Genomic DNA, 72,089 nt, shown 5'->3' on the forward strand with positions numbered 1-72,089 from the left:
AGGGCAGGGGACAATCTCTTATCATCAGCATACCCCAATGTCTAACACTATGCTCAATAAATCAAAATTTGATCAAGGAAAACTTGAAATTTGTCTTCTCCAGAGTATCAGTTGTAACGAATCAATCCCAGAGCTGACAAGGAGAGCACAAAAGGAACAAGTAAAATCTTACTGCCTGGGCTTACACTATAGGAAGACAATATTATATCTGTAGGTAAAAATACTGAGCCTCACTCCACCTAATTGAGGAAGAAGACCTTAAACTGTATCCTCATTGTTACTGCAATAACAAACCCATTTAAAGTTTGCTCTTTGTTAATCATTCAACTAGCCTTCAAACTCTACGTTGATTCAAATTTTTATGAACTCTTATATATTATTATTAGATAAGATAGCTAAAATGTCTTGCCAATTAATTCTCATGATTAAGTTTTAGTGTAGATACTGGTTCCAGCATTAGGAATTCTGACCTGACTAAATGTCAGAGTATTGAATAAAATTGTAGAGTTAAGGAAAGCCTTCCAGATCATTTAGACTAGGTATCTTAACCTCACACCTGCACATACCGACTTCAAGGTTGTTCCCATGTCTGTGTATCCCTGTTTTACTATTTTCTTATTAAGTCAACTCACTGAAAACAAAAACAAAAAACAAAAAAATCTTGGTGTCATTCTAACAATAACAATATGTGAAATTAGAAGTTTGATGTGTTGGATATGTTTTTTTTATTACACACTAAAATGATTACATATCAACTAAAATTTTCAAAAAGTTCCTCCTAGTTCCAGAGGCACTCTTGAGTGGCCCCAAGAGTCTAGGTCCTTGACCCTGTTTGCCTGAGTAGGATTCCATCTAGACTCACTGAGCACAGTCCTGTCTGATTAATGCAAGCCAGCCTCTGTCCAGAATGTCTAACTGAGTTTGGATTGATGGAGACAGTGGCCACTGTAGCTAGACCAGCCAACTGGGAATCTGTAAGAGGTGGACTAGTTATAAACAGGGATGGTTCTGAGGGCACCAGAGCAGCTCCCTACTTCTCCTTCTACAAAGAGGGTTAGAAACTCAGCATGAAAGAGACATGAAAAATAAGTCAAGGGCATGCATTTATTTCTAATTCGCTGAAGGTCCTTTTTCACACTCTATGAACCATCACACATTCTGTTCCACTATGAACAAGTAGAGGAGGAGTGTTATTAACATTTATCTATTTTTCCTGCAGTGCATGTACCCACTAGCTGAAGAGAAGCTATTCTTAACTTCTCTGGCAAAAAGGAAGGATCTCTCTTTCCAAAAACAAGAGTTTCCTGATTTTATTGAGGGAGTAATAACACCTCCTCAAAAATACCTAGGTACTCCCCCAAACACTAGAGGGGATCTGAGTCCCTCAGGTTTCTCCAACATTTCAAAGACCTTAAACAAGTTTCTGTTTAGGCATTGTGATATGTTGTTATTTGGGGTTAAAAAGATAATCATTCACTAATTCAGTCAGTTCATCAGTCAAAAGCAATTTCCTAAGCACTCACTCTATGGGATGAGTGCATGCTTGGTTTGCTTGAAGCCCCCAACCTGGAGTTCAGGGGGAGTTAGGGAACAGTAGGAAAGGAGGTCAGTGAGGGAACCAGAGAAGACAGCCTAGGATGTATTTGTCAATACCCAGTCCCCTTCCTCCTCTAGTTAATGACAATTTCCCTGGAAATTGTGGCCAGTACAACAGCTCCATCCTATAACTTGCACAACATTTTTTTTTATTGTACAATTCCATTTAAATGAAATATTCAGAATAGGTAAATCCATAGAGACAAAATGTAGATTGGAGGTTTGTACAACATATTAATTCTACTAATATACAATTATCCCATAATATTCTTGAAGGAATGGAGAGGATGTGGGATGCTGCCTAAGAGGGCACAGTCTGGGCACATATAATAAAACCTTCTTGGTGATGTTGCTTGACTAGAATTTAACATTGTATTATCCTATCTGAACTCTTAATTTAAAGGTATTTTCTGCTATTCTGTTTTCAGTTACCAGTTCTCTATTTTCAGTTCTCCTTTGGGCTTCTGTCAACTCTTGGCTCCTTTGGCCTTAGTCAGACATTCTTGATTCATCATCACAATTCCTAACCTTGACCCCATTTCCCATTTTTAAAAAATTGTATTTACATTATTTTCATTATAAAACAACATTGCCTTAATATGGAGTGATTAAAAATATATGGGCTCTGGGGTCAAAATGCTGAATGATCTTGGCAAGTTACTCAACCACTGTGTGCCTCACTTTCTCATATACAAAATTCATACTTACCTTAGAGAGTTGCTATAGGGAATAAAAGAAGCAGTCTATGCCCTGATAAGCAGTGAATAAATGTTATCTAGTAACATTATTTATTCTCTGCCTCAGTGATAACCAGCAAACTACTGGATTTTTTTATGTTCGTGTCAACACATAAAAATGTTATAGGTTTTCATAATGTTTATAAAACATAAAAATTAAAAAATAAATGTTCTATATTTTTTTACTGGATAGGGTTTTTAAATTCATTCTGATAACTCAGTTCTATCAAATCTTCCTTAATTTACCAAAGTCTTTATAATCCTTTCACTTAGGAAAAAAAAAAAAAAAAATAGAAAAGATCAATGAAACAAAGAGCTAGTTTTTTAAAAAATATAACCAAAACTGATAAATCTTTAACCAGTCTCACAAAGAAGAAAATAAAGAGGACTCAAATAAACAAAATAAGAAATGAAAGAGGAGAAATAACAACCAATACCACAGAGATACAAAAAATCATAAGATAATACTAGGAAAGTTATATGCCAACATATTGGACAACCTAGAAAAAATGGTCAAATTTTTAGAAACATACAGCCTGTCAATACTGAGTGAAGAAGAAACAGACAATTTGAACAGACCAGTCACTAGAAGTGAAATAGAATATGTAAAAATACAAACAAACAAAAACTCCCTACAAACAAAGGTCCAGGTGCAGACAGCTTCATGGGGAATTTTACCAACCACATAAAAAAGAAATTATACCTATCCTTCTCAAACTGCTCTTAAAAATTGAAGAGGAAGGAACCCTCTCAAATTCATTTTACAAGGCAACCATTACCCTGATTCCAAAACCAGGCAAAGATACTGCAAAAAAGAAAATTATAGGCCAATATCTTGGTTAACTATAGATGCAAAAATCCTCAAAAAAATTAGCAAACCTAATTCAATAAAACATAAAAAGGATCATACACCAAGATGAAGTTAGATTTATTTCAGGGTCACAAGGATGGTTCAACATAGGTAAATCAATCAATGTGATACATTAATTTAAAAAAAAACAAAAACCACATAATCTCAATAGCAGCAGAAGAAGCATTCGACAAATTCAACATTCATGATAAAAATTCTCATCAAAGTGGATATATAGGGAATATATCTCAACATAATAAAGGCCATTTATGACAAACCCACAGCCAACATAATACTGAATGGCAAAAAGCTGAAAGCCTTCCTGTTAAATTCAGGAAAAAGACAAGGATCTTGCTGCTTCTATTTAGCATAGTACTGGAAAACCTAACTGCAGCAATCAGACAAGAAAAAGAAATAAAAGGTATCCAAATTAGAAGGGAAGATGTAAAACTGTCACTATTTGTGGATGACATGATACTCTATATAGAGAACCCCATAGCCTCCATCCCAAAACTATTAGAACTAAATAAAAGAATTCAGCAAGGTAGCATGGTACAAGATTAATATACAGAAATCTGTTGCTTTTCTATACACTAATAATGAAATATCAGAAAGAGAAAGCAAGGGTACAATCCCATTTAAAATTGCATCATAAAGAATAAAATGCCTAGGAATAAACTTAACAAAGGAGGTGAAAGACCTATACTCTTCTGGTTTTTAAATTTTATTTATTTATTTTAAATTTAATTTAATTTTATTTTATTTTTGGCCACTTCGGGTCTTAGTTACGGGACCTTCATTGTGGTACGCGGGCTTCTCTCTAGTTGTGGCATGCGGGCTTAGTTGCCCTGCGGCGTGTGGGATCTTAATTCCCTGACCAGGGATTGAACCCACGTCCCCTGCATTGGAAGGTAGATTCTTAACCACTGGACGACCAGGGAAGTCCCAAGACCTATACTCTTAAAACTAAAAAAATTTATAAAGGAAATTGAAGATGATTCAAAGAAATGGAAAGGTATCCCATGCTGTTGAATTGGAATAATTAATATTATTAAAATGGCCATACTATCCAAAGCAATCTATAGATTTAATGCAATCCCTATCAAAATACCAAGTATACCTCTCCTGAACTAGAACACATAGTCCTAAAACTTAGATAGACCCACAAAAGACTTTGAATTGCCAGAGCAATCCTGAGAAAAAAGAGCAAAGCTGGAGATATAACCCTCTCAGATTTCAGACTATACCACAAAGCTACAGTAAGCAAAACAGCATGGTACTGGCACAAAAACAGATATATAGATCAATGGAACAGAATAGAGAGCCCAGAAATAAACTCATGCACCTATGGTCAAATAAACTTTAACAAAGGAGGGAAGAATATACAATGGAAAAAAGACAATCTCTTCAACAAGCAGTGCTGTGAAAACTGGATAGCTACATGTAAAACAATGAGGTTAGAACATTCCCTCACATGGACTTCCCTGGTGGTTTGGTGGGTAAGATTCTGCGCTCCCAGTGCCGGGGGCCTGGGTTCAATTCATGGTCAGGGAACTAGATCCCACATGCATGCCACAGCTAAGAGTTTGCATGCTGCAACTAAGAGTCCGCATGCTGCAACTAAAATATCCCACATGCCGCAACTAAGACCCAGCGCAGCCAATATAAATAAATAAATAACCATTCCCTCACGCTACATACAAAAATAAACTCTAAATGGATTAAAGACCTAAATGAAAGACCCAAAACCATAAAACTCCTGGAAGAGAACATAGGTGAAACACCCTTTGATATAAATCATAGCAATATTTCCTTGGATCAATCTCCTAAGTCAAAGAAGTAAAAGTAAAACTAAACAAATGGGACATAATTAAACTCAAAAGCTTTTGCACAGCAAAGGAAACCATCAACAAAATGAAAAGACAACCTATAGAATGGGGGAAAATATTTTCAAATAATGTGACCAACAAGGGGTTAATATCCAAAATATACAAACAGTTCATACACTCAATATCAAAAAAGGAAACAATGCGATAAAAAAATTGACAGAGGACTTGAATAGATATTTTTCCAAAGAAGACATCCAGATGGCTAACAGGCACATGAACGCATACTCAACATCACTAATTATTAGAGAAATGCAAATCGAAACCACAATGAGGTATCATCTCTCACCTGTCAAAAAGTCTACAAATAACAAATGTCAGAGAGGTTGTGGAGGAAAGGGAACCCTCATACACTGTTGGCAAAAATGTAAATTGGTGCAGCCACTAGGGAAAACAGTGTGGAAGCTCCTTTAAATGACTAAAAATAAAACTACTATATGATCCAGCAATTCCACTCCTGCATATATATTCAAAAAGATCAAAAACACTAATTCAAATGATACATGCACTCATATGGTCACAGCAGCACTATTCACAATAGCCAAGACATGGAAGGAAACCAAGTGCCCATCAACAGACAATTGGATCAAGAAGATGTGGCATGTGTGTGTGTGTGTGTGTGTGTGTGTGTGTGTGTGTATGTATATATATATATATAAAACTCAGCCATTAAAAAGAATGAAATACTGCCATTTGCATCAAAATGGATGGAACTAGAGAATATTACACTTTGTAAAGTAAGTCAGACAAAGACAAATATGATATGCTATCACTTATATGTGAAATCTAAAAAATAATACAAATGAATGTAAAACAAAACAGAAAAAGACTCACAGACATAGAAAAGAAACTTGTGGTTACCACAGGGGAGAAAGAAGAGGGGAGGGACAGACTAGGGGTATGGGATTAACAGATACAAACTACTATATATAAAATAGATAAGCAGCAAGGATACACTGTATAGCACAGGGAACTATACCCATTATCTTGTAATAACCTATAATGGAATAGAACCTGCAAAAATACTGAATTAGTATGTTGTACACGTGAAACTAACACAATATTGTAAATCAACTATGCTTCAATTAAGAAAATTTTTTTTTCACTTAGGTTTCTAAGCCAAATCACCCAATTTGGTATCATTTACATTTAAAAATCTTACATAATATTCCAATATTTATACTCTTGGTAAATAATTTAATAATAAAACCACTTTTGGGCTTCCCTGGTGGTGCAGTGGTTGAGAACCTGCCTGCCAATGCAGGGAACACGGGTTCGAGCCCTGGTCTGGGAAGATCCCACATGCCACGGAGCAACTAGGCCCATGAGCCACAATTACTGAGCCTGCTCGTCTGGAACCTGTGCTCTGCAACAAGAGAGGCTGAAATAATGAGAGGCCCACGCACCGCGATGAAGAGTGGCCCCCACTTGCCGCAACTAGAGAAAGCCCTCGCACAGAAATGAAGACCCAACACAGCCATAAATAAATAAATTAATTAATAAATTAATTAAAACCACTTCTAAAATTGAGAAACACCACCATCATTTCTGTTTCTATCAACTTTATTACAAATTTTATTAATTTTCACATAACTTGCTACAGAAAGTAATAAGCATTTGTCTACACTTAAAAAATTAACAAGTATAAAGTATAGAAAATGTATCCCAAGAAGAAAATGTGCAAAGTATTTTATAAAAAGATCTGATTTCTAGTAGGCTTCTTGATCACTTTTACAATAACATACAATAAAACAACTGTGTACCCAGAAGCCAAGTACATTCCCACTTTCCAAACACTGACCTTTATACAGTTAATATCCCATAATCAGCCAACACTGATAAAATATATACATATATACTCCTAAAAAGAGAGAGAGAGACAGAGAGAAACAAAGAGAGAAAGAGAGGGAACTGGACAGGGTGAGAAAGAAAAGCCTCTTGAACAAACCAAAGTTGGGATCAGGACCAACTCAAGAGGAACAATGGGGTTTTTCAGAAGTTTTGTCTTCCTCTCAGTCCTATAGTTGCTGCAGGGGTCCAATACTCCCCTTGTTTGGCTGAATAACAATGGCTATGAGGGCATTGTCATTGCTATAGACCCTGCTGTGCCAGAACATTAAACACTAACTGAACAGATAAAGGTAAGGAAGAAATGGAATTTCTCTTGTTTGAATTGTAGAGAAGAAAAAAGTTAGTAGTTAATAATTGCAATGGAAACTTCTTAGTACTCCAGGAAGTTTAAAAGCAGCATGGTACAGGGAAGACAATGCTGGAATGGGCAGTGGGAATTGAAGGTTCTATACAGCGTTCTACCCTGTCTCACCATAAGACCAAAGACAAGGCATGGGGCCTCCCTGATCCTCCGTTTTTCCATCTGTAAATTAGCAATTGGACTCGTCTGTTCCTTAAACAATTATTTATTGAATGCTTGCTTATGGCATGCCAGGAGAGAGAGCAGTGAATTTTTTTAAAGCTCCTGATCTTCTGCAGTATATATCCTTTTCAGATGATATAGATAATAAAAACATGTCAACGTAGAGCAGGCCAACGGTAGTAAGTTGCTATGCAGTGAAATAAATCAGCAAAGGGGGATAGGCAGTGTTGGTGGGACTGGGGTAGGGAGAAAATGTGGGTTACTGTTTCATGCAGGGTAGTCAGGGAAGTTCTCACTGTTTATGTGACATCTGAGCAGAGGCCTGAGATGAGTGAGGGAAGAGCCCACTGAAAACCTGGGGAGGGGACAGTAGGCACAGCAGCATGGAGGTGACAGCATGCTTGATGTGAGCAAGGAAACAGCTGTGAATGAGTAGGAGGAAGGCTGGGGAGAGCTGAAGTTGGAGAGGGAGCAGGGCCCAGACCATCGGAAAGATTTGGGCTTTTACTTTGAGTGAGATGAAACCCATAGAAGGATCTGAGCAGAGGCGAGGTGTGCTCTCTTCTGCTTATTCTGAGATCATTCTGATGGCAGTGTTGAGGAAACTCTGTACAGGGCTTCCACTTGTCCTTCATCCTGTATAAGCTCTGTTGCAGCACAGAGGTATAGAGGGACACTGGGTAGGAAGCTGCTGCAGATGAGAACTGATGGTGACTAGGAACAGGGATATTGTGGTAGAGATCATTACTGTGGTGTGATTCTGGACATATTCTCAGAGTATCTCTGAGAAATGTGCTGATAGTTTAGATGTGTGGGGTAGAGGAGGGGTGGAGGGAAAGTAGGAATCACAGAAAACTTCAGGGGTTTTGGCCTGAACACTTGGAAAAATATAATTATCATCAACTGAGAAGTAACCTCCAGCCTATTTTGGGAGCTCTCTAAAGTCCCTTTCCTACCAACAGCCAGTCCTCTGCACTCTGGCTTCTGGCTGATCCCTGCCCTGAGCCCAATCAGTTTGATGGTCTCTTCAATACATCAAGAGCACACTAGAGCAACTTCCAGAGAAAAGGAAAGGATCCCTTGGAAATCTTGAAGAATAGATCTACTGTGGTCTTAGGTCAGGAAGAATTGAGGAGGATCTACTTCAACATAAAAAATACCGTAGACTGTGGTGCTGCCAGCGACATGAAGAGGTTGACATCGTCATACAGCACCCAGTATTCCTCAATTATTCAGTGCATTTGATCATGCAGAATAGATTACCAATGAACGTTTCATCTAGCTGTTTCCTCCACTAGATAATAAGGAGGAACAATTTCTCTCATTAATCATAACATTTTTGGGTTTGGGATACTAAACAATATAAGGTGATATTATTTTCAGCTTGATGGCAGAGCAAGAAGCTCTGCCTATGATCAAAAAGCTCTGCCTCTCCTATGAATTTTTCCACTACTCCACTCGCTGTGCTCCCAACCCAGCTGCCTCTGCTGGGAGGTGGGAATATAGTGAAAATCTCTTCTATGGGCCATCGCCATAAACTGTTTTCCTCAGCTTGCATCAGCTAAGGCTGTTCCCTACTAGGAATTATAATAGTAATGATATCAATGAGTTTTATGACTGCCTATATGTACTTTATAACTCATTTCATGTTTGTGGCAACCTTAAAGATAGGTTGTAATAGTATATTAAAGAGATAATGAGGGCTTCCCTGGTGGTGCAGTGGTTGAGAATCCGCCTGCCAGTGAAGGGGACACGGGTTCGAGCCCTAGTCTGGGAAGATCCCACATGCCGCGGAGCAACTGGGCCCGTGAGCCAAAACTACTGAGCCTGCGCATCTGGAGCCTGTGCTCCGCAACGAGAGGCCGCGGTAGTGAGAGGCCCGCGCACCGCGATGAAGAGTGGCCCCCGCTCGCCTCAACTAGAGAAAGCCCTCGCACAGAAACGAAGACACAACACAGCCAAAACCAAAAATAAATAAATAAAATTAAATTTTAAAAAAAAAGAGATAATGAGACTGAGATTCAAAGCAGTCATATAAACCAGCCAAGGTTTAAGCCAGAGTATTAAGCTAGTATTGCAACCAAGTTTAGATGCTTCCAAAATCCATGCCATATATCATATTAAGCAATTCCTTGTAATGCCAAACATAAGTATTTGACTTTTGATGTAGGATTATAGAACACTGAAAGCTGTTAAATGTGAAGAATTAAGCTACAATTTTGGACTGACAGGTAACAGATTTCAAATTCTGAATCAGAAACCCTACTCACCAGTCAGTTGCTTTTTTGTATTAATGACTGAAAGTGAGAATTGCTTGTGATGAATGCCTGTTCATTTAGTCTACTCTCCCTTGGCCATCCTCACTTCTCTTTTTTTCCTATAATAATAGGACATGGTGACTACAGCTTCTACTTATCTGCATGAAGCCACAGAAAAAAGGTTTTTTTCAAAAATGTATCAATATTAATTCCAGAGAACTGGAAGAACAAAAGTCAATACAAGAGGCCAAAACATGAAAGCTACAAACATGTAAGAGTCAAAAATCTTCTCTTAAAAATATTTTCTCTACTGCTTCTCAATTTTGACCTAAATTACTCATTTCAGGGTTTTTTAGACAAATATTATCATTTCTATTCCTATGTTTTAGAAATCTTTTTAAATGTTCTCAGGTTGATGTTTTAGTCACACCACCTACCCTCCCAGGTAGAGATGAGATATATACCAAGCAGTTCACTGCCTGTGAAGAAAAAGGAGAATACATTCACTTCACCCCCGACTTTGTACTTGGAAAAAAACAAAATGAATTTGGACCATCAGGTAGGAATTTTGGTTAAAACAAATATTTTGCCATGATTCCAACATACAGCTTTATATCCATATTCAGTGCACAAGCCTTGGAGCCAGAGTCCCTAGGGTCAAATCCTGACTCCCCTACAGCTATGGGTGACCTTGGACAAGCGACTCAGCCTCTCTGTGCTTATTTCCTAAAAAAATGGTGAATAGAGGAGATCCTATCTTACAGAAATGTTGGGAATATTAAACTAGATCATCCTTGTAATTGTACTCAGTATGGTCTCTACAGAAATTTGAACATGGGATGGCCACAGTAAATGTTTTGCTTTAGGAACACTTTTTTAGATTTTAATTTTTCAGTTCTCCACTACTGGATATTAATCAATCTCATGCCACCTCCATGGAAGGCAGATGCGTGGCAAGCTGAAAAGGGCCAAGATGACAGTTCCTGGCCAATAGAAAACGCTCACAGGCTGTTAGTTGCTGATACTATTATTCAACACATTCTTTGAACCAGATGAACTTGTCCATAAGTGATCATTTTTACCTATAAACATGGCAATTTCATCTAGTTCAATCTAAGAAGTTAAGATTATTATTTCAAATGAATTAAAGCACATTATTTTTCAGGTAAAAATGAAAATCATTGTCAAAGGAGGGCCCAACCCACATGTCACTACTCAATGAAAGCCCTCCTGAATCCGTACAGCCCAGAACCACTTCTTCCTCTTCCACTGCCCCTTCAGTGAACATTCATTAAGTCTCTTATCTCTGTCAAACAATCAGCTAGTCATGGTCCTCAACATTGCCTGGACCCAATCTTGAAAGCTCCATCATCCTGTCCCATCCCAATCTTATCTCTCCCCCATACTTTGGTCTGACTATGTTTGTTGTACTTGGCACCTCTAATCCTTTGTGCCCTTCTAGATATACTTTCTTTTCTACCTGGCTTGTCCAATGAAGTCAGTCATGTCAGCTACAAGTATAAATAGCTCAACTCCCTTAGCACTCTTATCCTTATGTTTTACTCAACTTGCCGGTTGAACTGAATTTCTAGCCAGTTTCTTTTGGCCCCTATTAATATATTTCCAAGATTGTGAAACAAAATTGTAAAACTAATTGGTATCTTTAAAAAAATATGCTTTCAAAGTTCATTGAAGCCCTCAAAGCTACTCAATAATGTTTGAACTTACCTCTCTCAGCTCCCTTCTTATTCTGCATAGAAGCTGTTCTAAAGCTTCTACCACTTTTCTCAAGATCTCTAGCTACTCTTTTCAATCCCAACAAACAACAGAGGAACCTTTATTGGGAAAACAGAGCCCCTACTTCTCTCTGCTTCCAAACTCATGTCTACCTTCATTCCCCCCATCTCCACTTGTTAGAAGATATTATTTTCTCCAATCCTTAAAGCCAATTATTCTCTAGTCGTTAAAGGCAATGTCCCCATTGAGGACTGAGCTCTTGTTCTTTTCTCAGTCCCCCCACTTCAGCTGTTTCCCATTTTTGATTCCTCTCTTCCTCCCAGTCAGATGTTTTTCCCATAATGAGATACGTGTTCATAAGAAAAAAATCACACATTCTGCCAAATTATACCCTAAAACAACAGGTTTCTGGAAAAATAAGATTAGAAAAAGATTCCTCAAAACCTATTCAATTTATAATAATAACAATTACAAAAATAACAATAGTACCTAGAGAGATGATTTGGGCCACGCAGGCAACCTCTAAGTTTTGCTGCCACAACAGATATCAACATGCACTCATATAAAGTTGAAATGCTTTTTAAAAAGTAAAAATGGCTGGTGGAAACTTAGAAAATGTAGATGGGAATGGAAGGAATTCTAAGCCAAAGGCACTGCTTTTAAAACGGGCTTGGGAAGTAGGGCAACCTATTATCAGCTGAGAATGAAACAAGTCTGAGAGTAGAACTCTATGAGAAGAGAGCTGCAAGTGCAGGCAGCTTTACATTTTCTTATAATCCATTAAATTCCTATTACAGTAGTTGATATGAGGACTTTTTCTTCCATACCAAAGGTTATAATTCTACTCCCAATATTCTGGTAACCGTTGCCTAGGAAACTTAAACCAGTATCTCTAAAATTGAATGTGTATAGGAACAATGGAGGGATCTTGTTAATATACAGATTTTGATTCTCTAGGTCTGGAGTGAGCCTGAGATATTTCACATCTAACAAGCTTCCAGGGGATCTTGGTGTGGTCCACAAGGACTACATTTTGAGTAACAAAGACTAAGAGACAAAACATAAAATCTGCATAATACTTACATTTTCCTCCTATTTTCAGATCTCACATGAGCTAATCTGTTTTACATAAACATATCTTGTAACAGAACAGACTCTATTTCCTATCTCTCTGCATCTTCATTTCCTCAAAAGTTTTTACTCATTATTGCTAAAGCAAAAACTCCCCCTTATATTTCCCCTTATTGCTTCTTCCTGCAACTCAATCTGTTGATTTATCTATATCCTTCCATTCACCCTGAATTCTTTGGAAAAAAAGTTCTAATTATATCCCTTTGTCTCTAAGCAGCTCCAAGTCAAGGACAATATATTACTCATCTTTATATTTTCAGGTACATAGTACAGTGCTAAATATATATAATTAATAATAGAAATAATTGTTATATAATGAATGCTACCTATATGCTAAGCACTTTTAATGAGTCAATTCATTTCAACATCACCACAATTTTTATGTTTTATAGCAGTGTTTCTCAATCTTTTTTTCATTATTGCCCACTGGAGGAGCCTTTTTAGACTTTTTTTTCTGAATGCCTCCCGTGACATTTTAATACCTCGCATGTACTGTATATCTACATATGTTGCCAGGTATTGAGCTTAAGAGATACACACACCATTGTAATTCCTAAGATTTATTAACCCCAGGTACCAATTTTTGCCACTTTGGAGATAATTTCGTCCCCAATGAGAATGCATTTTACAGATATGAAATTGAGGCATAGAGAGGTTAAGAAACTTGTCCAAGGATACACAGCTGAGAAGAGGCAATAAATGTTGAATGAATAAGATAATAATTGAAAAATTGGGTGGATGTATGGAAGGATGAATGATACAAAGAAAAATATTACATTTCCTGAACTGAAGGAGGCTCGCAGTCTAATTATGTTATTTATGTCAGTCTCCCCTACTATATAGCTACAGGTACCCAAAGCCCAGTGTATTTGGGCCATAGAAAATGCTCTAGAAATGTTTTCTTGATTTAACATGCTGTGGAATAAAAAATACACTTTATAGTATACTGTAATGTCATGTAATACAAAGAAATTATAAACAATGGCAGTCATTAAAATCCAAATAATTGTAATAGGAAAAAAAGGCCTTTAAAAATATTTGAGATAAATTTGGTCACTTGAATTATGATCATGTATTTGAAATATTTTCCCACAGGTAGAGTGTGCGTCCATGAGTGGGCCCATCTCCTCTGGGGAGTGTTTGATGAGTACAATGATGATGAGCCTTTCTACAGCGCTAAGTCAAAGAAAATTGAAGCAACAAGGCATGACTATTTAAATTGTCTTAAATTACTTCAGGCTGTAACTTCTTGTTTTCCTTAGTTGATTTCTTTCAAAAGCCATTTATTCACTTTTGTGCCAATGCAGGTAACAGATGCTATATCACAAAACAGTGCTTTTCTGTTTTGTTCGAAAAATGTATCTTAAAGTAGCTGGTTGTCCATGTAAAATATACATAACTTCAAGAACATTTGGTAGCCAAGTTGACATATTTTTCACCCCTCTACCACAGCTGCCAGAATTCATTTGCACTGAAGTTTGTGCTCTGTGTAAAGGTTTGTATTACATGCTAGGAGATCAAAATTACTTACATTAGAAAAAAATGGGGGAAAATGGGTAAGAAGAAGTGGCAAAGGCAGGCTGAGTAGGAAATCAACCAGTTTCAAAGAACCAAACAGGAATTTCTTGGGATTTAAGGTTCACTTTGAAATACCAATCTAATATCACAGTTAATAGGCAATCCTCTGGGTTCTGAGATGAAGATAGCAGAATAGTTTGAGGATTGGTTTAAAATTAGGTGCCATCAATGTTAGAAGCCCTACTGGGGCTGAGGACTAGTCACAAATGTACAAGCTGAAAGATACATGATTTCAAGGAAGGCCCCCATCGCATCAGTTTCAGGACACCTATTTTAAAGAATATTACATTGATTACCTTTGTTTACATCATTTTCCCCCTAAATGCCTAGTCTCTGCTACAGAATATTCATCATGGTTCTTAATATAGATAGCACCATATGTTCCCTGAGCTTGGGGGCAAGAGAAATATAGACATGTTTAGGAAACTCCCTAAATGATTGAATGAAATCTAGTTATCACTTCCTGAATTTGAACTGGAAACACATTTTAAAAACTGGATATATTTGCATCCCAGCATATGTATTGTAATCACTGCCACCTGTGGCCAATTTCATACAATAAAGCATACGTCTACAATGCTCCCACCATTTTTTACTCTATGATCTGCTGACCTTGGCAACACCTCACTCTTTGTTTCCAGCCACAAATTCTTTTGAATAGCAATGTTCCTCAATAATCACAACACCTGTGGTTGTGACACACCCATTCTCTAGAGGGGTAACTTCTCTAAGGACAAATCTATCTTTAAGCTAAGGTGATATTGAGAGTAAATGGGTTTGCAAGTTCTCTCCTCCAGACGCCTACAGTCCATTTACTGTCTCAAAGCCACCAGGAGAAATGTTTGAAAAAGGACTACCTCCAGCCATTTGAGTCTATGCAAGACAGCAGCAGCTTTAATATAAGCAGAAAACTCAGTCATTGTACATATCCGTAGATCCCATTGAAAACTTCTTGAAAAATAGATAACTGCTCTGGTAGAAACCCTTAAACTTTGCTGTCAGAATATTATGTGTATAGTACACAAATCAGAATAAAAACCTTTATATAAGGATCATTGTGGATAGAAACACTTAAGATTTTCAAAAACTGTTAATGGTTAGGTTGCTTCAAAGACTAACTGTCATATTTTCAGGTGTTCTACAGATATTACTGGTATAAATAGAGTTTATAAGTGTAAAGAAAACAGCTGTGTAACTAATAGATGCAAAACTGATTCTAAGACAAAACTGTATGAAAAAGATTGTCAGTTCTTCCCTGATAAATATCAAACTGAAAAGACATCCATAATGTTTATGCAAGGTATTGATTCTATAAGTATACCAATCATTACTTTAGATTGTATATTTACAATCAAAGGGCCTGTCATCATGTTTATAAAATATCTGTGCAAGTGACCTGAGGGACTAGATGTATTAATATAGAGTTCTTTGAACATTGGCTGCTACATAGTAAAGCACTTAACTAGTGTTATTTATTATTATTACTATTATTATTACTATCATTGTTATTGAAAATCTACATTGCTATGATATTGACTCCTCAATGAATCATATTTCATTCAACAAACAAAAAATTTGCAGAACAGATCTTAATTTTTGTCAGGTATGTACTTATATCTTTAAATGCATTGTATATAAAACTTTTTTCATCATATTAAACTTTTAGATCATTGAATTCTGTAATGAAAAAAACCATAACTGAGAAGCTCCAAGCCTACAAAATAAAATGTGCAATTTCAGAAGCACGTGGGAGGTGATCAGCAATTCTGAGGATTTTAAAGACACTGTGCCTATGGTGGCACCACCTCCTCCGCCCGTCTTCTCATTGCTGAGGATCAGTGAAAGAACTGTGTGCTTAGTTCTTGATAAGTCTGAAAACATGAAGGTAAGTTTCATGGGGAAATTTGGGCAAGTGTTGGGAGGAGATACCACAGATCAGAGCAGTGATGAGGCTAGAAGAAAAGTGTGTAAAGGGGATTGGCTTCAATGGCCTAGGAAGAGAGATGAGAGCCCTGATGGGTTACCGAAGAGCCAATTCCAACCAATCCATTGGTGGAAAAGTGGTGGGGAGAGGTAAAGAGGAATGGGCAGAGGTAGGGATTTGACCTCTCAGGATTCAGCTGCACGTCTGGTAAGTCTCACCCTTTAGGAAGTCTAGTCCCCAGTGGATGGGGAGATTTCACTCACTAATCAGAGTCCATCCACTACAGTCCGGATTGATTCTGCCAGCTCTGGGGAGTGGTTTCATTTTGAGACAACTGGTACAGAGGCCTTAAAGAATAATTACAGTCTCTAAGTTTTGATTTCAACCCAAACCCCACCTTACCCTTCAGCTCTTATTTGTGCAGTTTATAGCCCAAAATCAGCTCTAGTTAAAAGTGTGTGCTCTTTTCCATACTATCATATGTCTCATAATACATATAACTATATTTTTCAGTTTTAACAACTCAACAAATTTATGATTGCTTTACTTAAAAACGCTAATTATTGTTCATCGAAAGTTCTTACGAACACACATTGTATGTTATCTGTTATCATTTGCCAGTCAAAAACCACTTGGTTGTTTTCCTTATCCTTTTTTATTCAGGGTTCTAATCGCCTAAATCGAATGAACCAAGCAGCCAAACATTTCCTGCTGCAGACCATTGAAAATGGATCCTGGGTGGGGATAGTTGACTTTGATAGTACTTCCCACATCAAAAGTAAGCTAATCCAAATAATAAGCAACAATGAAAGAAGAAAGCTCTTGGAGAGCTTACCTACAGAAGCTTCAGGAGGAACATCCATCTGCTCTGGAACTGAATCTGCATTTCAGGTGAAAATTGTTCAGCAAAAACAATTGTTCAGCAAAAAAAAAAGTTTGGCTTTCTTAATTTTTAAGGATATTTCTGTGTTAATTTCTACTATACATATTTCTGCCTAATTATAACATAATTAATTCTAAGAAGCACAGTCCTAAGCATATAGAAAGAAGTTCAATTAATTTTCTTAATGAATCAGTTAATATGAATAAATTGATGGATGAATAAGCGTCTGTAAAGTCCCACTTTTGCAATTTTGTCTTGTTATCATGCAAAATTCAGTGCTCAATAAATGTTTCTTAAATAAATGAATATGCTAATGCAGCAACAGTCACCAATTTTTAGAGCAATAAACAAGTTTATGGTATGATTCCATTTTGGGCCAATCCTCATTTTAGTTTCTGTGACATTCTGTTAGGGCAAACTGATGTTAATCTGTTAAAGCAGATGTAGCAGGCACTATTACTTACATTTAGGGTAAAGAATACTGGTCAGAACATGAGTTTTGAGATCACAGTACTGGCTCTATTACATATTAGTCATGTGATATAGGCAAAATTTTCAGTCTCTTTGGACTTTCAATGCCTTATCTATAAAATATAGGAAAATAAGAATGCCTATCTCATAGGTTTATTGTAAGACAAGTGAAATGATACATGTTCATACTTAGAACAATATTATATTACATAGCAAATATATAATTCATAATAACTTATCATTATGAATCTTATTTTTATCCCAATGCTCATCTTGAGCTCACGATTAATATCAATTGTGTCATTTTCCTGCTTAGAAATCCTGTTCCCTCACAGTCTGTAAAATTAAGTCTGAATCCCTCAGTCTGACGTTATTTAAAAGCTTCTCATCCTCCGATAAACTTGCCCTCACCTCTCTTGCCAGCCTTTTTTCTCAGTTCTCCCTTTCCAATGCTCTATGCTCCAACCAATTTACTGCACACATTGTTCTCCAAGCCTCCATACCTTTGCCCACGTAATTCCTCTGCCTAAAGTGCTTCCTTCTTTCCTATCTTTGCATGTTAAAATTCTACCAATTCTTCAAAATCCTTGCTCCTTAATGTAACTTTTCCTGCTACTCCCAGCTCTATTTAATTTCCCTCTTTTATGAATTGTGTGGCATTTTAGTGTAGATTTCTAACATGAAGTCCTGGGTTCAAACCCCAATTGTCACTTCCTGGTTTTGCAATCTTAAGCACAATTCTTTATCTTCCTAGTCCTCAATTACTTCATCAGTAAAGGGGATAATGAAAGTTAGCACATAGGATTGTTCATGTTTTTATCTATTCAGCATATGTTTTTGTCTGCCTGTTATGTGCCAGGCCAAGTGTACAAGACACTGGGATATAATAAATTCTCTGTTCTGGTGGACGATGCTATTTCAGTGGGGAACAGATAATGAATAAATAAGAAAAAATTTTTAAAGAAATGCAATTACAGATTGTGGAGAAAGTGTTGTGAAGGAACCAAACAAGATAATGTGATAAAGAGGTACTGGGAAAAAGAGTGGAACTACCTACTTTAGGTAGAGAAGCCTCTCTGATGGTCATATTTGAGCTAAGACTAGAAGGATGAGAAAGAGCCAGTTGTCAAAGAAGAAAGGAAAGTGCAAAAGTCTCATGGGAAGGGGTAGAAAAGAAGTGAATTATTCTAATAAATGAGAGAATTCAGTGATTCTGAAGTTTGGTAAATGAGGGAATATGAAATGTCGTTTGCAAGCTAGACAAGGGCTACCTCTTTCAAAATTTCAAAACCTATGATAGGAGTTTTGGATTTTATTTTAAGTACAACAGAAAACTACTGAAGGGTTTTAAGCATCAGAGAAATGTGATCAATTTATGCTTTAGGAAGATGACTCTAGTTGCGCTGGTTTATGAAGATGATGACTCTGGAAGATTACAGGGAGCAAGAGTCATAGCACGGAAACAGGTTGGGAGCTTGAACTTAGGTTAAATGACAATGTATAAAACATTTAATACACAGCAAAGGTACAGTAAATGGTAGTGGTGTAATAGTTTGTTATTACTCCTGAACTGTAGAATATTCTGGCATATATATTAGTTGTGACTTTGTTGCTCATCTCTATACCTTGCCAGTCACTGACCCAAGACTCAATAAATATTTTTAATTGAATTCAATTCTTTCCATGAATGCAGAAACCATGTAGTTCCTGCTGAATCCCCAGGACAGCAACTGATACATTGTGAGTGCTCAGTGAATAGACTAATCCAAGAAAGGGAGAGGTGAAGCAGAGAGAACTCCACCTTTAGATCTTCATTTTGCACTCAAATGTATAGGGGAAGTGTGATGAAAATGCTGTATAAATGCTGTAAATGTATAAATAATTTCCTACATTTTGCAATATATACAAGAGGCATTCCTAGTCTCAAAATATGCCAAAAAAAAAAAACCCATAATAAAGGTGGTTACATCATTCCCTGACACTAGGTCTATAATGAATTTCTACATTCATTTCTACAAAAAGCCCTCTTTTGCAATTTTATATATACCTCTACTCTTTCATTCTATGCCCATAAAAACCCCTGCTAATCCATCATGGCATTTTTCTTCCTCTTGGTTTGAACTCAGTTTCTTAAAATAGTGTGCCAAGAAGTCACTACTAATTAAAATTGTCAGAGAAGTCAAAATACAGTTGCTATATTGGGCTAAGTTCTCTATATTTTATGTGTCAGATATATGATATTAAAAAATCTGAATTTTCACACTTTAGTTAAGGAGTTTGATGTAGGAAAGGGGTTCAAACCACATAAAGAACTCAATAAATATAATTAGTGTATTCTTTGACCACCGTCTATGTGCAACAACTCTGTGCTAATTACTTTGGGAGGTAAAACAGAAATTATTTAACAAATACCTAACCTCAAGATGCTTAGAAGTTTCCATATCTTTTATTTAAGAGCTACTGAGGGTTTTCTAATTTGAAATTTGTGAATTACTTACAATTTTTTTCTAAAAGGTTATGCATTGACTTTTTATATTGTGGTTGATATTTAATCCATTTAGCTATATATGCAACTGACTTTATGTACCAAAGAATTTTTCAGAGGATAGTTTAGTCAAAGAAAGCAGATAGGTATTCAATGCCACCTACCCAGATTCTATTTTTGATGTCTGGTTGATCTGAGTTCCCTAGGCTGAATTGTCATTGTCATTTAAATGGGAAGATTGTCCACAACTCTCTTGCCACATTTGAGCAAACATTCCCTGTGGCAGGTGGACAGAAAATTAAAAGTCGTGTAATTCCCCGAGAGGTTGATTATAGACTCTATTATTTTAAAGCAGAGCTTTTCTCATCTATTCTGCAGTTTTGTTTATTTCCTCTAAATTTTTTTCCAGTTCCCCATGAGTTCATTTGATTTAGGGGTACCTGATAATTAATAGTCTGAATTATATTTGTAGGTAATGAGAGAAATATATCCCCAAATAGATGGATCTGAAATAATACTGGTGGCTGCCGGAGAGGACAAAAATGTAAGAAATTGCACGGACAAAGTGAAACAAAGTGAGGCCATCATTCATTTTATTGCTCTGGGACCACATGCCGATCAAGCAGTCATAGAGATGAGCAATGTAACAGGTAAAATATGACATACATTCTAGTCCTTTGATAACAATACATAAATGTAAAGGCTGACAATTGGACAACTTCTCTTAAGCTCCTGCTGTGCAGGTGCTGTGCTAGGAGCCTGGGACCAGAGTTAAACCAGACCTGATCTCAAGGTGCTCACAGTCCTATTGGCTGGAGAGACAAATAAAACTAGTAATCAGATAACATTCTTCCATAACAGGAGACATACATAGGAGTCAAGCACTATGTGAGCAGAGGGAGCCATTAATTCTCCCAGGGTTGAATAGAGTCAGGGAAAGAAGGCATGAGAGATGAGGTGACTTTTGAGCTTGGCCTTGAACAAGATGTTGGAGAGAAGTTTACTGGAGGAAAAAGGGATGAGAGAAGAAGATCAATTCATGAGTAAAAAAAAAAATCATGTTGGGATGACAATGCAAGGCACGTTGAAAGACAGTGGGAAATCCATGAGACTGGGGTAGGAGGGGGACAAGATTAACAGAAGCTGAGGCTGTATAGATCTAAATAGAAATGAAATTTCTAGGTAAACATTTACTTTGGTAGCTGTTATCTTAGATATACAGTCGTGTGATGAAAATGGACTGCATGTTTTCAATGGCTTTTTTTTTTTAATCTGGAAAAGTATTTCTTTCACCTCAATTTTTTTTTCACATCTTTATTAAAGTGTAATTGCTTTACAATGGTGTGTTAGTTTCTGCTGTATAACAAAGTGAATCAGCTATAAGTATACATATATCCCCATATTCCCTCCCTCTTGCATCTCCCTCCCACCCTCCCTATCCCACCCCTCTAGGTGGTCCCAAATCACCTAGCTGATCTCCCTGTGCTATGCAGCTGCTTCTCACTAGTTATCTATTTTACATTTGGTAGTGTGTATATGTGAATGCTGCTGCTTCTTTTTTTTTTGATTTTATGTACAAATTTTATCTCCTGGAGTCTAAATATCTTTTTTTTAAACATCTTTATTGGAGTTTAATTGTGGAAACTTTTGGCTGAAATGCATCAAATAATCATAGAATACTAGAAAGATGTTATAATTCCATGTATTAAAATTCACAGACTTCCCAGCCCTTGAGGGGAATTATTCACTTTTTCAAAAGATACAGTTCTATCAATGTTGGCCTCCAGATTTTCCAACCAGTGTTGGTCAGAATCAGAAAATTAGAAAGGTTAAAGAGCTGCTATATTGAGATATCCTGACAAGAGCTGACAATGAGGAGATGGAAAAATGGTAAGCAATGGAGACAAGACCACAAAAATGACTACTTTGGGGGTTACTTGAGACAAAATAAATTACGATGGCCATAAAAGCACTTTAAAAATTATGGGCGTTTGTACGACCAAGTATTTAAAAAGCAAATATATATTTGGTAACATTAAAAGCCAATTTGAAAATAAATAGCATTTGCAAATTCTACTTCTTAAATGTAGTAGAGGATACATATTTTAAACTGTCAGGATGATTTAGTAATAACATTATGAGTATCAATTACTGTATTAAATTGGCTTTTAAAAATAGGTTTTATAACTTTTTTCTTAGATTTACCTTCTGGAATAGTTTGAATCAAGATAAAGCTTGTTTCACATATTGTTTTTGATTTTTTTAAACATTTTTATTTTATATTGGAGTAGAGTTGATTTACAATGTTGTGTCAGTTTTAGGTGTACAGCAAAATGATTCAATTATACATACATGTATAATTCTCTTTTTCAGATTCTTTTCCCATATACGTTATTACAGAATACTGAGTTTCCTGTGCTATACAGTAGGTCGTTGTTTATCATCTGTTTTGTATATTGTAGTGTGTGTATGTTAATCCCAACCTGCTAATTTATCCCTCCCCCACCTTTTCCCTTTGGTAACCATAAGTTTGTTTTCCAAAACTGTGTTGAATAAAAGTGGCAAAAGTGGACATCCTTGTCTTGTTTCTGATCTTGAGGAAATGCTTTCAGTTTTTCACCATTGAGAGTGATGTTTGCAGTGGGTTTGTCGTATATGGCCTTTATTATGTTAAGGGAGGTTCCCTCTGTGTCCACTTTCTGGAGAGTTTTTATCATAAATGAGTGCTGAATTTTGTCAAAACCTTCTTCTGCATCTATGGAGATGATCATATGGTTTTTATTCTGCAGTTTATTGATGTGGTGTATCACACTCATTGATTTGCATATATTGAAAAATCTTTGCATCCCTGGGATAAATCCCACTTGATCATGGTGTATGATCCTTTTAATGTATTGTTGGATTTGGTTTGCTAGTATTTTGTTGAGGATTTTTGTGTCTATGTTCATCAGTAATATTGGCCTGTAATTTTCTTTTTTGTGGTATCTTTGTCTCGGTATGGTATCAGGGTGATGGTGGCCTCATACAATGAGTTTGGGAGTTTTCCTTCCTCTGAAACTTTCTGGAACAGTTTGAGAAGGATAGGAGTTAGCTCTTCTCTAAATGTTTAATAGAATTCACCTGTAAAGCTGTCAGGTCCTGGACTTTTGTTTGTTGGGAGTTTTTTAATCACAGTTTCAATTTCAGTGCTTGTGATTGGTCTTTTCATATTTTCTATTTCTTCCTGGTTCAGTCTTGGGAGATTGTACCTTTCTAAGAATTTGTCCATTTCTTCCAGCTGTCCATTTTACTGGCATACAGTTGCCTCTAGTAGGCTCCTATGATCCTTTGTATTTCTGTGGTGTTAGCTGTAACTTCTTCTTCATTTCTAGTTTCATTGATTTGATTCCTCTCCCTTTTTTTCTTCATGAATCTGGCTAAATGTTTATCAATTTTGTTTATCTTTCCAAAGAACAAGCTTTTAGTTTCATTGATCTTTGCTATTGTTTTCTTTGTCTCTATTTCTTTTCTGATGTTTATGATCTCTTTCCTTCTACTAACTTTAGGTTTTGTTTTTTCTTCTTTCTCTAGTTGATTTAGGTGTAAGGTTAATTAAAGTTGTTTATTTGAGATTTTTCTTGTTTCCTGAGGTAAGATTGTATTGCTATAAACTTCCCTCTTAGAACTGCTTTTGCTGCATCCCATGGGTTTTGGATCATTGTACTTTCATTTTCATTTGTCTCTAGGTATTTTTTGATTTCCTCTTGATTCCTTCAGTGATCCATTGGTTGTTTAGTAGCATACTGTTTACCCTCCACATGTTTGTGTTTTTTCAGTTTTTTTTCTTGTAGTTTATTTCTAATCTCATAATGTTGTGGTCAGAAAAGATGCTTGATATGATTTCAATTTTCTTAAATTTACTGAGGCTTTCTTTGTGGCCCAGCATGTGGTAAATTCTGAATAATGTTCCATGTGCATTTGAGAAGAATGTGTAATCTGCCACTTTTGGATGGAATGCTCTATAAATACCAATTAAGTCCATCTGATCTAATGTGTCATTTAAGACCTGTGTTTCCTTATTGATTTTCTGTCTCAGTGATCGTCCATGGATGAAAGTGGGGTATTAAAGTCCCCCACTATTATTGTGTTACTGTTGACTTCTCGCTTTATGGCTGGTAGTATTTGCCTTATATATTGAGGTGCTCCTATGTCGGGTGCATATATATTTACAATTGTTATATCTTCTTCTTGGATTGATCCCTTGATCATTATGTAGTGTCCTTCTTTGTCTCTTATAACAGTCTTTATTTTAAAGTCTATTTTGTCTGATATGAGTATTGCTACTCCAGCTTTCTTTTGATTTCCATTTGCATGGAAAACTTCTTCCATCCCCTCTTACAGTAAATTTTTAATTAAAATCAAGACTTTAATATGAAATTATTCACCCAATTACCTGATGAAATTAGAGTGTATGTGTGTGAATACAATAGTAAATGACTTAAAAGTAGAAAACAAATTATACCCAAAAAAGTATGTCCAAAATTATGCTTTAATAATGTAAATAGATATTATTTACCATTTAATAAACCAATGCATAAAGTTAACCCACTACATGTTTTTCTAAATATATATTACCTTTAATTTTTATGGATGGGTAATTCAGGGATTATCTTACGTATTTTACCATGGATGTAAATCAGATTTTCACATAATGAAAGTAGTAGCACTAAATTATAATATGAAATCAAGACCAGAACAAGACTCTGAAGCTCTTCGTGTCTCATTTCCTCATTTGGAATATGAAACCATATGATATTTCTGAGCTAAAACTCCTGGACTCACTATGAAGTTTTCAGCTTTTGAAATGATCAAAAAGACAGTAAGAAAATTGTGAATTTCTAGCCTTTCTAGTTATGTGAATCAAGTACGTATATATAAATTGAAAGAAGGACTGTGAACAAATAGCACTGGCATATGTAACAATTGTTTCTTTTTCTTTTCCCATAGGGGTTAGATTAGAAATAACATCAAAACTTAATAATGTTAAATTTCCCCTACCAAAGTTAGACTTGTCCAATAATATAGCACCCATTATTCTAGGAACTCATTTAAAAATATCATACTTCCATGCCCCCCCTGCCCCACCACTTCACACCTGTGAATAGATTCAAAGTCAACAAATGCACTTCAGAACTTGGCTTGTGGGAAGAAGGAATATATTTTGGAAAATAATTGAACAGGAGAAAGACAGTGAATAATCATTGCGTATCTATGGATCTAGTTCTTCTCTTGACTCTTCAACCATTTTTTTCACTGGCTTTCTATTTTATCCACCCTTCTGAATTTAACTCCTTTTCTCAACTTCTGTGTCTCAAAAGCACTATCACTACTTAGATTCAAAAACTTTGAGAAAACTTCGTTTCTTCTCCATTCATGTCCCATTATAATGTCAATGCAGCCTGTTTCTTTCAAAATATATTTTACAAAAACCTGTTTCTCTCTATATCCATTCTCACTGTCTATATCATGTCACTTTATGCCAAGACTCCTATATCCCATCTTCTAGTTCATCAAATCACTGCCTATATTAAAACTTGCCAATGATCACCTAAGTAAACTTATTTTCCTCTACTCTCCAATATGAGAAGTGCAGAAGTTGTAGGATATGGGGGTAAATGATATATGCAGATTGGTCTGGAGATCTGGTTTGGAGATACCCTGCAAACTGTTGTACAGATTGGTCTGGAGATCTAGTGTGGCAGAAAATAGAGTAAAAACTGAAGGAGAATAGAGGTCATTTCTGAGGTTGTCAACCTGGTTGACTAAAGAATGATGATACCACAGACTGAAACTGAGAAGCGAGGAGGGAGAACTGATTTCAAACATATTATTTGTGTTGTGTTTGAGCCTTGGTAACTTTGACTAGCTGGTGGGACATTTAAGTGGAATTCTCAAAAGGCAGTTAAAAGTGTAAGAGCAGAATAAGGGAAATCAGCCAGAAAGGAAATATTTGCATAAAGGTGATGCTCAAAGTTTTGAGCATGGAGTTCTCAAAGGGAGTGGAGGAGCCGGTTGAAAATTCTGCTCCCCTCATTTGTATTATCTGTAGTAAGTTCTTAAATAATGAAAATTTAAAATTAAACAAATTTTGCAAGATTAATTTAGATTCATGAATATGATGGGTAGGACTTCGTAAAAGATGTTGGCCAACTAGATGCCTGTTACAATAACCAAACATAAGTTGATGGGAACTTGGATTTGGGTGGTGGTGGCCACTGGAATACAGAGGAAAGGCTGCGTCCCACTATTTACTCAGTTATGTTCTCCTAGTACTCTTATACAGCCAAAGCTCTATTTCTTTATTAGATCTTCCTGGTAGGAGTCTAAAAAAGCTATTCACATTCAGATTTAACTTGATAATAATAATTTTCCCACTCAAAGACTTTACAGAAGACTGAGATTTTTGTCAAAGCAATGATGTTTGAAGGGTAGAATTCACTCTCTTCCTTCAGAACTGAAGTGAGGGTGGGTTTAGGACTGAGTTGAGCTACAAGTGATACTTCCCAGTTTTCCTGAAATGACATCCTCCCAGGAAACACCTACTTGGTCACTGGATAAAGTTGACTCTTCCTAAGAACTATCCACAAAGATTTTGAAAAACTTCTTCTTCAGAGTCCTTCTCAGAGAATGGTCCTATCTTTCATTTATTTTCTTCTCAGGACTGCAATTTACATAAAGAATAGATTGCCATTTCTGTATTCTTCTTGAACATATTTACTCTATCATATGGGGCTATTTACTCTATCATATGTGAAAAATTACTTCAATATTTCACATTGGAAAGATCAGTGAAAGATTTTCTCAGTTATTTGCTAGTCCTCATTTTTATCTTGAGGCCCTCCTCATTATGTCTCTACTCAAATACTCTAGGCACCAATAAGTATTTTCTTTTGAGTCACCATTAAGATGAGCAAATACACTCACACAAGTGCATGCATACACACACATTCACACACACACATGCCCTACAGCTAATTCTTCTTTGAGGTTGTAACACCCTTTAATGCTAAAATCTGGAGTGTTTGCTAAGACAACTAAGAAAAAAATAATAAAGCCATATCTCCAATTGTGAAACCCATTCTCCTGCTCTAATGTTTTTATTATAGCCTGTCCTGTCCTTAGGCCCTATATTTCCACATTTTCTGACTGACAACTGTCACATCCCAGTCAGCTTTCAGAGAGACTGCAAGACTACGGTAGTATGCCATATTTAAGCTTGTTCTCAGGCCAGAAATTAAGAACTATGCAAAAAAGAAAAAAGAATAAAATTACTCTCTTCCCCAGTTATTGATTTTTAAAATATATTTAAACAGCTTGAAAGTAAGTGATTAACACTCAACAGTAATGGCTGGATGAATGCTACTGTAATAATTGATAGCACTGTGGGAAAGGACACATTCTTTCTTGTCACATGGGACAAACAGCCTCCCGTTATTTCTCTCTGGGATCCCAATGGAACATCAATGGAAAGTTTTACAGTGGACAAAGATTCCAAAATGGCCTATTTCAGTATTCCAGGAACTGCAAGGTAAGCAATCAGCTTTTAGACTTCTTCTCTTTAAAATTTTTTCAAAAGCTTAAAATAAAGTGTTTAATATCATACATATAATCTTAATTGAGTGCCAATAATTGTATCATCTTCAAAGTTATGATAAAATAGACTGTGCTTTCTACTCCTGTGTAATCCTAAGAATTAGATGGGAGGGAAAAAGAAGAAAGAATTTATATATGAGGAGGAAGGAAAAAAAGGATAAAATACAGGTTGGGCAAGAAGCACTTTGAAGACTAATTGTGGGGAGTCTTTTCAACATGGTGTATAAGTCATTAGAGCCTCCTTCCTAATTAAGCCCAACCAGGATTATACAATCTGTGCACTCTGAGACCAAAGGATAAAGGCCAAAAAGAAGGGAATCTTTCAAGATTTATATTTCCCACCAGAGACTACACCAGGTAGAGACATTATGCATGACATTTGGCTAGGTCCCCTGTCTGAATTGCCACAGCACTCATCTGTGGGATGTTGTACAAATTTGCAAAAACCTGTTTATTCTACACTACATTTATAAGAATTATACTTTAGAAATAGATAATGGACACACAGAAAATAGCTTGGTATCTGATATTTCCATGGAATTTTTAGGTGGGTGTTTGGACTTACACTCTTCAAGCAAAAGCAAACCCAGAAACATTAACTATAACACTAAATTCTCAGGCAGCAAATTCTTCTGTGCCTCCAATCACGGTGAATGCTAAAATGAATAAAGACACAAACAGCTTCCCCAGCCCAATGACTGTTTATGCAGAAATTCTACAACGGTATATACCCATTCTTGGAGCCAATGTGACTGCTTTCATTGAATCAAATAATGGGAATACAAAAGTTATGGAACTTCTGGATAACAGTGCAGGTAATTCATAGGCTTTTATGAATAAGCCTCTATTTTTATAACTCAGGGTATGTTATGGGTCCCTGTGGCAGTGTGGGGCAGAGAGACAGGCACCAGAAGAATGGATGCAGATTATGGATAAATAGCAGGACAAGCAGGACATTCTATCCAGGTAAAACCTACGAAGTGATTTGCAAGTGTATTGCACATGGTAAGCACTCCATAAAGGTTGTTATTATTGTTTGTCATCTAGACAACCAATGTCTGTCATCATATAGAAAGGCCTCATTCAAGAGATTGAGGCGGCATAAAGAACTCTAAATAAGCGTTTCTTAGGGGCACATGATTAAGAAAACCTGGCCAGGAAGGGTGAAGCATAAGTAGTCAGATGAAGTTAAGTGGTAGAACTCAGGCTCTTATCAAAGAAGGGATGACAGGCAGGAGTAATTTCCAACCGCTGGAACAAAGTGCACATATACTCCTAGGGAACTAAGGCCCAAGAACAGGTAGTCCTGCCAGAAGAGAGGAGGGATCAGCACAGGGGCATCAGATTTCAGATCTGTCTCACAAGAAACAAGATATAGTGTTGGCCATGCTCTGTCTCCTTGGTCTGTGTGGATGAGTGGTGCTCAAAGACGTTTTCCCAGACTGGATTATTCTGGGAACTGAACTTTCTTTTGAGGGGTCATTGAGCAAGGAAAAACCCAGTATGGTAGACAACTGTATTATCACAGATTTCTATTAATATCTTTTGCAATGTAATTAATTCAATCATTTTATAACACTATCCTCAATTAGAGTTGGTCCTGAGAAAAACTTAGAAGGTGAAATTGGTCTTTGGTACAGCTTCAAATTCCCTACACTCACACTTCAGTGCCTTCATCAGATATAACTATGTTTTCCACAGCTATCCCCTGCCTCTTCTTCCTCTTTTCCCAATCCCTTCCATGCTACATTAAAACTTACCTGCATTTTGTTACCACTGCTCAAGGTTTTAATGCTGATTACTTAGTTAATTTGTAATGCTTTCACCTAAGAAAGTAGTGGTACTAAAATGATTTAGAGAAGTGGTTCTCAAACTTTAGTATGTATAGGCATCACGTGAAGGGGTTTGTTATAACACAAGTTGCTGGGACCCCTTCCTACTCCTAGAATGTGCCCCAGAAATGTGCATTTCTAACAAGTTCCAGAGAGATGCAGATGCTGCTGGTCCAAGGACCTCAGTTTAATAACATCTATCTTACAGAGTTAAAACTCCCTGAGTAATGTGTTAGAAATTTAGTGAATAATTCCAAGGCTCGTGATAACAGGTTATACAGATGATACAGTATTCTGAGCTCCCTAAAATGTTTATTCTAATAGTAGATGAAATTTCCCATTGTCAGACCAGAGAGTTAATGAATCAGCAGAACAATAGCTGTAAGAATGAGTCTAGATAGGTATTTTGTAGTTGACTAGGATGAGAACTCCTAAGCAAAGGCATTTTCTTTAGTGGGGCCCTTTTGATTTGAATGGAGAGATAAAAGAAAGCAATACTAAAAGTAAGTGTTTAGATAAAGTAAGCAAAAGTATGCTGTTTGGCTGAGAAATCAATAAGAAGGGTACCATAATAATCTGAATACAAGGTGACAAGGGCCACAAAATTGAGGTATTTATTTTACATATATATTTATCTGTGTGTGTAATATATTTTTTTATAATACCTCAAAGATATCAATTCAATAAGATACTGTGTTCTGGCAGAGCATAAAGGAAATATTCTCTAAGGGGTCAGTTTGAAGATGAGAGCCCAACCTAGGGTATATGCTTATAAAGGCCATATCCTTGAGTTAGAAAATGCATGAATTTCTCTTTTTCTTTGCAGTAATAACTTATTCCTTCATTTCTATAACAAGGTGCTGATTCTTTCAAGAATGATGGAGTCTACTCCAGATATTTTACAACTTATAAAGAAAATGACAAATATAGCTTATAAGTACAGGTTCATGGAGAAACAAACACTGTTATGAGAAGCTTAAGGTGTCCACCAAATAGGGCCACATATATACCTGGCTGGGTAGTTGATGGTGAGTAACTCATGATATCTGAAATCCAGTGCTGCTTGAATAATTGTCAGTTGATAAAATTAAGACTTCAAACATATTATAACTCAAAATATAGCTTTTCATATTTCTGAATTGAAGTTCTCAGTCACACTGGGGTTTGCCTCCAAAGTAACCTAAGCTTTAGTACAGTGTCTAGTATCTAGTAAGCATTCCATAAATGTCAGTTGTTATTTTATTAGTTTCAAGCACCTTTCCTACATTAATAACAATAAGCCTAATTTCCACTCAAGCTGAATAAAACAGGCCCTGATGTCCGGAGCCTAAATTCAAGCCAATGGTAGAATTTATCCTTCAAATTACATATGCTGTAAAACATATGAAAACATTCATTTGGAATGTTTTTCTTAAGTCAAAAGAAGAAGAAAACGTGGATTAAGGTGATGTTAAGGATTGAGAATACATTCTTGGTGGAGTGACATCAGGGAAAACGGTAGAGTAGGAAGTGCCAGGAATCCATCTTCCTACCTAGAGAACAACTGTGCTGGCAGAATATGACTGATGTAATGTTTTTGGAGCTCTAGAGTCATATTTAAAAGCTTGCAGCTTCCAGGGGAAGGCTTAAATGAAAAATCATGGTTAATTTTGGTCAGTTTCAGCTCTTAGCCTAGTAGTGGCTATCCTGCCAAGGTTACCCATGGCAGGTAACCTTGCCCACATTCCTGGAGTGGTTTACATGTGGCTTGTGGGAGCCAGAGTGGACAATAAAAATATGTCCTCCAAATATCACCAGTTATACTTCTGATCATGGAGATGCAGATGCAGAAGCAGAGCGCCATTGTTGCCGCCCCCTCTGGTTGAAGTGACTTCCAGGGGATTTAAAGAGACAGAATATTTTTTTCCTTTCATTTTTCCTTTTTACCCTTTTTGGGGACCAGCCATTTAAGAATTAGAATATTCAAGAGTAACCACATGCACAGGGAATCTAGAAAGTCACCACACATGCCCAGGGAAAGATGGAGACTCAGAAAAAACCTGAGAAGACTTAAGTTTACACCTCAGGCTGATTGCTAGCCCAGAGACACCCTACAACAATTTCTTAGAAACAAAAAACCCAGGAGAATGGGGAGAATCTGATTTCCAGAGTTACCACATTATAAAACTCAAATGTCCTGTTTTCAACATAATATTGCAACACATACAAAGATGCAGGAAATTAAGAATCAGTCAAAGGAAAAAATATATCAAAAGGAATTGTCCCTGAGGAAGACCAGATGGCAGACATATTAGATAAAAATTTTAAAACTACTTTTTAAAAGATGCTCAAATTGCTCAAGGGAGTCAAAGTCAAGAAAACAATGTATGAACAAAATAAAAATATCAATAAAGAGATAGAAAACATTAAAATGACCTCAAAAGAAATTCTGGAACTGAAAATTACAAAAACTAAATTTGAAAATTCTCTGGAGGGATTCAAAAGTAGAAGAAAGAACAAGAGAACATGAAGATAAAATAATTAAAACTATTGTGTCTGAAGAACAGAAAAAAAGATTGAAGAAAAGTGAAAAGAGCCTAAGAGACCTGTAGAACACCAACAAGTTGATCAACATACCAACAGTGGCAGTCTCAGAAGGAAAACAGATAAAGGGGCAAAGAGATTATTTGGAGAAATAATGGCTAAAAAATTCCCAAACTTGATGCCAAGATATTAATCTACAAATCCAAGAAGCTAACAAACTCTAAGTAGAATAAACTGAAAAAGACACACACTGAGACACATTATAATCAAACTGTCAAAAGCTAAAGGTAAAGAGAGCAAGAGAAAACAGCAAGAGAAGCAAATCATCACATACAAATGATCCTCAATAAGATTACCAGCAGATTTTTCATCAGAGGCCTTGGAGGACAAACAGCAGTAGGTTAATTTATTCAAAAGGCTAAAGGAGGAAAACTATCAACAAAGAAACCTTTATCCTACATAACCGTCCTTCAAAAATGAGGGAGAAATTGACTTTCCCAGATAAACAATAGCTGAGGTTGTTCATTCACTAGCCCTACCATACAAGAAATGCTAAAGGAAATCCTTAGGTGGAAATGAAAGAACAATAAATAATAACTCAAAGCCATAGGAAGAAATAAAGATCTCTAGTAAAGGTAAACGCATGGGCAATTATCACATCTAGTATTATTGTAATATTGGTTTGTACTCCAATTTTCATTTACAATATGATTTAAAAGACTAATTCATAAAAGGAAATACTAGTCTATGTTTTGAGCACATAATATATAAAGATGTAATTTGTGACATTAATAACTGAAAGGGGATGGGAATCAAGCTGCACAGGAGCAGAACTTTTGTATGCTTTTGAAGTTAAGCTGATATAATTTAAATTAGAGTGCTGTAACATTAGGATATTAAATGTAATCCCTCTGATGACCACAAAGAAGAGAGCTATAGAATATACACTAAAAGAAATGAAAAGGTAATAAATCATTTCACTACAAATAAATCAACTAAACACAATAGAGTAATACATGAAAAGAGGGACAAAAATGCTATAACACATAGAAAACAAATAACAAAATGAGAGAAGCAAGTTTCTATTTTTTGTGTGGTAGCAAACGACTGAGTTTAACTTTTTTTTCTTTTTTTATTAAAGTATAGTTGATTTACAATATTATATTAGTTTCAGGTGTACAACATAGTGATTCAATATTTTTATAGATTATACTCCATTAAAGTTATTGTAAAATAGGGGCTGTATTTCCCTGTTATACAATATATCCTTGTTGTTTATTTATTTTATACTTAGTAGTTTGTATCTATTATCCCATACCTCTATTTTGCTCCTCCCTCCTTCTGTCTCCCCTTTGGTAACCACTAATTTGTTCTCTATATCTGTGAATCTATTTCTGCTTTGATATATACATTCATTTTTTTTTATATTCCACATATACGTGATAACATACATTATTTAACTTTCTCTGTCTGACTTACTCCACTAAACATAATACCCTCTAGGTTGATCCATGTTGTTGCAAATGGCAGAATTTCCTTCTTTTTATGGCTCAGTAATATTCCATTGTATATATCTTCTTTATCCATTCATCTGTTTATGGACACTTAGGTTCCTTCCGTATCTTGGCTACTGTAAGTAATCCTGCTATGAACATTGGGGTGCATGTATCTTTTCAAATTACTGTTTTCATTTTCTTGGATATATACCCAGGAGTGGAACTGCTAGATAATATGTTAGTTCTATTTTTACCTTTTTGAGGAATCTTCATACTATTTTCCATAGAGGCTGCACCAACTTACAATCTCACCAACAGGGTACTAGGGTTCCCTTTTATCCACATCGTCGCAAACATTTGTTATTTGTAAACTTTTTGATGATAGCCATTTAACAGCTGATATCTCATTGTGGTGTTGATTTGCATTTCTCTGAAGATGAACAATGTCGAGCATCTTTTCACGTGCCTGTTGGCAATCTATCTTTTTTGAAAAAATATCTATTCAGATCTTTTGTCCATTTTTAAATCAGGGTGATTACTTTTTTGATATTAGAGTTGTATAAGCTGTTATTGTATTTTGGACATTAACCCTTTATCAGTAACATCATTTGCAAATATATTCTCCCATTTAGTATGTTGTCTTTCGTTTTTTTCAATGGTTTTCTTTGCTGTGCAAAAGCGTTAAAGTTTAATTAGGTCCCATTTGTTTAGCTTTGCTTTTGTTGTTTTTGCCTTAGGAAACAGATCCAAAATCTATTGCTACAATTTATGTCAAAGAGTAATTCTGCCTATGTTTTCTTCTAGGAGTTTTATAGTTTCAGGTCTCACATTTAGGTCTTTAATCCATTTTGAGTTTATTTTTGTAAATGGTATGAGGAACTTCATTTTTCTACATGTAGCTGCCCTGTTTTCTAGGCACCACTTATTGAAGAGACCGTCTTTTCTCCACTGTATATTCTTGAATTGTTTTTCATAGATTAATTGACCATAGGTATATGGGTTTATTTCTAGGCTCTCTATTCTGTTCCATTGATCTATGTGTCTGTTTTTGTGCCCATACCATGCTTCTTTTTGACTACTGGAGCTTTGTGGTATAGTCTGAAGTCAGGGAGTGTGATTCTTCCAGCTTTGTTCTTTTTTCTCAAGATTTCTTTGGCAATTTGGAGTCTTTTGTGATTCCATATAAATTTTAGGAATATTTTTTCTAGTTCTGTGAAAAAGTCATGGGTGTTTTGATAGAGATTGTATTAAATCTGTAGATTGCTTTGGGCAGTATGGATATTTTAACAATATTAATTCTTCCTGACAAAGAACATGGGATATCTTTCCATTTCTTTCAGAGTATACATCTTTCACTTCCTTGGTTAAGTTTATTCCTAGGTATTTTAGTCTTTTTGGTGCAATTTTGTTTAACCTCTTTATTGGAGTATAATTGTTTTACAGCGTTGTGTTAGTTTCTGCTGTATAACAAAGTGAATCAGCTATATGCATATGTATATCCCCATATCCCCTCCCTCTTGTGTCTCCCTCCCACCCTGCTTAACCCACCCCTCTAGGTGGTCGCAAAGCACCGAGCTAATCTCCCTGTGCCATTTGATGCAATTTTAAATGGGATTGTTTTCTTGCTTTCTCTTTCTGATAGTTCATTATGATGGTAGAGAAAAACAACAGATTTCTGTTCCATTAATCTTGTATCCTGCAACATTACTGAATTCATTAATTAGTTCCAGTAATTTCTTGGTGGACACTTTATATAGTATCTGTGGTTGTCTATATATAGTATCATGTCATCTGTAAACAGTGACAATTTAACTTCTTCCTATTCAACTTGGATGCGTTTTATTTCTTTTTTTCTTATTTTCTTTTTTTTTTTTTTTTTTTTGGTCTGATTGCTGTGGCTAGGACTTCCAATACTATTTTAAATATAAGTGGTGAGAGTTAGCATCCTTGTCTTGTTCCTGAGTTTAGGGGAAAGGCTTTCAGCTCTTCATCATTGAGTACGGTGTTAGCTGTGGGTTAGTCATGAAAGGCTTATTTATTTAATTTTTGAAACATCTTTATTGGAGTATAATTGCTTTACAATGGTGTGTTAGTTTCTGCTTTATAACAAAGTGAATCAGCTATACATATACATATATCCCCATATCTCCTACCTCTTGCATCTCCCTCCCACCCTCCCTATCCCACCCATCTAGGTGGTCACAAAGCACCGAGCTGATCTCCCTGTGCTATGCAGTTGCTTCCCACTAGCTATCTGTTTTACATTTGGTAGTGTATATATGTCCATGCCACTCTCTCACTTCATCCCAGCTTACCCTTCCCACTCCCCGTGTCCTCAAGTCCATTCTCTACATCTGTGTCTTTATTCCCGTCCTGCCTCTAGGTTTTTCAGAACCTTTTTTTTTTTAGACTCCATATATGTGTGTTAGCATACAGTATTTTTTTTCTCTTTCCGACTTAACTTCACTCTGTATGACAGACTCTAGGTCCATCCATCTCACCACAAATAACTCAATTTCGTTTCTTTTTATGGCTGAGTAATATTCCACTGTATATATGTGCCACATCTTCTTTACCATTCATCTGTCGATGGACACTTAGGTTGCTTCCATGTCCTGGCTATTGTAAATAGACCTACAATTAACATTGTGGTACATGTCTCTTTTTGAATTATGGTTTTTTCAGGGTATATGCCCAGTAGTGGGATTGCTGGGTCATATGGTAGTTCTATTTTTAGTTTTTTAAGACACCTCCATACTGTCCTCCATAGTAGCTGTATCAATTTACATTCCTACCAACAGTGCAAGAGGGTTCCCTTTTCTCCACACCCTCTCCAGAATTTATTGTTTGTAGATTTTTTGATGATGGCCATTCTGACTGGTGTGAGGTGATACCTCATTGTAGTTTTGATTTGCATTTCTCTAATGATTAGTGATGTTGAGCATCCTTTCATGTGTTTCTTGACAATCTGTATATCTTCTCTGGAGAAATGTCTATTTAGATCTTCTGCTCATTTTTGGATTGGGCTGTTTGTTTTTTTGATATTGAGCTGCATGAGCTGCTTCTAAATTTTGGAGAGTAATCTTTTGTCAGTTGCTTCATTTGCAAATATTTTCTCCCATTCTGAGGGTTGTCTTTTCATCTTGTTTATGTTTTCCTTTGCTGTGCAAAAGCTTTTAAGTTTCATTAGGCCCCATTTGTTTATTTTTGTTTTTATTTCCATTTCTCTAGGAGGTGGGTCAAAAAGGATCTTGCTGTGATGTATGTCGTAGAGTGTTCTGCCTTTTTCCTCTAAGAGTTTTATAGTGTCTGGCCTTACATTTAGGTCTTTAATCCATTTTGAGTTTTTTTTGTGTATATGGTGTTAGGGAGTGTTCTAATTTCATTCTTTTACATGTAGCTGTCCAGTTTTCCCAGCACCACTTATTAAAGAGGCTGTCTTTTCTCCATTGTATACTCTTGCCTCCTTTATCAAAAATAAGGTGATCGTATGTGCATGGGTTTATCTCTGGGCTTTCTATCCTGTTCCATTGATCTATATTTCTGTTTTTGTGCCAGTAAGGCTTTTATTATGTTGAGATAGGTTCCCCCTATACCAACTTTGATGAGTTTTTATCATGAATCGATGTTAAATTTTGTCAAAGGGTTTTTCTGTATCGATTGAGATGATCATGCAATTTTTATCCTTCCTTTAGTATTGATTGATTTGCAAATACTGACCATCCTTGTGTCACTGGAATTAACCCAACTTCATCGTGTTGTATGATCCTTGTTATATACTGTTGAATTTTGTTTACTACATTTTACTGAGGATTTTTGCATCTATATTCATCAGAGATATTGGCCTGTAATTCTCCTTTTTTGTAGTGGCTTTGGTTTTGGAATCAGGATAATGGTGGCCTCGTAGAATGAATTTGGGAGTGTCCCATCCTCTTCAAATTTTTGGAATAGTTTCAGAAGGACAGATATTAGCTCTTCTTTATATGTTTGGTACAATTCCCCTGTGAAGCCATACAGTTCTGGACTTCCATTTGCTTTGAGGTATTTTTACTACAATTCAATTTCACTACTAGTGATCAGTCTGTTTAGATTATCTTTTTGTCCTGATTCAGTCTTGAAAGGTTGTATGTTTCTATAAATTTGTCCATTTCTTCTAGGTTGTCCAATTTGTTGTCATTTAACTGTTTGTAGTACTCTCTTATGATTGTATCTCTGTGATAGCAATTGTTATTCCTCCTCTTTCATTTCTTGTATTGTTTATTTGGGTCCTCTTTTCTTTTTGATGAGCCTGGCTAAAGTTTTATCAATTTTGGTTATCTTTTTAAAAATAATCCAGCTCTTAGTTTTATTGACCTTTTCTATTTTTTTTTTTTTGGTCTCTATTTTATTTATGTCCTCTCTGATCTTTATTATTTCCTTCCTCCTCCTGATTTTGGGCTTTGGTTTTTCTTCTTTTTTTAATTCCTTTACATGGTAGGTTAGGTTGTTATTTAATATTTTTCTTGTTTCTTGAGGTAGGCCTGTATCACTATAAACATCCCTCTTAGAACTGCTTTTTCTGCATCTCATAAATTTTGGAAAGTTCTCTTTCCATTTTCATTTGTCTTGATGTATTTTCTGATTTCCTCTTTGATTTCTTCATTGACTCTGGTTTTGTAGTAGCATGTTGTTTAGTCTCCACATGTTTGTGATTTTCCCATTTTTCTTTCTGTAATTGAAATCTAGTTTCATATCATTACAGTTTGAAAAACATACTTGATATAATTTCTATCCTCGTAAACTGTTGAGACTTGTTTTGTGGCCTAGCATGTGATCTATCCTGGAGCATGTTCCACGTGCACTTGAAAGGAATGTGTATACTGCTTGTTTTGGATGGAATGTCCTGTAGATATCTATTAAGTCCAACTCATCTAATGTTACATTTAAGACCACTGTTTCCTTATTGATTTTCTGTATGGATGATCTGTCCATTGATGTAAGTGTAGTGTTAAAGTCACCTACTATTACTTTATTATTGTCAGTTTCTCCCTTTATGCCTGGTAATATTTGCTTTATATATTTAGGTGTTCCGGTATTAGGTGCATATATGTTAATGAGTGTAATATCCTCTTCTTGTATTGATCCCTTTATCATTATATAATGTCCTTATTTGTCTTTTGTTATAGACTTTGTTTTTTGGGGTTTTTTAAATTAATTAATTAAGTTATTTATTTATGGCTGTGTTGGGTCTTCATTTCTGTGTGAGGGCTTTCCCTAGTTGCGGCAAGTGGGGGCCACTCTTCATCGTGGTGCGCGGGCCTCTTACTGTCGCGTCCTCTCCTGTTGCGGAGCGCAGGCTCCAGACGCGCAGGCTCAGTAATTGTGGCTCACGGGCCTAGTTGCTCTGCAGCATGTGGGATCTTCCCAGACCAGGGCTCGAACCCGAGTCCCCTGCATTGGCAGGCAGATTCTCAACCACTGAACCACCAGGGAAGCCCCCTAGACTTTGTTTTAAAGTCTATTTTGTTTAACATGAGTACTGCTACCCCTGCTTTCTTGTTGTTTCCTTTTGCATGAAATATCTTTTTCCATCCCCTCACTTTCAGTCCGTGTGTCTTTAGCTCTCAAGTGAGTCTCTCACAAGCAGCAGATAGATGGGTCTTTTTTTACCCAATCAGCTACCCTATGTCTTTTGATAGAAGTATTTAGTCCGCTGACATCTAAAGTAATTACTGAAAGGTATGTACATTTTATTACTTGTTTACTGGTTGTTTTTGTAGTTCTTTGCTGTCTTTTTTTTTTTTTAGCCACACTGCATGGCTTGCAGTATCTTAGTTCCCTGACCAGGGATTGAACCTGGGCCCGGGCAGTGAAAGTGCCAAGTCCTAACCACTGGACCACCAGGGAATTCTCTGCTGTCCTTTTTTATTGAAGTTTAGTGATTTACAATATTGTGTTTGTTTCAGGTGTACAGCAAAGTAATTCAGATATATATATATATATATATATATATATATATATATATATATATATATTCACGTTACTTCCTATTATAGGTTATTATAAGATATTGAATATAATTTTCTGGGCTATAAGGTAAACCCTTGTTGCTTATCTATTTTATGTATAGTAGTTTGTATCTGTTATTCTAATACTCCTGATTTATCCCCCCCCCCCACCGTTTTCCCTTTGGTAAGCATAATTTTTTTTCTACGTCTGTGAGTCTCTTTCTGTTTTGTACATAGATTCATTTGTATTATTTTTATAGATTCCACATATAAGTGATATCATATAATATTTGTCTTTCTCTGTCTGACTTACTTCACAAAGCATAATATTCTCTAGGTCCATCCATGTTGCTGCAAATGGAAGTATTTCATTCTTTTTAATGGCTGAGTAATATTCCATTTTATATATATACATATGTGTGTGTGTGTGTGTGTGTGTGTGTGTGTATATGCCACATCTTCTTAATCCAGTTTTCTGTTGATGGGCATTTGGGTTGCTCCCATGACTTTGCAATTGTAACTAGTGCTGCTATGAACATTGTAATGCATATATCTTTTCAAATTATAGTCTGGATATATAACCAGGGGTGGAATTACTGGATTATATGGTAACTCAATATTTGGCTTTTTAAGGAACCTCCACACTGTTTTCCATAGTGACAGCACCAATTTACATTCCCACCAACAGTGTAGGGGAGTTACCTTTTCTGTACACCCTTTCCAGCGTTTATTATTTGTAGACTTCTTGACAAGAGACATTCTGACCAATGTGAGGTGATACCTCACTGTGGTTTTGATTTGCATTTCTCTAGTAGTTAGTGATGTTGAACATCTTTTCATCTGCCTGTTGGCAATTTGTACGTCTTCTTTGAAAAAAATGTCTATTTAGGCCTTCTGCCTATTGTTTGATTGGGTTTTTTGTTTTTTCAATATTGAGTTATATGAGCAGTTTGTATATTTTGAATATTAACCACTTGTCATTCACATCACTTGCAAATATTTTCTCCCATTCCATAAGCTGTCTTTTTAATTTTGTTGATGACTTCCTTTGCTGTGCAAAAGCTTTTAAGTTTTATTATGTCCCATTTGTTTATTTCTGCTTTTGCCCTGAGGGACTGATCTAAGAAAACATTGCTACGATTTATGTCAGAGAATATTTTCCCTACATTCTCTTCTTGGAGTTTTATGGTGTCATGTCTCATATTCAGGTCTTCAAACCATTTTGAATTTATTTTTGTATATGGTATGACGGTGCATTCTAACTTCACTGATTTACATGTAGCTGTCCAGCTTTCCCAACACCACTTGTTGAAGACACTCTCTTTTCTCCAATGTATATTCTTGCCTCCTTTGTTGTAGACTGATTGACCATAGGTATGTGGGTTTATTTTGAGGCTCTCTGTTCTGTTCCATTGATCTATATGTCTGTTTTTGTGCCAGCACCATGCTGTTTTGATTACTGTAATTTTGTAATATAGTCTGAAGTCTGGAAGTGTTATGCTTCCAGGTTTGCTCTTTTGCCTCAGGATTGCCTTGGCATCTGGGTCTTTGATGGTTCCATATAAATTTTAGGATTATTTTTTTCATTCTCTGAAAAATGTCATGGGTATTTTGATAAGGATTGTGTTAAATCTATAGATTGCTTTGGGTAGTATGGCCATTGTAACAATATCAATTCTTCCAATCCAAGAGCATGGGATATCTTTCCATTTCTTTGAGTTATCTTAAAATTTGCTTTATCAATATTTTACAGTTTTCAGAGTATTGGTCTTTCACCTCCTTTGTTAAGTTAATTCCTAGGTTTGTTTTTTTTTAACATCTTTATTGGAGTATAATTGCTTTACAATGGTGTGTTAGTTTCTCTTTCTGATATTTCATTGGTAATGCAAAGAAATGCAACAGATTTCTCTATGTTAATCATATCCTGCTACCTTGCTTAATTCATTTATTAGTTCTAATATTTTTTGTGTGAGGAATATAGAGTTCCCTATATAGGGTATCATGCCATCTGCACATAGTGACAGTTTTACCTTTTCACTTCCAATTTGGATATTTTTTATTTCTATTTCTTGTCTGATTGCTGTGGCTAGGACTTCCAATACCATGTTAAATAGAAGTGGTGAGAGTGGGCATCCTTGTCTTGTTCCTGAATTTAGTGGGAAGGCTTTCAGTTTTTCACCATTGAGTATTACGTTGGCTGTTGGTTTGTCACAAATGGTTTTTATTTCGTTGAGATATGTTCCCTCTGTATCCACTTTGGTGAGAGTTTTTATCATGAATGAATAAAATGGAATGTTCTTTTCTTCTTTTAGTTTCTTCCCTTGTGGTTTGATAATTTCCTTTAGTGGTAGGCTTGTGTTCCTTTCTCTCTAGTTTTTGTGTATCTATTGTATGTTTTTGGTTCATGGTTAACATGGGGTTCATATATGTTGACTTACAACTATACTTACTTGTTTTAAATAGGTAGCCCTTTAAGTTCAAACACATTCTTAAAGATCTACATTTTCATTTCCCTGCCTCACATTTTGGGGTTTTGATGTCATATTTTACATCTTCTTGTTTATCCCTTTACTGATTATTGTAATTTTACAATTCTGAAATTTTTGTCTTTTAATCTTCATGCTAGCTTATTTAAGTAATTGATCCTCAGCATTTAGTGTACATTTGTCTTTCCTAGTGGGACTTTTCATTTCCTATAGACTCTTACTTCTCATTATAGCCTTATCTTTTCCACTTAGAGAAGATCCTTTAACATTTCTTTCAGGGAAGGTTTAGTCTTGATGAATTCTTATAGGTTTTGCTTGTCTGAGAACTTATCTCTTCTTCAATTCTAAATGATTATCTTGCTGGGTAGAGTGTCCTAGGGTATAGGTTTTTCCCTTTCAGTACTTTGACTATTTCATGCCACTCTCTCCTGGCCTGCGAAGTTTCTACAGAGAAATCAGCTGATAGCCCTATGGTTGTTCCCTTGTATATAACTCCTTGTTTTACTCTTGCTGCCTTTAAAATTCTCTCTTTAGTTTGATTTTGCTATTTTCCTTATGATATGTCTTGGTGTGGGTCTGTGTGGGTTCATCTTGTTTGGGACCCTCTCTGCTTCCTGTATCCGGATATCTGTTTCCTTCTTCAGGTTTGGGAATTTTTCAGCCATTATTTCATCAAATATATTTTCAGCCACCTTCTTTCTCTCTTCTTCTGGAACCCCTATAATGTGAATGTTGGTACACTTGATGTTGTCTCAGAGATCCCTTAAACTGTTCTCATTTTTTTTAACTTATTTTTCTTTTTGCTGTTCTGATTAGATGATTTCCATTAGTTTATCTTCTTGACCACTTATGCATTCTTATTTATCATGTAGTTTCCTGATAATTGCTCCTAGTGTGCCTTTCATTTCAGTTACTGTATTCTTCAGTTTGGATTTTTTTTTTTTTTTATAACAATGATAGCTAACATTTAATGAACTCTTGCTATGTGAAAGGCACAGGTTTTTTTGGGTTTTTTTTTAATCTATTCATTTTTGGCTGTGCTGGGTCTTCGTTTCTGTGCGAGGGCTTTCTCTAGTTTGTAGCAAGCGGGGGCCACTCTTCATCGCGGTGCGTGGGCCTCTCACCATCGCGGCCTCTCTTGTTGCGGAGCACAGGCTCCAGTTGCGCAGGCTCAGCAGTTGTGGGTCACGGGTCCAGTTGCTCCGCGGCATGTGGGATCCTCCCAGACCAGGGCTCGAACCCATGTCCCCTGCATTGGCAGGCAGACTCCCAACCACTGCGCCACCAGGGAAGCCCTGGATTGGTTTTTTAAAAAATATTTTCTAGTTCATTATTATGGTTCTCACTGTGTTTATCTATTGTTTTCCCTAATTCATTTAGCATTCTAATTAGTAATGCTTTGATTATTTATCTTGTAAGTTGTTTATTTCTGTCTTTAGTTGTTTTTTCAGGGGGTTTCTCTTGCTCTTTCAATTGAAACATATTCTATATGTTTCTATATTCTCATTCTATATTCTCATTTAGCTTAATTTTCTCTTTCTCTATGAAATTAGATGAAACAGTTACCTATTGTGGTCTTGAAGTGGTGTCTTTGTGTGGGAGCATCCCTATACAATCTGCATGTGGCTTTGGTGGGAGAGCTGGATCTGACAGAACACAAGTCACACCTCTCCTCAGGGTGTGCTGGCAGCTCTTACCTTTGTAGGAAGTGGGGCTGGAAATTCAAGGGCTAGGGCCAGATCCAGATCTGAGCCAGGGCTTCCCTCTGCTCCGTGGCTAGCACTGCCCTGTAAGGGGCAAGGTTGGGTCCCAAGTTGCTGGAGCAGAAGCCCTCAGAATTAGATCTGAGCTGGCTCTGTTGAATATAAGTGTTTTCCCCCTACCTGGTGCCGGAACCCTTGCCCCAGAGGGGAGCTAGCCCTCAGGGCAGGAGGGGCCAGTGTGGATGCTTGGTCAGGGCATTGGCTGTGGTGGTCCAGATACAGACAGAGATTAGGAATGCTTCTGATGTGCTGCCTTTGTAAGCATCAGTAGTGGCTGCCCCCACCCTGTTCAGACACCACTTCAGGTCTGAGTCACCCTTGTGTCTCACAGCCAAGCTCTCTCCTCAGCCGTGGCAGCCCTTGCCCCAGTGTGGAGCTGAGTCATAAAGCCAGCAAGTCCAGAGCAGCAGCTCAGCTCAGGCTGGGGCATGTGCTGGGGCAGTCATGGGAAACCAGCCAGCCAGCCATGCAGTTGCCATCCACCCTCTCTACATTGCTTGAGAGTAAGCAACCCTCACTACCCAGTAGGCTCCTCCACCCATGTAATCTCCCTTCTCTTCTGAGTCCCCTCCTAGGAGCTCAGGTTCTGGTCTGATTGCTGCTCTTCCCTTCCTACCTGATTCCATGTGGACCCTTCTTACAGCCTTAGTTGTTTAAGAGTTTTTTCTCCCTGTCTCCAGTTAGTTTTTAGTGAAATTGTTCCATATGTAGATGTATCTTTGATGTGTTCATGGGGGAGATGAGTTCTGCATCCTCCTACTCCACCATCTTGATCTCCTGCTCAATAAGTCTCTCTTCATCAATAACTACTTTAAAAATAAATGGATCGAAGAGTCCAATCAAATGACAGAGATTGACAGAATGGATGAAAACACATGATCCAACTATATGTTATCCATAAGAGACTCACTTTAGACCCAAAGACGCTATATTAGTATCACACAAAACACACTTTAAATTTTAAAAATTTACCAGAGACAAAGGACATTATATATTTTTAAAAGTTTCATTCAGCAAGAAGCTATAACAAATACAAACATTTACACACCTAATGACAGACTATCAAAATATATGACACAAAAACTGACAGAATTAAAGGGAGAAATAGACAGTTCTACAGTAATAGTTGGAGACTTCAATACTCCTCTATGGTACTGATAAAACAACTATACAAAAGGTAAGTAAGGAAACAGAGGACTTCAACAACACAACCAACTACATCTAACAAACATATACAGAACACCTAACCAACATGAATTCTTCTCAAATGCACATCCTTATTCTCCATGATAAGTGATATGTTAAGATATAAAATAAAACTTCAAGAGATTAATATAGATTGATATCAGAAAATGTATCTTCTCTGACAACAGTGGGATGAAGTTAGAAAACAGTAACAGAAGGAACACTGAAAAATACACAGAATTTTGGAAATTAAACAATATACTCTTAAATAACCAATGTGTTAAAGAGGAACTCACAAGAAAAATAAGGAAATACTCAGAAAAGACTGAAAAAGAAAACACAACGTAACAAACCTCATGGGATGCCACAAATGCAGTGGTAAGAGGGAAATTTAGAGCTATAAACACTGATATTAAAAAAGAAGAAATATCAATAGCTTAATATTACAACTTAAGAAACTAGAAAAAAAGAACAAACTAAACCCAAAGCTAGCAGAAAGAAGGAAATAATAAAGGTTAAAACAGAGATAAACGAAATAAAGACTAGAAAAATAAGAGAAAAATTAATGAATCAAATGTTGGTTCTTTGAAAAGATTAACAAAATTGACAAAACTTTAGCTAGATTAACTAATGAATGAAGAGAGAAGACAAATTACTAACATTAGAAATGAAAGTGAGCACATTACTACCAAATCTGCATAAATGAAAAGGATTATAGGAGAGTAGTATGAATAATTGCATGCCAGCAAACTGGATAACCTAGATGAAATGTGCAAAGTCCTAGAAAGCCCAAACCTACCAAGACTAAAGCAAAAATAAATAGAACCTATAACTAGTAAGAAGATTAAATCAGTAATCAAAAACTTCTCAACAACAACAACAACAAATCCCTAGACGTGATGGCTTCATTGGTGAATTCTACCAAACACTTAAAGAATAACTAACATCAATGCTTCTCAAACTTTTCCAAAAAATTGAAGAGTGAAGAACACTTCCAAACTCGTTCTGTAAGGCCAACATAGTACTGATATAAATGTCAGACAAAGACATTACAGGAAAAGAAAACTATAGACCAATATCACTTAATATTGATATAAAAATCCTCAGCAAAGTACTAGAAAACTGAATTCAGCAGCATGTTAAAAAGGATTACACACCATGACCAAGTGGAATTTATTTTCATGATTAAAACACTCAACGAATTAAGAATAGAAGGAAACCACCTCAACATAAAAAGAGCCACATATGACAAACAGACAGCTAACATCATACTCAATAGTGAAAAACTGAAAGCTTTTCCTCTAAAATCGGGAATAAGACAAGGATGCCTGCTTTTGCCACTTGTGGTCAACAGAATATTGGAAGCCCTAGCAAGAGCAATTAGGCAAGAAAAGGAAACAAAAAGCATCAAGATTGGAAAGAAAGAAGTAAAACTATCTCTGTTCACAAAAGACATAATCTTATATATAGAAAATTCTAGAATACACACACACTCACACACACACACACACACAAACTGTTAGAACTAATAAACAAATTCAGCAAAGTTGAAGGATACAAAATCAACACAAAGCAATCAGCTGTGTTTCTATACACTAACAATGAATAATTCAAAAAGGAAAATGAGGAAATAATTCTATTTACAATTGCATCAAAAAGAATAAAATTCTTGGTAATTAATCTAACCAGGGAGGTTAAAGACTTGTATACTGAAAACTACAAAATGTTGCCAAAAATAATTAAAGATATATAAGGAAACACAGCCCATTTTGTGGATTGTAGGACTTAATATCGTTAAATGTCAATGCTATCCAAAGTGATCTATGGATTTAATGGCAATCCATATCAAAATCCCAACAATATTTTTTTGCATAAATAGAAAAATCCATTCTAAAATTTTTTTTAATTTAATTTAATTTATTGTTTTAAACAGCAGGTTCTTACTAGTTATAAATTTTATACACATCAGTGTATACATGTCAATCCCAATCGCTAAATTCAACACATCACCATCCCCAACTCCCCAGGGCTTTCCCCACTTGGTGTCCATACGCTTGTTCTCTACATCTGTGTCTCAACTTCTGCCCTGCAAACCGTTTCATCTGTACCATTTTTCTAGGTTCCACATACATGCATTAATATACGATATTTGTTTTTCTCTTTCTGACTTACTTCACTCTGTATGACAGTCTCTAGATCCATCCACGTCTCAACAAAAGACTCAATTTCATTCCTTTATATGGCTGAGTAATATTCCATTGTGTATATGTACCACATCTTTATCCATTCATCTGTCGATGGGCATTCAGGTGGCTTCCATGACCTGGCTATTGTAAATAGTGCTGCAATGAACATTGGGGTGCATGTGTCTTTTTGAATTATGGTTTTCTCTGGGTATATGCCCAGTAGTGGGATTGCTGGGTCATATGGTAATTCTATTTTTAGTTTTTTAAGGAACCTCCATACTGTTCTCCATAGTGGCTGTATCACTTTACATTCCCACCAAGAGTGCAAGAGGGTTCCCTTTTCTCCACACCCTCTCCAGCATTTGTTGTTTGTAGATTTTCTGATGATTCACATTCTAACTGGTGTGAGGTGATACCTCATTGTAGTTTTGATTTGCATTTCTATAATAATTAGTGATGTTGAGCAGCTTCTCATGTGCTTCTTGGCCATCTGTATGTCTTCTTTGGAGAAATGTCTATTTAGGTCTTCTGCCCATTTTTGGATTGGGTTGTTTGTTTTTTTAATATTGAGCTGCATGAGCTGTTTATATATTTTGGAGATTAATCCTTTGTCCGTGGATTCGTTTGCAAATATTTTCTCCCATTCTCAGGGTTGTCTTTTCGTCTTGATTGTGGTTTGCTTTGCAAAAGCTTTTAAGTTTCATTAGGTCCCATTTGTTTATTTTTGTTTTTATTTCCATTACTCTAGGAGGTGGATCAAAAAAGATCTTGCTGTGATTTATGTCAAAGAGTGTTCTTCCTATGTTTTCCTCTAAGAGTTTTATAGTGTACGGTCTTACATTTAGGTCTTGAATCCATTTTGAGTTTATTTTTGTATATGGTGTTAGGGAGTGTTCTAATTTCATTCTTTTACATGTAGCTGTCCAGTTTTCCCAGCACCACTTATTGAAGAGACTGTTCTTTTCTCCATGGTATATCCTTGCCTCCTTGTCATACATTAGTTGACCATAGGTGCGTGGGTTTTTTCTCTCGGCTTTCTATCTTGTTCCATTGATCTATATTTTTGTTTTTGTGCCAGTACCATATGCCTTGATTACTGTAGCTCTGTAGTATAGTCGAAGTCAGGGAGTCTGATTCCTCCAGCTCAATTTTTTTCCCTCAAGACAGTTTTAGCTATTCGGGGTCTTTTATGTCTCCATACAAATTTTAAGATTTTTTGTTCTAGTTCCGTAAAAAATGCCATGGTAATTTGATAGGGATTGCATTGAATCTGTAGATTGTTTTGGTAGTGTAGTCGTTTTCACAATATTGATTCTTCCAACCCAAGAACATGGTATATCTCTCCATCTGTTGCTATCATCTTTAAATTCTTTCATCAGTGTCTTATAGTTTCTGCATACTGGTCTTTTGTCTCCCTAGGTAGGTTTATTCCTAGGTGTTTTATTCTTTTTGTTGCAATGGTAAATGAGAGTGTTTCCTTAATTTCTCTTTCAGATTTTTCATCATTAGTGTATAGGAATGCAAGAGATTTCTGTGCATTAATTCAGTATCCTGCAACTTTACCAAATTAATTGATTAGCTCTAGTAGTTCTCTGGTGACATCTTTAGGATTCTCTATGTATAGTACCATGTCACCTGCAAACAGTGACAGTTTTACTTCTTTTCCATTTGAATTCCTTTTATTCTTTTTCTTCTCTGATTACCGTGGCTAGGACTTCCAAAACTATGTTGAATAATAGTGGTGAGAGTGGACATCCTGTCTTGTTCTGATCTTAGAGGAAATGCTTTCAGTTTTTCACCGTTGAGAATGATGTTTGCTGTGGGTTTGTCATATATGGCCTTTATTATGTTGAGTTAGGTTCCCTCTATGCCAACTTTCTGGAGAGTTTTTATCATAAATGGTGTTGAATTTTGTCAAAGCTTTTTTCTGCATCTATTGAGATGATCATATGGTTTTATTCTTCAATTTGTTAATATGGTGTATCACACTGATTGATTTGCGTATGTTGAAGAAACCTTGCATCCCTGGTATCCCACTTGATCATGGTGTATGATCCTTTGAATGTGTTGTTGGATTCTGTTGTTAGTATTTTGTGAGGTTTTTGCATCTATATTGATCAGTGATATAGGTCTGTAATTTTCTTTTTCGGTAGTCTCTTTGTCTGGTTTTGGTATCAGGGTGATGGGGCCTCTAGAATGAGTTTGGGAGTGTTCCTTCCTCTGCAATTTTTGGGAAGACTTTGAGAAGGATGGGTGTTAGCTCTTCTCTAAATGTTTGATAGAATTCACCTGTGAAGCCAACTGGTCCTGGACTTTTGTTTGTTGGAAGATTTTTAATCACAGTTTCAGTTTCATTACTTGTGATTGGTCTGTTCATATTTTCTGTTTCTTCCTCGTTCAGTCTTGGAAGGTTATACCTTTGTAAGAATTTGTCCATTTCTTCCAGGTTGTCCATTTTATTGGCATAGAGTTGCTTGTCGTAGTCTCTTAAGATGCTTTGTATTTCTACGGTGTCTGTTGTAACTTCTCCTTTTTCATTTCTGATTTTATTGATTTGAGTCCTCTCCCTCTTTTTCTTGATGAGTCTGGCTAATGGTTTATCAATTTTGTTTGTCTTCTCAAAGAACCAGCTTTTATTTTTATTGATCTTTGCTATTGTTTTCTTTGTTTCTATTTCATTTATTTCTGCTCTGATCTTTATTTCTTTCCTTCTGCTAACTTTGGGTTTTCTTTGTTCTTCTTTCTCTAGTTCCTTTACATGTAAGGCTAGATTGTTTATTTGAGATTTTTCTTGTTTCTTGAGGTAGGCTTGTATAGCTATAAACTTCCCTCTTAGAACTGCTTTTGCTGCATCCCATAGGTTTTGGATCATCGTGTTTCCATTGCTATTTGTCTCTAGGTATTTTTTGATATCCTTTTGGATTTCTTCAGTGATCTCTTGGTTATTTAGTAATGTATTGTTTAGCCTCCATGTGTTTGTGTTTTCTACGTTTTTTTCCCTGTAATTCATTTCTAATCTCATAGCGTTGTGGTCAGAAAAGATGCTTGATATGATTTCAATTTTCTTAAATTTACTGAGGCTTGATTTGTGACCCAAGATGTGATCTATCCTGGAGAATGTTCCATGCACACTTGAGAAGAAAGTGTAATCTGCTGTTTTTGGATGGAATGTCCTATAAATATCAATTAAATCTATCTGGTCTATTGTGTCATTTAAAGCTTCTGTTTCCTTATTTATTTTCACTTAGATGATCTGTCCATTGGTGTACGTGAGGTGTTAAAGTCCCCCACTATTATTGTGTTACTCTCAATTTCCTCTTTTATAGCTGTTAGCAGTTGCCTTATGTATTGAGGTATGAGATGCTCCTATGTTGGGTGCATATATATTTATAATTGTTATATCTTCTTCTTGGATTGATCCCTTGATCATTATGTAGCGTCCTTCCTTGTCTCTTGTAACATTCTTTATTTTAAAGTCTATTTTATCTGATATGAGTATTGCTACTCCAGCTTTCTTTTGATTTCCATTTGCATGGAATATCTTTTTCCATCCCCTCACTTTCAGTCTGTATGTGTCCCTAGGTCTGAAGTGGGTCTCTTGTAGACAGCATATATATGGGTCTTGTTTTTGTATCCATTCAACAAGCCTGTGTCTTTTGGTTGGAGCATTTAAGCCATTCATATTTAAGGTAATTATTGATATGTATGTTCCTATGACCATTTTCTTAATTGTTTTGGGTTTGTTTTTGTAGTTCCTTTTCTTTTCTTGTGTTTCCCACTTAGAGAAGTTCCTTTAGCATTTGTTGTAGAGCTGGTTTGGTGGTGGTGAATTCTCTTAGCTTTGCTTGTCGGTAAAGCTTTTGATTTCTCCATCGAATCGGAATGAGATCCTTGCCAGGTAGAGTAATCTTGGTTGTAGGTTCTTCCCTTTCATCACTTTAAGTATATCATGCCACTCCCTTCTGGCTTGTAGAGTTTCTGCTGAGAAATCAGCTGTTAACCTTATGGGAGTTCCCTTGTTATGTTATTTGTCATTTTTCCCTTGCGGCTTTCAATAATTTTTCTTTGTCTTTAATTTTTGTCAATTTGATTACTATGTGTCTTGGCGTGTTTCTCCTTGGGTTTATCCTGCCTGGAACTCTCTGTGCTTCCTGGACTTGGGTGGCTATTTCCTTTCCCATGTTAGGGAAGTTTTTGACTATAATCTCTTCAAGTATTTTCTCAGGTCCTCTCTCTCTCTCCTCCTCCTGGGACCCCTCTAATGCGAATGTTGTTGCGATTAATGTTGTCCCAGAAGTCTCTTAGGCTGTCTTCATTTCTTTTCATTCTTTTTTCTTAATCTGTTTCCGCAGCAGTGAATTCCACCATTCTGTCTTCCAGTCACTTACCCGTTCTTCTGCCTCAGTTATTCTGCTATTGATTCCTTCTAGTGTAGTTTTCATTTCAGTTATTGTATTGTTCATCTCTGTTGTTTGTTCTTTAATTCTTCTAGGTCTTTGTTAAACATTTCTTGCACCTTCTCGATCTTTGCCTCCATTCTTTTTCTGAGGTCCTGGATCATCTTCACTATCATTATTCTGAATTCTTTTTCTGGAAGGTTGCCTATCTCCACTTCATTTAGTTGTTTTTCTGGGGTTTTATCTTGTTCCTTCATCTGGTACATAGCCCTCTGCCTTTTCATCTTGTCTATCTTTCTGTGAATGCGGTTCTTGTTCCACAGGCTGCAGATTGTAGTTCTTCTTGCTTCTGCTGCCTGCCCTCTGGTGGATGAGGCTATCTAAGAGGCTTGTGTAAGTTTCCTGCTGGGAGGGACTTGTGGTGGGTAGAGCTGACTGTTGCTCTGGTGGGCAGAGCTCAGTAAAACTTTAATCCGCTTGACTGTTGATGGATGGGGCTGGGTTCCCTCCCTGTTGGTCGTTTGGCCTGAAGCAACCCAACACTGGAGCTCACCTGGGCTCTTTGGTGGGGCTAATGACAGACTCTGGGAGGGCTCACGCCAAGGAGTACTTCCCAGAACTTCTGCTGCCAGTGTTCTTGTCCCCACAGTGAAACAGAGCCACCCCCTGCCTCTGCAGGAGACCCTCCCGCACTAGCAGGTAGGTATGGTTCAGTCTCCCCTGGGGCCACTGCTCCTTCCCCTGGGTCCCAGTGCGCACACTACTTTGTGCGTGCCCTCCAGGAGTGGGGTCTCTGTTTCCCCCAGTCCTGTCGAAGTCCTGCAATCAATTCCCACTAGGATTCAAAGTCTGATTCTCTAGGAATTCCTCCTTCCCGTTGCCAGACCCTCAGGTTCGGAAGCCTGACATGGGGCTCAGAACCTCATCCAGTGGGTGGACTTCTGTGGTATATGTGTTCTCCAGTTTGTGAGTCACCCACCCAGCAGTTATGGGGATTTGATTTTACTGTGATTGCACCCCTCCCTACCATCTCACCGTGGCTTCTCCTTTTTCTTTGGATGTGGGTATCTTTTTTGGTGAGTTCCAGTGTCTTCCTGTCGATGATTGTCCAGCAGCTAGTTGTGATTCTGGTGTTCTCGCAAAAGAGGGAGTGATAGCACGTCCTGCTACTGTGCCATCTTGGTTCCTCCCCCAACCCATTCTGAAATTTATATCGAATCTCAGGGATCCCCCGAATAGCCAAAACCATCTTGAAAAACAAAATCGCAGGGGTCATAATTCCTGATTTCTAAATTATCTACAAAGCTACACTAATCAAAACAGTGTGGTACCGTCATAAAGATATATAGACCAATGGAATACAATAGAGAACCAGAAATAAACCCTTGTATACGTGGTCAAATGATGGTTGATGAGGATGCCAATACCATTCAACTGGAAAGAACAGTCTTTTCAACAAATGGTGTTGGGCAAATTGAATACCCTACATGCAAAAAAAAAAAAAAAATGAAGCTGGACCGTTTCCTTACCCCATATGCAAAAATTAACTCAAAACGAATCAAAGACCTAAGTGTTAGCGCTAAAACTATAAAACTCTTAGAAGAGAACACAGGAGAAAATCTTTATGACATTAGATTTGATTTCTTGGATGACACCAGAAACACAGGCAACAGAAGTTAAAATAGATTAAATTAAAAACTGTGCACCAAAGAAGACTATTATTAATGGAGTGAAAAGGCAACATATGAAATAGGACAAAATATTTGCATAACATATACCTAATAAGGGGTTAATATCCAGAGTATAAAGAACTCCTAAAGCTCAACAACAAAACAACAACAACCTGATTCAAAAATAGGCAAAGGACTTGAATAGACATTTCTCCAAAGGATACATACAAATGGCCATAAGTACGTGAAAAGTTGCTCAGCATCCCTATTCATTAGAGAAATGCAAATCAAAACAACAATGAGATACCACCTCACATCCATTAGGATGACAACAGAAAATAACAAGTGTTAGTGAGGTAATGGAGTAACTGCAACATTTGTGCACAGCTGGTAGGAACATAAAATGGTGCAACCGCTATGGAAAACAGTATGGCTATTCTTTTAAAAATTCAACACAGAATTACAATTTGATCCAGCAATTCCACTTCTGGGTACATACTCAAAAGAACTGAAAACAGAGTCTCAATGAGATATTTGTACACCTGTGTACATAGTAGTATTATTAACAGTAGCAAAAAGGTGGAAACAATCCAAAATTCTTTGACAGATAAATGGATAAACAAAATATGGTATATACTTACAATGCAATAGTATTCAGCCTTAAAAAGGAATGAAATTCTGACATATGCTAAAACATGGATGTAACTTGAAGACATTATGCTAAGTGAAATAAGCCAGACACAAAGGACAAATATTTTATGATTCCACTTCTATGAGGTACCTACCACAGTCAAATACATTGAGACATAACATAGAACATAAAGTTGTTACCAGGGGCTGAGAAGAGATAAGAAAGGAGAGCTATCGTTTGTCCGGTCCAGAATTTCAACATTTGGTTTGCTGAAAATTCTAGAGATGGATAGTGGTGATGGCTGCACAGTGTGAGTGTACTTACTTAATGCTTGCTATAGACTGAATGTTGTGTGCCCCTAAAATTCATATGCTGATGAAACCTAATGCCTAATATGATGGTATTTAGAGGTGAGGCCTCTGGGAGGTGTTTAGGCCATGAGGGTAGAGTCCTGATGAATGGGATTAGTGCTTTATAAAGAGACCCTAGAAAAACTCCCTCACCCTTCTACCATGTGAGGACACAGAGAGAAGATGCTGTCTATGAAGCAAGAAGCAGGCTCTCACTAGACACTGAATCTGCCAGTACCTTGATCTTAGACTTCCCAGCCTCCAGAACTGTGATAAATAAATGTTTTGTGTTTATAAGACACTCAGTTTATGGTATTTTGTTAAGCAGTCCAATGGGCTAAGACAATGACATTGAATGGTACACTTAACAACGGTTAAAATGGGTAAATTTATGTATGTTTATTTTATGATAATAAAAAAAGAATATATAGTTGTATCTGCTTCTGTATCAACAAAGTACTCTGAAAGAATTAGTTAGAAAAATATATATTCTTTGCTAGCTTTCCTTCATCTTGTCCCTTACTTTAAGACTTCTGGGAATGTTCAGTTGGCAATTGGAATATGATCAGAAGTAGTGTTCTTTAGAACTTGCATCAGGGAGGGAGAGAACTGGTTGGAAGGGGACTGGCAGAATTTCCCCAGGTTTACTCCCAGCTTGGATATAATGGGAGGTAAAGCAATTCCTTTTAAAAAGATAGTCATTGTGCATCGTTTTTTACTGTGCAGCCTTAATTCCAAATCAGTTAGTTATCTGATTCTATCCTACGATATCCTGGTCAGGATGTTAGAGAAAGAATTCTCCTGCCAAAGAGTTTGAAAGCACAAAGTCAATGAATCTCATGACTCTCCAAGAACAGTGTCACCCATGCCCAGGGAGCCTCTGATTTACCAAACTACCTTTATAATTTCTGTGACATAAGAATGGTTAAAAGGAGTAATAGGTAACACATAACTAGAAGAAAACCAAAGTTCTGCTCAATTAGGTCTTATATATTCAAATTATATATATCAGTTAAAGGTCATCAAAGATAATACTGAGTAAATGATTTTTCATAACCTTTCAAAAATATCTCTAGGCAATATTTTTATTTTATATTTTATACAACTAATTTTACATATATTTTTCTTTCTCTGCTATTTGACTTATGACTTTATAACCAAACTTGATAAAATGTGACTGCGTGTAAGAAAAAAAAGAAGAAAAGTGGGATGGGGAATTCAAATGAAAATACTAATAGTATTATGCTCATTATAACAAGGAAATTTTAATGCAGGGAAAATTGAAGAGAATCCACCAAGACCTGAAACTGATGAGGACACTCAGACAAACTTGGAGAGTTTCACCAGAACAGCACCTGGAGGTGCATTTGTGGTTTCAAATGTTTCAAAGCTTCCCTTACCTGACCTCTACCCACCAAGTCAAATCACAGACCTTGAAGCCACACCTGATGGGGATGAGATCAGAATAACATGGACAGCATCAGGAGATGATTTTGATGTTGGAAAAGGTAAGGATGAAGTTCATACAGTATTGATTAAGTGAAAGGTACTCGTTGCAAAAGCAAGGGTGAATGGGTGGGTAAGAGGAAAATAATTTTTAACTGATAGCTCAGAAAAGTATTAATTTTATAATCTCATGTTCTGAATCATAAATGTGACACATTTTAACATGCCGCCACTTTTCATGCAGAGAAGGTAGCATTTGGCAGAATTCAGCTTTTATGGAAAACTAAATATGGCTTTGGATATAAGCTTGCATTCTAAATATTTTTGAGGAGAATTAATAAAAAGGAATTTTAAATGGATGCTCCAGTTCCTACATCATTTGTAACTTTTTTTTCCTTAGTTCAACAGTATATCATAAGAATAACTGGAAGCATCCTGGATCTAAGGGATAATTTTGATGATGCTCTGCAAGTAAACACTACTGATCTGTTGCCAAACGAGGCCAACTCCAAGGCAACCTTTGCATTCAAACCAGGAAATATCTCAGAAGAAAATGAAACCTATGTATTCATTACTATTCAAAGTGTGGATAAAAGCAATTTGACATCAAAAGTATCCAACATTGCACAAATAGCTTTATTTATTCCTCAAGCAGATCCCAGTGCTGGTGAAAGTCATCCAAATCTCAGAGTTAACATTTCTACCTTGGTATTGTCAGTGGTTGGATGTGTTGCAATTGTTAGTGTTATTTTAAGTGCCACTATTTGTATTTTAAAGAAGAAAAGAATGCAATTAGAGCAAGGACTGGATTTTAATAAAATAAACAAAATTGAAGGATACTGTGAATTTTAAAATTCTGCTGTGGATCATTAGCTCATGAAAATAATTTTAAGAAGTCTAAAACGATTAAATATAAATACCCAGAGATAATTGAAACTGTAAGTCAATATTAAAAGTATAATTTTATTTACTCATTGTTTCATTTATCATACACAGTGATAAATAAAACTTTTTTCTTCTTGCTATCTGGTTGTATGTTACTTCATACAAAAGTTTTCTGGAATAATATTTCAAACTTCATCAAAATGTTAAAGTTGTCTATGTGAATAGTAAAACTACAAGTGTAAGAAAGCAAAGGAGCTCCAATTTACATTTCAAAACAGTTCTCTGGTTTCTGTGTGTGAAGGGGATCTGCAGTACATGAAAGGAAATATCATCCAGTGAGAAAGCTATAGCAGTTGTCCTGGGTCTGAAATGATTTTAGCTTAGAGGAGATGGATGGGGAAAAGTGGACACACTAAAAATAAAATTAAGTGGAATAGGGAAGATATGGTCATGGATTGTATGAGAGAGATAAAGGGGAATGAATATGAGGATGAATCCTAAATTTCTAACTGAAACTATGGATGAATGGAAATGCCATTTACTGAGATGGGGAAGAGTCAGGAAAAGAGGATTTTAATAGAAGGAATAAAGAGCTGAGTTTGAACGTTTACATTTAGGGAGCCTGTGAATAAATGTCAACTAGCATTATGACATTGGCAATTGAATCCAAAGGCCTGGAGTCCAAAATTAGTTGTTAAATAGAGATATACATTTCATGGTTGTCAGGATATAGATGGCATTAAAGCCATAGTAATGAATTAGATCTATTAAAGAGAGAGTGTAGATTGAAAAGAGCAGATTTAAGTGGCAGGCCATGGCCATACCTACACAGACCCTAACAATGCAAAAAAAAAAAGGGAACATAGAACTATGGCCTACTCTGGTGCTGAAAGAATTTGGTTTCATGAGAGTAGGTAGACCTTTGAGTCCAAGTTTATGGCTTATGGTTTCTTTTCTTCTAATTAAAGTTTTTCTCATGTTGCAAAGGGAATTTTACCACCAAAATTCAACTCCCTGAGGAACTGGAGAGACACTGAAGATGATCACCCATCATTTGCATCCTTATCTCATTCAGCTTTGGTAGGAGTTACTCGCTGATTTGGAAGTAAACCAAAATGAAAGCCAAGTAAGGTGAGCCTGGGGTCATCCTTAGCAATCTTTAAACATAGATCAGACTTTGACCTGGCATAATTAATTTGGTCTGAGTGGCAGGATTGACAAGAAGGGTATTGCAGTTTAAATGAGAAGTGCAGAGAATCTAAAATCAGAGGAAAGTTGGAAGCCCTTAATCAGTGGGATGCTCTGATTTACTCTCATGGCATTCAGTGGAACATGAGCTCTGTATTTAGGCATCTGGGGACTGGGCTGCTGAGGCAGAAAATCTGTTGGCACTCTGTTCCTCAAGTGAGCTGGCACCAACTCAACCAGTGCTAATAGTTCTGGATACACAGGTAAATGTGGAGGAGGTTTGGGAGGTGGTACGTGTAGGAAACTTGACCTATTACAAAGAAGATGATAAAAGCCTGAAATTCTGTGTAGGCAATAGATATACTATATGAGTCAGCCTTTCTTTGTGTCCTTCCTATCTGCCCACCCCACAGCTCTGCAAGCAAGGCTTATGAGCCTGGTTACTTCCTTCCCAATGTTCCAGTGCAGTAGCTAAGCTCTAGTAGGTCCCAGTACTGGGCTATCCCTTCTGAGGACAGAGACTGATGGAGCTCTATGCCCAGGTCTGCATCAAGGAGCTAACTGTGAATTATTAATAATCATAAAAATAAAATGAATGGCTACCATTGGTGTAGTTAAGATCACCAACATATCTTGTGGGACCCAGTGTAAAATGAGAATGAGGGGGGCCTCAGTTCAAAAAATATTGTAATTATGAATTTCAAGATGGCAACAACAAAGCATTAAACCAAGTGCAGGGCCTTCTAAGCATGGGGCTCTGTGCAAGTACATACATAGGTCTTATGTCTACTGAACCAGCTCTGGCTATAGTCCATGATAAACTAGTAATAAAACATGTAATGTGGAATCTCTGCATGAACTTTCCATTACAGCCATACAGCAACATTCATGGTCTAATAGCTAATTCAGTTAATCACAAAAAAGTACCAGGTTTGGAAAGAGAACCTTACGACCATTACCTCTGGCAGGGGATCTAGCTACAGAAAATAAATATAAGTTTTCCCAAGTAAAGGAAAAGAGGCAGCCCTATGTGGGAGAGGGCAGCCTTTGTACCAACCTCAGAGTCTCAAATGACTTCAGGGTTTCTGAATGGAAAAAAAGTGACCAACTGACTGCTGCCCCTGGACGTGGCAGTCAGCAGTGTCACAAAAGTGTCCTTCACCTGCCTGCAGGAGTCTGCCCAAAGCCATAATACTGAGGGGTGGTATACATTCACAATCCCTCCTGCCCAGCCAGAACTAAGGGAACTACCTTTCTGTGCTTCTACTTCATGCTACTAATGACAACTGGTGTTGCAGGTCAGAGTGACCTAATAGAGCACGCGCAGACGGTGGGACCCCAACCATAGTTGTAACAGGGAAGAGCCAAATCTGACTACATGCTGGATCTGTTTCTTTTACTTTACCCTTGCTTTCCGCTGCTTTTGTTCACTATAAGGATACTGTCTATACATAATGGCCTGCCTCTGGGAACGCTGCCCCTCTGCCTGAATGTTAAACCAAAGTGCCTTTGTTCAGGGAAACATCCGGACCCTGTCCACCTGTGGATGGCTGCAAGAAAGAAGAAATTAACACATCCCCTCCCAGAGGCTGGCCATTCCAGGTGATATTTGCAAAACTTATGGCCTTTTTACTTCACTTCCTCATCTCTTCCCCTTCTCTGTGCTATAAAAAAAACTGGCATCCAAAGCCCGATATGATGGTTATTTTGAGACTTTAGTCTGCCATCTTCTCTGTCTGCCAGCTTACCAAATAAAGTTGTATTCCTTGCCTCAACACCTCGTCTCTGATTTATTGGCCTGTTGTGAGGAGAGCAGAGTATGTTTGGACTTGGTAACATAGTGTCTGATGAACACTCACCATGACAGCAGCCTAAAATGGGACACAGAAAAGCACGTCTTGGGTTAACATTAAAGTGAGTTAGGCCTATGGCAGGCCAAACAGAAAAGTATGGTAGTTAGTCTCCAAAACTAGCTTTGGAGTTTGGAAACTTTGTGTTTTCAAAGATTCACAAGTCCTGTTATTCATGCCTTTGTGTAGTCCCTTCACAAATTGGGTCTGGGCTGGACCAATGACTCGCTTTAATTAGTAGGATGTAGCAGGAATTATGAAAGCTTCCATTTTTGTGTTCTTGGGAGCCCATGTGTAAAACCCAGCTACGCTGATGAAGAGGTTCTGATTCCATATGCACAAAGAAATGAACCTAAATATCTCTGATTCCAAGTCAAACCTCTAGGTGATTTCATTCATGGATACCAGACTTCAAGTAAGACCAGCAGAAAAGCCACCTAGCTTAGCCCAGTCAACCCACAATATCATGAAAATAATAAAATGGTTGTTTCAAGCCAGTACGTTTTGGGATAGTTTGGTACACATTAATAGATAACTAAAACAACCAATAATGATATTAGTCAGAGTTCCATCAAGGACACAGAACTACTATGAATATTACAGAGTAGGGAATTTATTACAAGGGTTAACTGGGGAAGTAGCTGAAGAAAGAGTTGAAGAGTCAAGAAGCACTGAAGCACTGGAGTTAGTTTTTGGTGTTGAATGTTAGAAGCTAAGCAAGGCCAGGGACTAGAGTGGGACCATGAGGGCGCTGATGTAGAAGTCTGTGGTAGCCTGTGGCCCCTGCGCAGCTACCACCTCTGTGAGTTTGTTGCTAGATGTCTTGTGGTAAGTCTGGGATCATGATAGGTCAGCAAAGCCAGCAGTCCGGAAAAAGTTGAACATGGAGTAGGGAAGAGTAAGGATGCCAGCCCACCTCCGCTGGTTTTATTTCTTACTGCCTCCTATCACCCCTTCCTTCAGACAGTTATGGCTGTTGGTTTACTTCTGCCTTCCAAATTTCAAACAAATATCTCTTTTGACCAACCTAACCAAAGTCTTGTGGTTTCTGGGAAATGAACTTCAATTTTCTCCATGTTGCCTCAGCAAGGCCAATTGAAACAAGGAAGTATGCAATGATGACAACTGTGGAATAGCAAATAATTTCCTTATGTGGAAGAGTGTGGACCCTGCCTTAGACAAATAATAAATAAATAATAAAATAAAATTTATAAATAATAAAATAGAAATAACTATATAATAATTATAAATAACAAATAAATTAGCTTAATTTAATTTTAAAACAAATAATTTTAAAAGAAAGAAAGCAGGAAGCTGTAAGCTCCTTTGACTTTGTGGATTACTCACTCAATACTGGCTGCATTGAATAGAGAATGCAGACACTCAGAGGCAACCATTTAATATAACAACATAGAGTTACAGATGACCTTAATAAGAGTAATCATGGTAAAGAAATAATGTGGTGTGAATAAATAGAGGAAGAATGTACACAAAATTCAAGAATCTTGATTATGAAATAGAGCATAGAGAAGGAATAGAAATTGGAAGAATATATGATTAAGAAAGGTTTAATTTGTAGAATAAGGAAAGGTTAGATTTGATTATAAATATTTTAAAATATTTGATATTTTAAGCTACATATATGTAAAAATGATTAAAAGAATTTTTTTCTAATTGTTAATTTTTTGGAGGCAGACTTTGGTATAGAATTAAACCTTAGTTTTCTCTTCTGTAAAAATGTGATACTAATAATCACCTCCAAGTGTTGTGTGAATCCCATTAGAAAGTGGCAGGTGTGTGGGCCCACATCTGAATGTAGCGTTCAATTCATAGCAGCTCTCACGCTGAGAAGCTTTGTACTATTGTACCCCAAGCTCAGGGATCTTAGCACTGAGGGCCACCTGTCAATCAGTCAGTCAGTCAGTTTATTAAGCTTCTGCTATTTGCCGTCACTCTGCATTAAGGTGCTGTGGAAAAGTAGTGAATTAAAAAGACATTCTTAATCCATGGAGGTTAAAGCCTAGCAAAAAGACAAATATTAAATTACAAGATATAAATAATTACAAGTTTTCAAAGTGGTCTGAAGCATCAAGTCACTGAGATTCATCAACCCCATTGCAAATAAAATCCCCACCCATCCACCCACTGACCTTTCATTTATGTACAGATTCCCCAGGAGCACACTGTTTTTGCCTTGAACATGTGAATTTTGCTATTGAAACAGGATACAATTTAGTACTCACCCAGATTCCACTTTCAGTTATGATGGCGCAAATCTGAGAACAAAAGGTACTATGTACCCCAGATTCCAAACTTAGAATACTGCAAGCCATATCTCTTTATAGCAAGTGAGAGGTTCTAGGTCATCCAAAGCTATAGTTCACCACCCACCAATTCCATTACACTAACCAGTCCCATTATAAGAAGAGGACTAGGAGAGAGAGAAAGGAGTTGTCCTTTGGGGGAAGTGCAGTGTTCAAAAAGGATACTCCAAAAAAAACAAAAACAAAAACAAAAAACAAAAAGGATACTCCTGAATAAAGTGTAAATCTCAGGAAGCCACAAAGTCAGGAGCTAGTAATCCTCTCACACCAACATTGCTGAACCACTGGATGGGCAGAGCCCTGATGCTGCTGACATGGAAGAAGTAGGCAGGAGAGAGGTGGGGAAGACAGATTTTCTAGTGGGACCACCATCATGCACTGAGGATTTCATGCATGTTTGATACATTAAGAAGTGTAGAGTTTCTTACTGATTGAGTAGAATTGTAGAATGTGACTGGGCTTAATCCGCTTGGGATCTCTCAAGCCAAGAGACTGTGTAAAGAGAAGAGCTTTACAGGACCCATCTAAGAACCTGTTAGGGAACAACTTTTCGGCACCTACCACTGAGTGACATCTGAAACTACACAATAGCAGAACAGGCTTATGAGGAGATATTAGCCTCTCCTATTTCTCCTCCCCAAGACCCAAGCAGAAAAACCCTAAGAAAAGGGAGAAGCAGTCAATTGAAACTGAGGCTGTATACTCCTTTCTCCCCTATTTTAAGTCAGAGACATAAGTCTGGCCTGAGTTAGAGGAAGGGAAAGAGGAAATCTGAAGACATATGTCTTAAAAGACACATGTCTTAAAATGAATAGGATTGGGTGTTAACCATCAAAAAAACAAAACTTTTCAAATACTCAAAACTGACAATACTAATAGAATTGGACTATGATGTCAGTAATAGAAATCGGGACCTGATGAGATAGGGGAAACACTAGAACATAGAAACTGAAAAACATTATTTTTTCATGCTTATATCCCAAAGAGATAACACTGCTCAGTAAATTGATTTCATAGTGATCACAGTGAACAATATTGTTGCACAAATTTATGGTGACAAACTAACTGATATCCAGACCCATTCTCCAGACAGCAAACTCCTGCTGTCTTCCCACTTCCTTCCCTCCTGTAGATAACACCTGTGTTCACCTCCCCATCATCCATTCTCGCTTCTGCAAGAAGAGGTCCAGTCATTTTCCATGCTGGATTTCTTGGCAAGTCTTCGACTTAATCTCCAATCAGCCCTCCTACCATCACCCTCTACTTCTGGTGCCTAGCACAGCTTCTTCCCTTGGACTAGCTGCATTTCCCTTCATTTCTGTCTTCTGTTTCCACATAACCCTAAATCTTATCTAGGACCACCATATACACAACTCTAAAAGGATCCATTCAAATAATTTCTTATATGAATGGCACTCCTGGAGTTTCACAAAGAACAGTCTGTATATCTTCATGCAGTAGTCCTACTCTTAGAGCTGACATATGAAAAAGTAAGTATTCATTACAAATCACTTTATATTGTTCCATAAACCAGAAAGTTGTCTTAAAGCTTTTGTACCTACAATAGCATTTTAGTAAAACACGTAGTCAAATTATATTTGTTGCTAATTAATTTTTTGATTTATGATCCCAGTACCTTGTATTGTTCAATAATCTGTATGATGATCAGCACATTAATACCTGTTGTGTTTGACCTCATGAGGAATGTAAGCAAAGTGCTACACAAGTGCTATCTGTTGTCACATGGTTATCAGGAAATAAGAGTGGCTTTCACATGAAATTGGTCTAGAGACATATGAGAAATTAAAAAGTAGGAGTTTGGTGGTATTGAAACTAGAGCCATCCCTTACTCCATAATTTGAAGCTCTGGTTAGATTTAGAACTAACAACTATCAAAATCTTCTGCTTTTATTAAAAACAGGCACATACAGCATCTCAAATATACCTAGAACCTTATCAGGCTTCTTCATAGAGCAATTCATTGCTCTCCAGATTCCAGAGTCTAATAATACTATAACAAAGAAAGCCCGCTATTGAATTTCAGTTCCACCTCCACCCTCTGCCCCATCACCATGAACATCACACACACACACACACACACACACACACATGCACACATGGACACATTTTGAGCCAACATGGGAAATGTGGGTAGCTTAGAAAGCTGTTTGGATATAGATTTGTCAATTTTGGTCAGGAAACGAAATAATTCTATAAAACTGAACTATTCTCTTCACCCATACCTCCTTCTGAATTTCTTATCTCAGAGAGAGAAAAATATTTCACCACCCAGTCATTCAAATCAGAGACCAGAAGACCATCCCTTGGCCCTACAATTCCCTCACACTTTGTATTCAATCAGTCAACAAGTCCTGTCACAGAAATCTCCTTAACCTTTGTCTCTCCCCACCTCACCTTCAGTAATGCTGCCTCAGTTCAGCATCCATCATCATCTCCTGGATAAAGATGCCCCCTACCTGGTCTCTGTCTTGATTCTCCCCTCCCCAATATGCCTACCACACTGCCCCCAAAGTAAGGCGCAAAACCAAAATAATTCTTAAACTGTTTTAAAAATAAAGACTAATTCCACAAAGGCAGAGACTATGACTATACATCACTTTTTCCAGGCACTAAGGACAAAAAGACCAAAATATGTGTCAAATGAATGAGTGCCGGGCCTGCCACCATGGGGCCCTTGCCTCCACTTCCCTATCTCTTACTGTACCATCTCACTGTTCTCACACATCTAATCAGTCAAAGACTTTCAGTTTCCCAAAAGTCCACACTGTTTTATGTCTTTAGGTCTTTATCAGGAACACCATACCCCTTTCATCCTTGTCCATTTCTAATCCTACCATCTTCAGACTCCCTTTTCTGCCTTCTGACCATATGCCCCCCTTTCAAAATCCCACCCCTACTGCCTTTCCTGACTGTCTCCCCCACTCTCAGGCAGAATAGAGCACTCTCTCTTTTGTGTCCAACTCTCCACTCTTCATATAGAATCTAACTTCCAAATGCATTTACTTCTTTACATATTTGGCATAAGCCTCCCTAACACCCCTCAGCTGTACAGTGAGTTCTTTGGAGAACAGAACTGCATCCTGGGGAGAGAGAAAAAAAGAGGAGCGAGGGAAGGATGAAGTAATGAATATGTGAACACACATACACATACAGAAACTCTTCCACTCCCTTTCCTTACCCTCTTGCAACCAGTTACCAAATCCTGTCAATTCTGAATGTATCAAAAAGTCCTCCACCTGTCTCTATACTTAGTTCATGTCCCCAGCATCACTCACTTGGACTCCTACATAACCCTTTGCAAAAAGATCCACTGTGAACCATTGTGCAGGTTGTGCCCTGCCTGAAAGCACCCAGCGTTGTCAGGGGCAAGGAGAGTAGGGGTGAAATACAGTCCAAACTCAGCTCCCAAGATTAAGGTTGAGGGGGCACTACTTGATCATTTCTCTGCCCAGAGGGAACACATTTTTCTAATTCACCAGTTGTTTTTCTAATTCACACAACATATGTGCTAGCAATGCAGCCCTGTTTCAACCATTCTTCACCATACAGCCAGAGTCTTTCTAAAGTACCAGTCTGATGCTTTTACTCTCCTATTTAAAACCTTCTAACGACTCTCCTTTGTACTCAGTGTGAAGTTCAAGCCCCATGATATGACTGATAATGTCTTTCATGTTCCACCTCTGGTTTACCACTCCAGTCACAGTTCTCACACCTCACATTGTACTTGTATATACTGAGCTCCATCCACCTTCTCTGTATCCCCAGGCTACATCTCCATCCCCCTCTCCATCACCCATCCACTTCCACATTCTGCTGTCACATGAATGACCCAGGCTCATCTGACGAGTCTTAGAATAGATATCACTCCCCTGGGAAGCATTCCCTAACTTCTCCAATCCCCCTTCTGACTGGGTTAAATTCCTCTCACATCACCTCATTCTCGCCCCTGGGATAACACTTAACATTTTATGTCTTAATTGACAATTTACTTGTCCCTTATTTCTTTCCATATGGTGATCTTTTTGAGGGCAGAAAACAATCTCTTACTAACATTATATGCTCTATACCTATCACTATGCTCAGAAAATATTTGTTAAAGGAAAACATGGAATCTGTCTTCTCCAGAGTATCAGTTGTAATGAATCAATCCCAGAGCTGACAAAAGTACAACAAGAGGAACCAGTAACCACCTTACTCTATAAGTTTACACTATAGGAAGACAGTGTTATACCTCTGGACAGTAATGCTAAGTCACCCCATCTAATAAAAGTATCTTGAATTATATCCTCATTGTTAATGGAATAACAAACTTTGGCTTAACATTTTCTCTTAATTAATCTCCCAACTAGCCTTCATCTTCTATTTAGGTTCATTCAAATTGTTGATATAAAACATAGTTCTGCTAATACCTTCCTCCAACCCCAACTGCTTCTATGACCCCGTTTACACCTGCCCAGGATTTTACTTTAGTCCTTCAATTAATTTCAAATATTTTAAGGCCCAGACTCATTCAAAAAGTAGCTAAAAACTTATTTCACACTTGAGAAATGCAGCCCCTCTCTACTCTCCTATATCAGCTGGCCGCTCTTCCCATACTCCTACATAAACAGCAATACTGACCCACCCAGCTGCCTGAGGTCAAATGCAGAAGTCATTTTTTCTTTGAAATGCTGTTCCTTATACCTGATTTTTCATCACTGACTCTTTCTTTGCACATCTCTGTTTAAATATCTCTTTGGCTAGGCCATCTCTGTCAACCCAGTCCTAAGCAGCAACTCAGTCACCATCCTATCTTTCATTTTAAAATTCTCTGTATAGCTTTTATTTATTTTTTTTCATTTTTGTACCAAATATTTCCTTTCACATCTTACTGGAGTATAATTGCTTTACAATGTTGTGTTGGTTTCTGCTGTACAACAAATTGAATCAGCTATATGTATACACATATCCCCATATCCCCTCCCTATTGAGTCTCCCTCCCACCCTCCCTATCTCATCCCTCTAAGTCGTCACAAAGCACTGAGCTGATCTCCCTGTGCTATGCAGCAGCATAGTGGCTTCCCACTAGCCATCCGTTTTACATTTGGTAGTGTATATATGTCAGTGCTACTCTCTCACTTCATCCCAGCTTCCCCTCCCCTGCCCCGTGTCCTCAAGTCCATTCTCTACATCTGTGTCTTATTCTTGCCCTGCCGCTAGGTTCATCAGTGCTGCTTTTTAGATTCCATATATATGCGTTAGCACACGATATTTGTTTTTCTCTTTCTGACTTACTTCACTCCGTATGACATACTCTAGGTCCATCCACCTCACTACATATAACTCAATTTTGTTCCTTTTTATGGCTGAGTAATATTCCATTGTATATATGTGCCACATCTTCTTTATCCATTCATCTGTTGATGGACATTTAGGTTGCTTCCATGTCCTGGCTATTGTAAATAGTGCTGCAATGAACACTGTGGTACATGTATCTTTTTGAATTATGGTTTTCTCAGGGTATATGCCCAGTAGTGGCAGTGCTGGGTCATATGGTAGTTCTATTTTTAGTTTTTTAAGGAACCTCCATACTGTTCTCTATAGTGGCTGTATCAATTTACATTCCCACCAACAGTGCAGGAGGGTTCCTTTTTCTCCACACCCTCTCCAGCATTTATTGTTTCTAGATTTTTTTTTGATGTGTTCACTTACTTAATAACACTACATTTACCATGTTATCATCATGGAATGTAAATTCAGGTTAGACAAGAGAATTTCACAGTACAACAAAGCATTCTGTGGTATACCAAAGTTTGTATAATGTCTGACCAAACCAGCTTGCTCATAAATCACTTCCATTATAGGCAATTTATTTAGTTTAACATTTATGATTCTTACAGAGAAATAAACATACTGCACACATTTAAAAAGTGTTTTTCATTTACCCTTGCATTAGCACTTAAAATTCATATTTCTATTTCAAAATGACACAAAAATTATTCTAATATAGCAGCAGCAAAATATAATTCTGCAATTACAAAAGAGCTAAATGGGGATCTACAGTTAAGTTATTCTCATGTTTACAACTATGATTCTGAAATAAATACTACTTCAAAGCAGCTCTCTTACCAGCTTTTTAGGTTTGGTTTAAAAACACACATATAGTTGCCAGGAGGTTTATAATATTGTATTCCGTGCACTGTTCTGAAAGGGTTCCTCAAGAGCCAACCAGCGCTTAAAACAGTACTCAGTCCACAAGGCAGTCAGAAAGAGTTAAATTAACTGGGGTAAATAGGATTCCTATATTACATCAAAAGCATATGACATTCTGCAGAAACTGGGAGCATTATCAGGATTGGCATGTTGTCCTCTTTACAACTAATTTCATCAGAAGAGTTTAAGAAGGTGGACATTGTACCACTATCAAGTGCATGTAAAAATGACATGTTTTTGTGCTAATCTGACTCCCCTGGATGACCTAGCTAGTGAACTAGTCACCAGTAACCTGGTCACCAGGCAAATCAAGCCTGCAAGAAAGGAAGCCAGTATTCAAATTACCATGTTATTGTTCGACCCAAAGAATTTATTTTCAACATAAACATATAACCTCAATATGAGATGTCTAACTAAAGCAAGCACCACCAATGAGACCAAGACAACGTCTCCTCTTTTAAGGTCTAGGTTTTGCCCAGAATTCTCAATACATGGAATAGCCCATACCAAGAGTCATTGTTCCCACAACAAAGCCTTGGGCTGCCATGCACATGTGGATCAGGTGAACAGACATTTTAGTATTTCCCCTGCTCTTCAATTTATATAATCAATATGCAACGATTGTTGCAAAACCTGCCATTCCAGTGGGGACAAATGGTGCCTCTCTAGCTTTTCGGATAAGTTTAGATCCCTGATCTTCATCATATGAAGAAAGAGAAACATCTGTGTCGCTTGATATAGTGATTGAAGAATCTTCAGACAACTACAAGACATTGCAGGTTCCAACCGGCTTCTGCTGTTTCTAGATTTTTTGATGATGGCCATTCTGACTGGTGTGAGGTGATACCTCATTATGGTTTTGATTTGCAGTTCTCTAATGATTAGTGATGTTGAGCATCTTTTCATGTATTTGTTGGCCATCTGTATGTCTTCTTGGAGAAATGTCTATTTAGATCTTCTACCCATTTTTGGATTGGGTTGTTTGTTTCTGATAAAGAGCTGCATGGGCTGCTTTACAAAGGAGGCAAGAACATACAATGAAGAAAAGACAGCCTCTTCAATAAGTGGTGCTGGGAAAACTGGACAGCTACATGTAAAAGAATGAAATTAGGACACTCCCTAACACTATACACAAAAATAAACTCAAAATGGATTAAAGACCTAAATGTAAGGCCAGACACTATAAAACTCTTAGAGGAAAACATAGGCAGAACACTTTATGACATAAATCACAGCAAGATCCTTTCTGACCCACCTCCTAGAGTAATGGAAATAAAAATAAAAATAAACAAGTGGGACGTAATGAAACTTCAAAGCTTTTACACAGCAAAGGAAACCATAATCAAGATGAAAAGACAACCCTCAAAATGGGAGAAAATATTTGCAAATGAAGCAAATGACAAAGGATTAATCTCTGTATAGCTTTTAACACTAAGTGATACATATTAATTTTCAATGGAATGTTACAATGTTTATTGTTTATCTTCCCGGCTGGAATATAAATTCCATGAGAGCAGTGACCTAATGGTTTTCCTCACTTCATTAACTAGAAGCGGACTTGGCACACAGGAAATTCTCAATAATTAACTGTTGAATGAATGAAGAGATAAGGGAAGAATGAACTGGTCATTTTATCAATGTCCTTTTGTATGAGGATTTAGAATCAGGCCAAGGAGGGTTATTTAAAGTATTTATGTTACATAATATCTTATTTATGTCTTTTCTGGCTCCTCTTTAGAGCTTAGTACATGAAAACCTTGGCTTCTGTCATTTGCTAGAAGAATTTTCACAAACACACCCATGCAATCAGGACGAATATTCAGAAAAGAACATTACTAACATCCCCAGGGACCCCTTTCTGTTCTCCTCCAGTCATTATCTCCTCAAAAGTTAAACATTATCTTGATTTCTAACAGCATAAATTGTTTTTACCTGTTTATGTACTTTATATAGGTGGAATAATATAATACATATTTTTTTGTGATTGACTTCTTTTAGTGAAATATCTTTGTGAGAACCCTATATATTGTTGTGTGTAGTTGTATTTTGTTGATTCTTTTAGAGTATAAAAAGAGCTTTTAAATTCAACACTCTATCATTAACATACTGAAATATCAGTTCATTTTTAATGATCATATATTCATGTAATAAAATTTATACAAGGAAATCTAGAATCTTTCCAATTTTTCACTCTTTTAAAAATAATGTTCTTATGATTAACACGCCTATAGCAAAATCTTAATTTACATCTTTAGTTGGTTAGGAAGAAGTTCTAAAAGAAAATTTTCAGAGACCAAAAAAAAGCATTTTCCCCTTTTTTGATTAACATTGGCAATTTTATTCACAAGAAAGTATTAGCAACTCTTTTATTATCAACTGTATATGACAGTATTTGCCTCCCTAAACTATCACCAAAAGTAGATATTACTGTCCTTTTAAAATTTTCGTCAACCTGACAAAAAGTATGTCATTAACTCGTTTCTCAAGTGGAGTATCTTTTTCTTATTGATTGAGTAAAAGTTAATTCTTGGTCTATTCAGGTTTCCTATGACTGATTCTATTGTGATAATTTGTATTTTCCTAGAAATTGTCTGTTTCACTGAGTTATTTTAATGGGTATGTAGTGGTACATTGCCATTTAATTTGCATTCTCCAAATGACTAATTCATTTACATTTTAAAATGGATTAGCAATATTTTAAGATTCTGCTCTGAATCTGACATTAATTCTTGAGATTGGTTTAGACCTTGCATATATAATTAGAAAGGTTTTAAGTGCTTGCATATATATATGAAATACATTCTGTAATCAAACTATATCTTTTAATTTTCATGCAGAATTAGAAAATTAATTGTGGATTACAGAGCCATCTGGTTGCAAAATGTGTCCCTTTCATTGCCCTTTTGATTTAGCTCATCCAAAGGACCATATAAACATTTGTGGCCACAGCTTTCAAAACAGTGACCTCCACTGAAAAGTAAGACCTTATAACAGAAAAGTAGGAAAAGGAATGAGCTGTCAGTAAATGTCACTAAAGGAGGCTAACTGGTGAGATAAATAAAAAATAAGGAAGGCTTTAGGGTGTGGATCTGGGAAATGAAAGGGTATGTAATTTCATAGTTAATAATGAGAATATTTTCCTAAGGCCAAGAAAAGAAAAAGTATGTTACAAATAGTATTGTTGCTATTAAAATTAGTCTTTAAAAGTCCAGATTTATTTACAGAATAACACTGAACATAAAGGCAGGATTCTATTCAGTAAAATAAGGGATAAGATATTAAAAATCTTTTTATTGCATTTTCCATTAAAAAAGGAGATAAAATGAGTTTTCAACAAGATATATATAAAAATGAGACTTCTTAAATACTTGAGTGTATTACTTAAAGATCTTATGAAGAATTTCCTTGGATTATGATTTAATAATTATGCCAGAGATAATTTAAATGTGATACAAGCTGTAAGTAGAAGATGAAGTAAATTTTAGAAGCGATTTTCAAGCACAAATTTTGATTTTTCAGGTGAAAAATGATCTTGAAATTATTTTTGTTTACAATAAGTGCTACTGGCAAAGTTGTTTTCATAAGAGTTTTATGGGCAAATAAATATCTATGAATCAATAAATTAATTAATAAGAACCACTGATCCCTTAATTCATTCAGTGAACATTTAATTATTTGTATTCAATTTGTAATCAGAAGATATGGATCTAAATCTTAGCATCATTTTTATTAACTACATGCCAGTTTTTTTCTGTAAATTTGTAAGGTATGGAGAAAAACACTTACTCTAGGGTATTTTGAAGATCTACATATGGATAATATATGTAAATTTCCTAGCGTAGGGCCCAGCAAATAGTTGATACTCAACACTCTAAGTTGTCCTTCCCAGTTTTAACTGTAAAATTATGATATTAATTTATATCTCCCAGAGTTGTCATGGGGAATAAAAGTGAGGTACCTACTGTAATGCATAAGCACCTATCAAAATTCCTGGCACACAGTAGAAGCTCAATCATTCTTCCATTCTCTCCTGATTTCCTATCATTTCATTTTCATGTCAATAATAAGCATCTACTTATGTGCACTGGATCTTGAGCAATGAGGGTAAACAAGTCAAATGCGATCCCTGCCCTCA

At 36.7% G+C, this 72,089-nt stretch overlaps 2 pseudogenes; one reads left to right on the forward strand and one right to left on the reverse strand.

Annotated features, from left to right (window-relative positions):
- Positions 1 to 7,051: 7,051 nt before the first annotated feature.
- On the forward strand, positions 7,052 to 57,477 carry LOC118899152 (annotated as a pseudogene).
- A 10,934-nt stretch (positions 57,478 to 68,411) lies between these two features.
- LOC118899196 lies at positions 68,412 to 69,830 on the reverse strand (annotated as a pseudogene).
- Between the last annotated feature and the right edge of the window lie 2,259 nt (positions 69,831 to 72,089).

The sequence above is a fragment of the Balaenoptera musculus genome, chromosome 1, assembly GCF_009873245.2.
Source record: "Balaenoptera musculus isolate JJ_BM4_2016_0621 chromosome 1, mBalMus1.pri.v3, whole genome shotgun sequence".
Lineage (NCBI taxonomy): Eukaryota > Metazoa > Chordata > Mammalia > Artiodactyla > Balaenopteridae > Balaenoptera > Balaenoptera musculus.